Raw genomic sequence first — 72089 nt, forward strand, 5'->3', positions numbered from 1 at the left:
GATCATGGTGTTAAATGCTGAACTGTAGTCGAAAGGTCTCCTTTCGTTTCAAGCTAAATAAATATGATGTCATTTCCTTTTCAGAATGTTACCAACTCATTTATGCCAGGGGAAAGTATCAACATCTTCTATCATGTCTTAAAATTAACTGATACATGGTCCTGTTATCTGCTACCTTCTGATCCCATTTTAACTGATTAATTCTTTTATACATCACATGAGATTGTCAAATGTTTCTTCTACTCTCCTTACGGAAAGACCTTGCGATTTCTCTTGATCTCTTGTACTGCCTTCCCTTGCACTCATGAAATTAAAACCAGAATTCTACTTTCCACTCTGCACATGGCTAAGGTCTTCCGAGCTACACGAACTGTTTAATAACTCCTCTTTTAACATTAAAAAACAGTACATTTGGTAGTGCAACAAGAATTTGTTCTACATTAATCCAGGAAATGTTAGGGAAATGATTAGAATCTCTGTCATGCACTTGAAGCAAAAATGAATAAAAGTTTTAATGAGAAATATTAGCAGCAAATGAAATCTCCAGGGGAGTCAGCTGTTAAGGGGTTAATGGTCTGGAACTAAACCGCACACAGTAATCAGAAGCATACGGACCCTGCTGTGCTAGTTTTCCAAACTCCTTCCATTATCAGGGAATTCATCAAATGGGAACTTTTTTTTTTACTTTCCCTCTGCTGACAGGCTGCCCTCGGAGTGATTAAGGTGATTGATGAATCCTACTGACATAGGTAAGGAATGACCAAAAAAGCCACAGCATCTGCTGATTCCACATGGTCCCATAATACTGAACACCAGCGTAGACAGGAAAGGTCACATTGCCATTGTCTGTCCTGGAGCACATTTGCAAAGTGATGGGGATAAAATCATACACACAAGCACCTTCACTACACATTCATAATACACACGCGCGCGCACACACACACACACACACACACACACACACACACACACACACACACACACACACACACACACACACACACACACACACACACACACACATTGGAAACATGGTGACCTGACATTTGTTCTGACTCAGTTATTAGGGTTAACTTTGAAAGAAAGAATACTTATTGGAGTAAATAAATCAGCGCTGCTGTAATAATGCTGCTGTGACACATTGAAAGCGCTCTGGTCTCCGAATCTGGATATCCTTCATTTTTAATTCCTATCCAAAGAAACAGCACAAAAGTGTTGATACATTTGCAATACTAATGGAATACTGTATTGTCAGAGAACCAGCTTTCCAATGAGGCATTCAACCCAGATCAGATCTACTAATTCAGGTGCACATAAACAAAACCTGCCTTGAAATTTGATTATGTTTCATGCACTAAAAATCAAATGTAACAAACAGTCAAGAGCTCCTTGCAGATTGTTCAAAGTTCACCATTTACCTTCTGGGTGATGTGTAGCACATGGCCAAGTTGGGGATGCACAATGGAACTCTGTGGCATCCCTAACATGACTGAAAATCCTCTCTGGGTTTCTTTCAGGGAGAATTAGCTGGGCTGATCCCAGAGCAATTCTGGGAGTCTACCTCAAGCCGCTCCCTTTAGATTAATCACCACACCTTGGGACCATCACTTTTCAGCCCTGTTATAACCCATCTGATCTGATCTCAGGCTCAACTTGCCAATTTGCTGGTTCACTCCACTCACAGATTTACCAAAGGTAACTCACGCCCTTCCTTTCCCTGGTCACTGCTCCCTTTGAGCACTGACTCACAAACTCCTAACCACCACTCATCTAACTATGGGCTTGACATTTCAATGACCATTACCTACCCAATGACCATGTCTTTATTCACCCTACTGATTCCCCAATTCCCCTTACCCTCCCCATTAGGAAAACCTTTCTCAACTACCAAACCTCACTCTCAACAATCTCCGGCAGCTATTCAACCTGTTCTTGCTTCTGCCAATCCTGACACTGTGATAACTTTCGATTGTAACCCTTTTATCAATCCTGGTCACAACTCTTAACATACTGATCCCTTGGCCAATTTATCAACTCTAACACCCCCCCCCACCCCACCACCCCATTCCCATCTCTGACCAATCCCACAATTCAGGATCTCTTTTCCCCACATCACCTGAATTCCTTTGTGCTCCACAGTGTCTGAAATCAAAGGAAAGCTCATTGAATGTTCTTGGCCTGTTAATCAAAGCCATGGTTTCTCAGAGGCAAACTCCTAGAGCAAAACATTCGATCACCCACCAGAAACTGACTGCTGATTGCACCTAGACATGTTGCCTTTTATTCTCTAAGCATTTGTGGAGAACAGCCTGGAGAGTTCCTCTTGTTTTTTGACCAATATTTATTCCTTATCTGATTTAAAATTAAATCAGGTTATCTTCTTAAGTTTAAGATTGCTATTTTTTGGTGACGTGCTCTGTACCTGTTGGTTGCAGTTTCTCCAATGTAACAACAGTGACTACACTTCAAAATGTTTCATTGGGAATATCTTGAGATGCCACATAAATGTTCTTTCCTTTTAAAACGCAGTACAGGATAATGAAAATGATATAAACATATGTAATGACTTTTGTAAAAATCATCTATCACGGCATCCTGTGACAAGATCAAAGTGAGACAAAACTCAGAATCCATGACAGAGAATGCTGCAGAACATGTTTCATTTCCTAATGATGTGTTTACATTTCTACGGAGCAAGCAGAAAAAATACTGAAAAAAAGAAACTGGACGTATTTTATTCCCGAATAAGTAAAGGAACTGTGAACTCTGTCTCAACTGCCCTCATATGATTGGCAACCATTCTTAACCCTTGCACTTAGCGCCTTTTGCTATATTAAAATTGAATATGTCACAAGATCATTGAGCAAAACAAGACAAGTTATTTAAAAGAAAGGGAATGAATATTATGGAGCTTTGGCCCATATAATGCAGTTGGACACACCATCCTTGGCAAAGGTTTAATGTGACACGTGATCTAAGATATCACATCCAGGTGCATCCTTACTTATTGCAATATGGCCAATAACAAAGTAATTAGACTGGTCAAGGCCATTCGCAGATTGTGGTATGTGACTTAACCTTGCACTCGTGCACAGGTTCACAGTCTTGGCTAATGATTTTCCCTGATGTCAGGCTCAATGTGAATCCATTCCTAATCATCTGGAGAAAATTATCCTTCAAAATCCAGTGAGCCTCCGAGGACAGCTCACGCACATCAGGGTCAGTCTCCTGCCTTTGAGATCATTTCTGGACTGCAAAGAAAAATCTTCCCTTCCTCCAGCAAAACATTGCTGAGGCTCCGCGAATGAAATTAGTCTGGGATGTCAAATAATTTATCATTAGAAAGCCAGCAACAAAGCCAATGCTTTTAATTTCAACAAGAAATTAATCTATTCAGCAACTTCAAGAAGTTACTATTTCAAGCAGCTCTTGTTCCAAGTCAGTGAACAAGATCTATTCATATGTGGAGAAATAGCATTACTGCTGGTTATTGAAAAAGAAAAGCAAGGAATGAAAGAGCAGAAAAGGTTAGGACAGGTGACGGTATACTTTAATTCTATTATAGATTTTACTGCACCAGTGTCATCCCACTGGAGATGTGTTACCATAGTGACAGCATCTGACATGATGTCATCACAGTTATCAATCCCGGATATTTCTGTTAAATCATGGATGTTTGAAGCCATTAATACAGTTTTCATCCAAGAGAGGATGAAGCCCTGATTAATGCAACAAAGTTTGAAATGTCCCAGTCATGAATGCTCATTTGGGCATTTACAGTCATTCAATACATCACTGATGTACCCAGAAATATCAACAGCCACTAGCTGGGTTTCATACTAGATATACTGAATATAAAAGCAGGAGGTTTCAATAAGGATTTGTACAAGAAGTAATAGTAGGATAGGTGAACAGGGCAGATGATGTCACAACACAACCCAGTAACAATGAAGGCCCACCTGCATTTTACATATAGACCAAGACCAGGATCTGTCCAGGTTCAGTTAAAGGCTGCTGTCATTGCCTCCCTGACCGCCAACGACTTCAATAAGGTAGGAAGGGAAGCAGACATGAAGTGGGATGGCACGAGGAATCTCGGACAAGATGCCGCCATGCCACAGCCCCACCATTACTATTTGTAATGCAATGAGAAGAGGAGTGAAGAAGGGCAAAGGAAATCCAACAATGGGGCAATGAAGCAATTGTACAAAATAAGGCATAGAAGAGCACAGTAAAAAGGCCCTTCAGCCCACATGCCTGAGCTGAACATGCTGTCCAAATCAAACTAAAAAGTGTTGTTTGCACCTGATAGCTATCCCTCCATCTCCTTGATATTCATGTATTTGTAGAAGCCTCTTAAATGCTACTATTATATCCGCTTAATCTCTACTCCTGGCAGCGCATTCCAGGTACCCACCATTCTTTATGTAAAATATTTGCCCCACAAATCTCCCTTAAAATTCCTCTTCCTTATGAATGCCCTCTATTGTGTAATTTTTTTGCCCTGAGTTAGAGATTCTGACAGTCCACCCTGTCAATGCCTCTTAAGATATATTTATGTCTATCAGGGCACCTCTCAGCCTCTTACGCTCCAGAGAAAACAACCCAAGTTTGTTCATAACTCAAACCCTCTAAACCAGCCATCATTCGAGAAAACCTCTTCTACCCTTTCCAAAGCCTCCCCATCCTTCCTGTAATTGGATGACCAAAGTTGCACACAGAACTCTGAGTGTGGCTTGTTCAAACTTTTATATAACTACCACATGACTTCCTTACTTTTATACCCAATGAAGCTAACCATGCCAAAAAGTATCTTTACCATTCTATCTACTTGTCTGGTCTCTTTCAATGGATCTAGACTCCAGATCCCTCTGCACATCAATAATTTTAAGAGCTCTACCATGAATTGTATATTCCCATTAAATTTGACCTCCCAATGTGCAATATTTCACACTGGTCCAGATTAAACTCCATCTTTCATTTCTCTGCCCATATCTGTAACTGATCTATATCCTGTTGAATTCTTTGATAACATTCTGCACAGTTAACAACTCCACCAATCTTTGGATCATCTGCAAACATACTTTCTCATCCAATTCATTTCTATTTATCGCAAAAAGTTCCCAACACCAATCCCTGTGGACACCACTGGTCACAGACTTCCTGACAAATAACAGTCTTCCACCACTACACTTTTCTATGAGGCAGCCAATTTTGTATCCCTTGCATCTTACTAAGGTCCATGTATGCAACATCCACTACCCTCCCCTTATCAACTATCTTTGTCATCTCTTCAAATAACTCAAATTGGTAAAACTTGACCTGCCTCTTACAAAACCACGTGGATTGTTCCCTAATCTGACCATGATTTTCCAAATCTGCATAAATCCTATCCCTAAGTATTCTTTCCGATACTTTCCCTACCACAGATGAGAGGCATGAATATTGTAAGTATGGCTGTCAGTATTCTCTCTACTTTTCGATGTGATTTCTGGCAGTGTCATGAAAGAGATGTATTTTCTAAACCTGCATTTCCTGCAAAGCATTGATTCAGTCATACAGATATTTTGACTGGCACTCAAGTTTCAAGTAATACCTATCTTCTTTGGCTTGGCGGGCGAAGATTTATGGAGGGGTAATGACCACGTCAGCTGGAGGCTCGTTTGTGGCTGACAAGTCCAATGCGGGACAGGCAGACATAGTTGCAGTGGTTGCAGGGGAAAATTGTTTGGTTGGGGTTGGGTGTTGGGTTTTTCCTCCTTTGTCTTTTGTCAGTGAGGTGGGCTCTGCAGTGAGGAGGTTGCTGCCTGCCGAACTGTGAGGCGCCAAGATGCACGGTTTGAGGTGATATCAGCCCACTGGCGGTGGTCAATGTGGCAGGCACCAAGAGATTTCTTTAGGCAGTCCTTGTACCTCTTCTTTGGTGCACCTCTGTCACGGTGGCCAGTGGAGAGCTCACCATATAACACGATCTTGGGAAGGCGATGGTCCTCCATTCTGGAGACGTGACCTGCCCAGCGCAGTTGGATCTTCACCAGCATGGATTTGATGCTGTCGGCCTCTGCCATCTCGAGTACTTCGATGTTAGGGATGAAGTCGCTCCAATGAATGTTGAGGATAGAGCGGAGACAACGCTGGTGGAAGCGTTCTAGGAGCCGTAGGTGATGCCGGTAGAGGAACCATGATTCGGATCCGAACAGGAGTGTGGGTCTGACAACAGCTCTGTATACGCTAATCTTTGTGAGGTTTTTCAGTTGGTTGTTTTTCCAGACTCTTTTGTGTAGTCTTCCAAAGGCACTATTTGCCTTGGCGAGTCTGTTGTCTATCTCGTTGTCGATCCTTGCATCCGATGAAATGGTGCAGCCAAGATAGGTAAACTGGTTGACCGTTTTGAGTTTTGTGTGACCGATGGAGATGTGGGGGGGCTGGTAGTCATGGTGGGGAGCTGGCTGATGGAGGACCTCAGTTTTCTTCAGGCTGACATCCAGGCCAAACATTTTGGCAATTTCCACAAAATACCTATACAGAGGAGTGAAGGGTCTATAGGGAAAAGACACAGGTTTCCTGATATAAGAATAACTAGCTAGGCTTTGTGGTTCTCAACCTTTTCTTTCCACTCATATACCACTTCAAGTAATCCCTGTGATTACTCTTTGATTAGTAAGGGATTGCTTAAGGTGGTCTGTGAGTGGGAAGGGAGAATCACTGCTCTAGACCCAATTGTTACTGAAATATTTTGCTTAAGAAAAACTGTTATTGGCCCATTTCCTTTGGATTTATGAAACCATGCACATAACAAGTCAATTTCCACCCACATACCACCTTAAGCAATCCCTTACTAATCACAAAGCACCAATGGCGTAGGAAATACTTAAAGTGGTATGTGAGTGGAAATAAAAAGGTTGAGAACCACTGGTGTAGGCAAAGAAGTCAGCTGAAGTCAGTATTTACTATGGCCAGGTTTATTCCAAAATAAATAGGATAAGTAGTCAATGCTGTAATTTTCAGAAACAATGATTTGACATCCTTCATTCTTGCTTAAAGTAAAACTTCCATTTTTTTCCTTCCTGTCAGTGGATCTGTGATGCTGGCAAAGTATAAGGATTAGGGAGGTTGTGACAAAAGAGAGAAGAGAGGGAAAGAAAGAGGAAATCTCAAAGCACTTTACAGCCAATGGTTCTGGTGTCCAGTCACTGTTGCAGGATATGCAACAACCTGTTACTGTTGATTTCTAGTGGTGTGACGTTCATTCAGCTAACCAAAATAATTGTGCTGACGTCTCTGGCATGAGATATGAAAAGGATGATGGGACCAACTGGATAACTTTCAAATAAATAGCATCTCTTTCTCTGCTGTATCACTTCATCTGGTGATTTTTTTAAATATTTCTTGTTGAAAATAAGCTCTCAGCCTGTCTGTATGAGAAAGACTTTGAAATAAGAAAGGAAATGACAGGTGTCTTTAAGCATTTAAGACTCAAAGTGCATAATTTATTCATTGTGCAATCTTAAAGTTTTTGAAAGTTCTTCTCTTTATTTAAGTTGGAAGAAAAGGGTGAAAGAAGAGAGAAGAGGTGGGAGTAGACCCCCTACGAGCAGTGGATGGATTTTCAAACACTCTGATAACTGCTTCATTGGCAAAGCAAATCCAAAAATTTGAATATGTGTTATTTTTATTCAGATTCTTAAAGACAGCAATCCCAATTCCTTTCCTCTTTCTCTCAAAGCTCGGATCCCAGTTTCTTCTCTTTATTCTCTCAAACACTACCCCGAGTTCCAACTTCTAATCCTCTCCAACAACATTTCCCTATTCCATCTCTTTCAGGATGTTTCAATGCTCATTCTCAGCCATATAAAAAGGGAAGTGGGTTGGGGTGGGGGGAAGACAGATGAATAAATCCCAGAGGCCACAGCAGCAGGAGTCAAATAAGCAAAACAAAATAAAAAGATCCAGGGTCACAGAACAAATATCAAAAATGGAAGCATTTAAGGATGAGTAATAACAGAATCTTGTGGTTAGGAGGGAACCTGTCATTCTTTGTAAAAGGTAAATTAAGTCAACACTAATGCTCTTAATCTATTTACCTGTTGTCTGAGAAGTTGATATGGGTTGATCATTTTTACCATTTCCCATGCAGTTGGTGGTCAGGGGACCTGCAGTTTTCCTCATGGAATAGCAGCTCTGTTCTCCACTCTAAAGCGGACTTACCTTGTGCCGTCATTTATCCTCAAAAGATTTATTGTGTTTATGTTTCCCCTTGGCATTCCCTATCACCTGCTATGGATTAGTAGAAGAATGATGTGGCTCAGACTTCCAAAAGCAGAGATACTCAGGTCCAGTACAGTACTGACAGTGTGGAAGATGAGGAAATCAACAGGAAAAGATGATCCACTTGACCACCTCCTCACGAATATGAATGTGATAGTCACATCTGGTCAGGATGCAAATGGCAGAAGATGACCTGTGACGCCCCACTTGATGTGCTGTTGCCCAACCATTTCTCATTGGTAGCCTTTGCACCTCTGGTTCAGAGGGTGGCAGATTCCAGTGCCACTCCAGAGACCTCATTGCAAGACTTTGTGCTGACATTACAAAGAGATCTTGAGGCCTATGCATGGAGTCTGTGGTGCAGCTTCTGAAGTTAGACGTGATACAAAGACTGCATCTGTCCTCTTACGTGGCACTATTTCAAGGGCAAAGCAAAGGTTGATCCAAGGAATCCTGTAACCAATGTCACCAGGATAGAACCAGGTGTGGGTGGGTGAAAAATCCAGTTAACATTGTGGGGGATAGGAGAGAGAACATGGGAAGACTGGTGAAAGTGGAAAAGGGACATGGGGGGGGTGTGGGTGTTCTTGACATTCTGCTACCCAAGCAGAATACAAGGCATTCTTCATAACACCAACTGGATTTGAAGAGTAGCTCATTGAATGTAAAGCAGCTTGCCGTAGCCCAAGGCAGCAGAGAGTGCTGTATAATGCAAGTCCTTCTCAGTTTCAAGGCAAATCTCTCAACCCAACACTGGCCATCCAAGAGTACATAGAACATTACAGCACAGTACAGGGCCTTCATCCCACAATTTTGTGCTGACCGAGATAAACCGACTCCACAATAACCTGTATTTCCCTGACCTCACACCCATAACCCTCTATTTTTCTTACATCCATGTGCCTGTCTTAGGGCCTTCAATAGCTGCATATAGGGTAGCTGTAAGCCATCAACTACAGCAGAAGACCACTGTACAGTGATTCCAGGCATACCATGTGAATGAGTGGCACCAACAAGGAAGTCTCAAGCAGGCCTGCATGCATGCAGCAGGCTGAAGGTTGAGCTAAGTAGGAATTGGCTCCTATGCCCATTGAGAGTGCTCCACTATTCAATATGACAATGCTGATGTGAGTTCCCCTTAACCTTTCCCTTAGAATACATGAACATGAAAAACAGGGAACAGCCCCTGCTGAAACATCTCATCAGTGCGACCCAGCCTTCATTCTAATGATCAGTGAAGCTTCCATCTGCTTAAGGCAGAGATGTTTGACCATTGAGGTCTGACCAACAATAAATATGTTCAGAGCTTACAACAAATTGAATGGGTTTACAACCTGCCAGATTTTCTGCTCAAGTTTATCCAATGACCAGGTTGGAGCTGATAAAAAAAAAATCCTGGCTCTCTCCTTGTATTTTTCATAGACTGAATAACATGTGTTCAGCAACTGCACGTGTTCTGCCACAGCTCATTCTGTTGTCCTGTTACAACATTGCCATCTCCTGACATTCTGTGGAATTGTTCAGCAACTCCAGCGATGGGCCATGAAATGCAATAGCTGGGAATTCAAACTTGCATGAAAACACTTGCTAAGTTACCCTGTTCAGGCAATCCTTCCAGGTTTCTTCTGCGGCAATGAGAGACCAATTGTCTAACAAATACGCCATCAAAGGAGTGATGTGCATTAGAAATGGAAATTCAATCTAGTTGGATTTTTCTTTCCAGTGATTTGCCACCATGTTGGGATTTCTTGAAAGAGCTGATCTTGAAAAGAATTTCTGCTTCTAGTGGGCAGCATGATTAGCATAGCAGGTAACACAATGCTATTAACGCACCAGAGACCTGGATTCAAGTCCAGCTCTGTATGGAGTTTGTACATTCTCCCTGTGACTGCATGGGTTTCCTCCTGGTATTCCAGTTTCCACCCAGTCTCCAAAAATATACGGGTTGTAGGTTAATTGGTGTATTTGGGGCAGCATTGGCTCATGGGCCAGAAGGGCCAGTTACCATGCTGTGCGTCTGAATTTAAATAAAGTGGCCTTCCTAAATTGATGGGAGTTTTCATGGTCATAGAGCAGACAGACACAGGCACCTTGAGTTTCTGAAAGACAATCAAAAAATGGTTATAGTGTTAAAATTAGATCATTAACAGAAGTAACAAAACAGGGTCCAAAGAAAGCAGGCCCATCTTGAAATGCACATACAATTGGTTCATTAGAGAAAATCCCATGGTTATGTTCTCCCCTCCCACATGTATGCACTTATTAGCTCTTTCTTGTTAGCCGGTGTTCCTCCCTCTTCCCCTTCCCCTAACTGCCCATCCATCTTTTTATTCAGGTGTCCACCTGATGTTCAGCACTCCTGAAGAAGGGCTCAGGCCCAAAATATCGACTGCCTTTTACTTTGCATGGACTTTGTCTGCGCAGTTGAGATTCTCCTCTATATCTATGTTCTTCATTGCTTCGTTTTTAAAATTTTTATTTTTATTTTTCACACTGTGAACCATATTGACCAAAATACACATAAACATTTGCCCCTTGAATATACACAGTGTCATTTTCTCCCCTTTTTTCCCCCCTCCCTTTCCTCCCTTCTTCCCACCCCCCCCCACCCACTAAACGTTCAACATATATGATACATTAAACCCATTAAACAGTGTCATCACACAAAGAAAATAAACAAGAAATTTGTGTCATCTACTTTTACACACTGGGTCAGTTCATTTCGTCTTCTTCTCATTCTGTCATTTTAGATGGTGGAGGTGCGCGGTAGGCCCTCTCTGTTGTGTTCCATGTACGGTTCCCAAATTTGTTCGAATACTGTGATGTTATTTCATAAATTATATGTTATTTTTTCCAATGGAATACATTTATTCATTTCTATGTACCATTGCTGTATTCTCAGGCTATCTTCTGATTTCCAGGTTGACATAATACATTTTTTTGCTACAGCTAAGGCTATCATAACAAATCTTTTTTGTGCTTCATCCAAATCGAGGCCTTTATTGACAACATTGTTGTATGACCTGTGGGCACAGTTCTAGAAATCTACTGGAACTAAGCATAAGAAGCAAAAGCAGCAGTAGGCCATTCATGCATTAATACCACAACCACTAATTCTCTTTATATCAAACTATTGATCAATCGCTACCTTGAATATATGGAGCAACTCAGCCCCCAAGACATCTTGGCAGGTGTCTTCCAGATCTCTGCCCTCAATAGCTGACAGCCCATCTTAAGATGTAACCTCTTTTTCTGGACAACCTTGCCAAGGAAGACATCATTCCCACGTCAACCTTGTCATGCCTTTGAGAATTGTGTACGTTTCACTGAGATTACATTTCATTTTTTTTTAAGATCAAAAGATTATGATTCGTCAGTAGAATCTATCCGAACGTGTCAAACTCGCCATTTCAGCACTGGTGAATTTTAGTTGAAATCCTTCTGTTGTGAGTATATACTTCATATTTAGGGGACCAGACTTAGGGTGGTCTTACTGGGGACATAAATAATTGGACCCACACATTGGTGCACAAATATTTTTGTAATGAAAGCCAATACCTTGCTATCTGCTTGCTCTACCTACTGATCGTGTATAGTTATGTAACAACTGTGAAAATCCTGCTCCAACTTTGCACAGTGGATTTACTGCAGAAAGCATGGGTGTCATCAAAGATTTTTTTTAAAAGGAGAGGAATATTCAAAGCACAAGGAATGTGTGAATAATGAGGAAGCAACACCTCAGATCGCATCCTTTTTTCCTACAAGAAAAGACACAGTGAACAATACTTCCAGCCGTCTATCAGATCCAGAAATACCAAGAAAAATGTTCTTGTACAAGCACAAAAACAATTAGCACTGCCGAAAATGTTGTGACATTCAAACTGCAAGAACATTCACTTGATGATCAAGAAATAGCAGGGAGTTTATTCAGGGTTTGATACCAATGATCGGAGAAATGGGGATTTTCTTCCTTGTAGCAGTTAATTATTTTTCCAAGGCAGAGGGAATTAAATAGAACTTTACAATGATAGCAACAAAGTACATAAGACAATTGTTGCAGACATTTCAAATATGGTATGAGTCGGCACAACATCATGGGTTGAAGGGTCTGTACTGTGCTGTAATGTTCAGTGTTCTATGTCATAGTATAAACTGCATGAGGTCTTGCAAAGCTGCTCATGTCTCTACTAATTTTGGGAAACCCAGAACCGTTTAGAAGTAAAAATAGATGAATGGAGAATGAATTCAGGTTGAAGACTACCTATGATAAAAATAGCATATTCTTTCTTTCTTCTTTGGCTTGGCTTCGCGGACGAAGATTTATGGAGGGGGTAAATGTCCACGTCAGCTGCAGGCTCGTTTGTGGCTGACAAGCCCGATGCGGGACAGGCAGACACGGTTGCAGCGGTTGCAGGGGAAAATTGGTGGGTTGGGGTTGGGCATAAAAGCAATGAAAAATCACATACTGTTAGTATGTAGTGAGAACAGGAGAATCTCTCTGTTCATTCCTCAAATCTATAGAAATTGTGTGAAAGGACCTCCTGCAGCTTGCAGCAGAGGTAGTTGACCCTCCTACCTGAGACAGAACAAGTCCTGTAATGCTGACTTGTATTAAAGGCATCTTTCATATCAAAGAAGGTCAAAGAATGTGAGATTATCTGGAAAACATTAAATGAGGAGGAACAGAAGATTTTTTTTATTGTAATGTTTACTTTCTGCACAACCTAATTGGAGTATTCTATTAAGCATTCAATAAAGCCAGCATGAAAAACCACCCAATAATATGCAGTCTTTGCATTAAATCAAAGAGAAGGGGAGAAGATCAGCTCTGAAAAAGATCAATTTGGGCTATTTTGTGCCATAAAACAGCACAGCGCAGGCCTTTCAGCCCATCTCCATAACAATCTATTTTTTCCTGACCTCACACCAATAACCCTCGATTTTTCTTACATCCATGTGCCTGTCTAAGTCTTTGATTGGCCCTATTGTCATGTCTCGAATGAACATACGGGAATTTAAGGAATAAGGCTTTATTAAAAATCATTGCATAATTTGAGAAGCAGTATGATTTTGAGATGTGTTTTCAAAAAATATTCAGACTCCTCAGCGGACAATGAAGTGATAGTATGATCTTGAGCAGTTCGGTGAAAAGCTCTGCATTCTGGTTCTGACATGCTGAATGATGATCGCAAGGTTTTATAGCAATCATTCCAAAAAAGAGAAAGATGGACTAAAGGTAAGTGGAAGTTTTCAAATAATTACCAGAAAGTGAAAACAGCCGAATACATCGTCTCGTGTCTTTCACACTTTTAATCCCAGTGTCAAATGCCAAATGTGAAAAGGGTTTCAGCTTTGAATGGGTCAACTTTGGAGCAAAGGAAGAAACAGATTGAGCAGACATGTTACAAAAGCAGAATTACACTTCCAAATTAACTATGTTATGTCATGAGTTAAGTTTTATAAAAGCATCAAAAAGTCTCTGGAGTTACTGAAAACAGCTAGAAGCCAACTGAAGTACAGATTTAAGATAAAATAAATTGTGTGCAAAGGCGCTGCACTGCAGGAGACTCATCCTCTATAAGGTGAGGCAATTTTAAATCTATTCAATGAGCTTTTGTTCTATGTGTCATTTTCTAATTTATTTCTGATGTTTTATATAAGAAAATTAACCATGGACATATGTGTGAATACACCCAAAAAAATCAACTTGCATTAAGAAGGAAAGTAACATTAACCCAATCTAATTTTGAAAACATTATTCATTGCATAATATGCTCTAATTATAAAATTATGATTCGTAGACCTCTGTCTCACTGAACAGCATTTTGGGCTAACGAGGAATCAATTTCAACATGCAGTACAGTCAAAGGATGAAATTTCCTAGAGTTGGCCACTGTAGAATAGAGATATCAGATGCACAGAAGCAACTGATGATTGGACATGCCTATAACATTTGGGATTGATTTTGCGTGTCCATCATGTAGTCTGTCCAAACACTCTCCAATGAGGTGACAATTGCATTAAGATTTCTTTTTGTTCATACAGGTACATATGTTAAAATACATTTTACTCTGTGAACAGCAAGTTATATTTAAACTTTGATGTCATCACCAGGTCATCTAATTACTGTTACAAAATTTGAACAAAAGGTCACATAAGCTCTCAACTACATTTTCCTGACTTCCTGTGTCTGCTCTCAGCCCTCTCTGCTGGGACAGAACAAGGAGAGAGTTCCCTTGATACTCACCATCCATCCCATCAACCTTTGTACTCAACACATTAGAGTTCCCAGATTCCTCCAGCTCCAATGGGATTCTCCTCCAGTCATATTTTCCTCCCGTCTCCACTTCCTGCATTTCTCAGAGACTGATTACTGCATGACTACCTGATCCACACTTTCATCCTCACCCACCACTCTCCGACCCATGAGTCCTTCCCATGTGGCCAGACCAGTGCAACACCTATCCATTCTTCCTTCCTTTGTCACCATCAAGGACCTGAAACAATTATCATGCTCAAGTTCAAGTTTATTGTCATCTGACTGTACATTTACAACTGGATGAAACCGTGAATCTTTGTACCATGGTGTCCTTACATACACATATTTGCACATGTGCATGCATACACGCAGACACACACACACACACACACACACACACACACACACACACACACACACACACACACACACACACACACACACACACACTCTCATACATACACACACAATCATAATAAAGATATAATTTAAAATAAGTCTGGTTAGTGCAATGCCTTTACAGTGCTAGCGATCAGGACCAGGGTTCGAATCCCATGCTGTCTGTAAGGACTTTTTATGTTCTCCTCGTGTCTGCATGGATTTTCTTTGGGGGTGCCGGTTTCCTCCCACCCTTCAAAAAGCACCGGGGATGCAGGTTAATTGGGTGTAAACTGGACACCAGGGACTCTTAGTCCAAAATGGCCTATTACTTTGCTGTATGTCTAAATATATATATATATATATAGATATCGATATATATATACTATATATATATTTTGGGATGATTTACTCAGTTACAGGTTCATCGATTTCCCAGCCTGATACATCTGTACCTCCTTCATGATGGGCCAAAGGTATTCAATGCTAGATGGAAACAGTCTTTAACAAATCTTTGAGCCTATTTAAGCAATGTCATCAATGAAAGAAAGGATGGCCCCAGTGATCTTCTCAGCTGTTTTGATGATCTTCTTTATTAACTTCCAGTCTGATGCTCTGCAGCTACCGTACCACACAATGATGCAGGCGGATATGACACTCTCAATTGTCCTCCTGTAAATATACTGTCAAGATGTGGGCCGATAGCCTTGTCCTCCTCAACCTCCTTAGGAAGTGTAGATGCTGTTGCACCTTCCTGACTAATGAGGAGGTGTTGTGAGTCCAGGATAGGTTGTCCTTTATCTGCACACCAAGGAACTTTGTGCTCTTAGCTCTCTCTGGGAAGGAGCCATTGATATTTAATGAAGACTGGTCGAACTTCATCCTCCTGAAGTCACAGTCATCTCCTTTGTTTTGTCCATGATGAACTCAGGTTGTTGTTCTCGCACCATTTTATGAGCTGCCCAACCTCCCTCTGCAGCTTGACTCATCATTGATCCATGTGAAGCAGCAATTCACTGGCACTTCGTCCAATCTAGTGGTCTGCATTAGGTGCTCACATCGCAATCTCCTCCGCATTGGAGAAACCAAAAGCTGATTGGGTCAAGGCTTTGCAGACCCCTGCACTGAGTCCACAGGAATAAACCTGAACCTGCAGAAGCAAGTCGCCATAATTGTCAATCCCATTCCCTCTCTGCCCTGCGATCAGTGGTTTCCTCCTCTGCCACAGTGAGGCCCAATGTAAACGAGAGGAGCAGCAACTTATCTATAGGTATTTTACAACCATTTGGAATTAATATTGATGCCTCAGCTGGTCTCTCATTGGTTCCCATTGTTTCCATGTCCCTTTCTCACCCTGTTTCTTAGGACACCTTGCTGATGCTTAGTTCTCATGCACCTATATCCACTTGATCTTTCATCTTACACTTCACTCCTTCTCTCAGCAATGTTTAGAAAACATTAGCCTCTGTGCTCAACACCTCGCCCACTCCTCCATTCTGAGAAAGGTCCTTGACCTGAAAATTGACTGCCATTTCTTTCCAAAGATGCTGCCTGATTGGCTGACTTCTTCCAACTTTCCCAGTTTTGTTTCAGATTCCAGCATCTGCATTTGTATTTCTTTTTCTCACAAGATGATTGGACAGGTGAGAAAAATCTTGTCAAAGAGTTTAAACATGGAAGAAGGAGACAGACAGGAGAGGGTGAGAAAAAGCACAGGGATTCATTTCCAGTATTGAGGAACTTGGCAGCTGTAGCCAAGAGCATCCGGGTGGAGTAATTAAATTCAGGGAAAAGTGGAGACACAAAGGAGGCCAGAATCAAAGATATTTTCAAGATTTGAAGGAGTTTTAAGAGGTAGGGAGGGGAGAAGACACGTATTTTTTGAAAGTTGAGAGCATTCTGGTGTACCAAGGAGAGCATACAGGTGTACTGTGGAGAACATTCTGGCTGGTCGCCTCACTGCCTGGTATGGAGGCACCAACTTTCAGGACAAGAATAAACTCCAGAGGGTTGTTAACTCGGCCTGTGTCATCACAGGCACCAGACTTCACTCCACCGAGGACGTGTACATGAGGCATTGTCTTTAAAAAGCAGTCACTATCCTCAAAGATCCCCCCCACCCCGCACCAACATGCAGGCCATGTCCTCTTCACTCTGCTGCTATCAGGGAAAAGGTACAGGAGCCTAAAAATGAGCACTCAACGGCAAAAGGACAGCTTCTTCCCCACTGCCATCAGATTTGTGAATAATCAACATAACTGCCTTACATTTCCTGCACTATATTTACTTATTTTTTTATAGTAATGTTGTAAGATGGTTATAATATGAATGTTTGCACCATGATGCTGTCACAAAGCACCATGACTTGTTCATGGCAATAAATTCTGATTCTGATTATGTGTTCTGAAATTGAGGAATTTTGTGGAAGCCAATGTAGATTAGCAACATAGGTTAGTTTTCTTTGTCTCTCTGAAAGTACCTAAGAGACCCAGGTTTCCCATATCCTTAGTAAGCTTTGCATTATGAATAATGCCATGTGTAAATATGCTAAACTATTTGAGTTCTGAACATGGACTGAGAATATCAGCTTGTCTCTGAATAATCAGTAGCTTGACCTTACAACAAAAATAAAGTGTTTCCTTGGTGTCAGTGAACTTGGATGAAACAAGGTCACATAACTATCTGGTGAGAAATTGGGCAAAGGTTACTGAGCAAAATGCAAAGATGTTCAAATGCTCATGGAATGTATTGATTCATCTCCTTTTCTGTGAAGTTGTTGCAAAATAATGCAGGTTGGAAACAGGTCTTTCAGCCGACTGAGTCCCTGATGAACACAAGCACCCATTTACACTTACCATGTGTGAACTCCATTCCATTCTGCCCATCTATCCCCAGATTCAACTACTTTCACCTGTATTCCATGGGCAATTTATAGTGGCCAATTAACCTCCATGTTGTTGGGATGAAAGGCAAATGGAACAACCAGGTAAATCCACAAGGAATTCATGAAAATACCACACACACACAGCAGTAGAGGTCAGGATTGAACCCAAGTCTCTGGCATTGTGGGATAGGGGGTGATACTAGCAGTGCAGAATAAAGGAGGCATGGAGAATAAATATTTGTTGCCCCTTTACCCTTTAATCTCTAAGTTCCATCTGAGGAGCTCTGGGAAATTAGGTAACAAGGATATTCAACATGCATCCCCAAAAGAAAACTGTGCTGACTTTAAAGGGAGACAGACTGAATATGATCATAGACGTGGGCAGATATGAAGGGGCAGGAGCAAGAGAACAGCATCATTAATGCATCATCAATCCAGGCTCTACTGATGACCAATATCCTAGATCGTTGACTACAACTTGCTGTTAATTAATGAGAGATGGGAATGTTCACACACTCAGGAAAGTATAGCAGGCCAACTTGTCAGCCCTAGTTTCTGGCTAATAATTCCTGCTGGAGGTTGGATTTGTCATTGTCAGAGGGAGGACAAGATTATCTCAATTACACATGAATAATCAGCTGACATTCACAACCTAAAACCCTTGAACCAGAGAATTGTTGCCTAGAAAATTGCAGCATTAGCTGTTGCCCTCTGGAGAAGTCTGCAGGGAGCAAAAGCATTGAGGGATGGGGAGCCTGATCCAATAATATGCAGTGAAAAGATACTATACCGATCAGAAAAATAACTATATGGGACTTGACTCGACTTCCTTCATTGAGATTCTAATATTGACGTTCATTGCAGTGGCTGAAGTACTGGGATCATGAGCCAGAATTTGCTGAGACAGGACATCTCATGGTGAATCTGGTTATTTAGACTCATTCCGTACCCTTCAGGTGACCCAATGAAAGTTCTTCAGTTCAGCTCGGTAAATCACTAACCGACAGGATCTTTTTGGTAAACAGTAGTTGATTTTAAAAAAATGTTAGTTCAGACACATAAGGGAAATTTGGAGGAAAATAATAATTGAATTATGCCAAGAAAAAGAGTCAAAATGAAAAAACAAAATTTAATTTAATATTTATATATTTTTTTAAATTCCAACAATCCACTAAAATTCCACACGTGAATATTCATTGATCCAGGGACACATTAACACACTTTAATAATTCTAATTTGTTAAAATGTACTAAGGATGTTATTGGACAACTTCCTGTGAAAATGTTGGTGGACAAGTAAAGCCCACTGTTTCAGGAACAGTTGTCTTGTGTTTCTGAAGTTGTTTTGATCAAACATATTGTATTTACAAAATGCTGATTTAGTTTCTACATCATAGTACAGGCCCTTCTGCCCACAGTGTTGTGCCTTGCTAATAACATAGTCTAACAACTGACTAGAATTTTCCTATTGCATAACCCTCCAGTTTTTTCAGATCCATGTACCTATCTAATAGACCCTTATACCTACCTCCACCACCATTGCCAGCATCACATTTCTTGCACCACCATTCTGTGTGAAAAAATGCCTCTTACTGTACTTACTCCAAAGTGCACCATGCCTCCTCATGTGAGCCATTTCAGCCCTGGGGAAAAAAGCATCTGGCCTTCCATACAATCAATGCCTCTTATCATCTTATACACCTCTATTAGTTCACCCTTCATCCTCTGTCGCTCCAAGGACAAATGGCCAAGTTCGCTCAAGCTATTCTCATGATGCATGCTGTCCAATCCAGGCAACATCCTTGTACATCTCCTCTGCACCCTCTCCATAACATCCATATCTTTCGTGTAGTGAGCTGAACACAATATTCCAAGTGGAATCTAACGAAGGTCTATATAGCTGTAACATTATGTCACGGCTCTTGAACTTGATCCCTGATTATATATTCAGATTTCAGATTTATTGTCCATGTTCCTGTGGGTGAGACAGAATTACCACTTACTGGTTATGCAAAAAAAACTGTACACAATGTGCACATGTAAACAAATAAAGAAATGTAAACAACTGACTGCATTACAGAGAGGAAAAAATGACGAACAATAAGTGCAAAAGTAAGAGTTTTTAAATGTCCCTGATTGAGTTTGTCATTGAGGAGTCTGATGGTGGAGGAGGAGCAACTGTTCCTGAACCTGGTGGTGCTAGTCTTGTAGCCCCGAGACCTCTTATATTGGTGGCTTTGATTGTGTTCACTTATACTGATTGTGTATTGGTATTGGTAGCACTAAATGTGTTAACTTGCATTGATTGTGTATTGGTGGCACTGAAGGTCTTCACTTATACTGATACCTGTGGACCTGGTTTAAATACACTCACCCTTACTCTACTGAAGCTACATCTTCCCTTGTGTTATGTCCTCAGTTGTACCATTGGAGGTCTTAATAAACACTCAGAGAAGCTTGTAAGTTTACAGCCCATCTTTTACTCACATCTCAGGCTGCCGGTCATGTATGAATACACTGTCAGACTGAGCATGCTCACCACTCAGTGTGATGTGGCTCTTACAGTCTTGCAGTGTTCATGCTCCAGCATAAAATAGTCCCAAGTTTCCACTGTATATAACACCTTGGTCTTCTGGTGGTCTCCTGTGGGACTCTCTCTCTCTCTCTCTCTCTCTCTCTCTCTCTCTCTCATACACACAAACACATGCACACACGTGCACTCTTTCTGCCTGTATCAAGACTCATGTTGACAGACCTTCTTTTCTTGATCTCAGTCACTATTATGTGTTGCCATTGGGGTCTGACTTCCATAGAGAATGAGCTGTTAGGTCTGATGCCTTTCTGGGCATAGCAGTGTTGATGGCTATATCATATTGGGAGATGTCTTCTTCGGAACAGCTCAAGTCCCATCGCACCTTTCTTTTTTTTTCTTTTTTTTAATTTTTCACACTATAAACCATACTCACCAAAATATACACAAACATTTCCCTCTTGAATATACACAGTCATTTTCTCCCTTTTTCCCCCTCCCTTCCCTCCCTCCTTCACCCCCTCTCCCCACCCACTCAACGTTCAACATTAAACCCATTAAACAATGTCATCACACAATGAAAATAAAGAAATTTGTGTCTTCTACTTTTACATATTGGGTCAGTTCTTTTCTTCTTCTTCTCCTTCTGTCATTTTAGGCGGTGGAGGTCCGCAGTAGGACTTCTCTGTTGTGTTCCATGTACGGTTCCCAAATTTGTTCGAATACTGTGATGTTATTTCTTAAATTATATGTTATTTCTAGACAGTTTCATGATGTAATGAAACTAAAGTTATGCACTAAAATTATACCAATTTTTAAAGAAATTAAAAGAAAAATCCAATTTCTTAGCAGATCTTTCTTTGGTTTATTTGCAAGGCAGCACTCTTAAACTTCTGAAGGGAGTTCTGTGGTATTCTCTCTCACTGCTCCCCATCTGTAACCCCTGCTGCTTTCAAGCAATACGACCATGTACTCATCCAGACTCGATTCCACAGCCACGTTGCAGTTCTCGCTACTTTCCTCCACTGCCACCTTGTGCCTCATGGTTTCCAGCTCCAATTCCAAGCCTCCCAGTTTGGTGCCTGCAAGGATCTCAGGTACTTACACAGCATTAACTGTGGCTCCCTCCATTTCTCCCAATGATCCCTGTACACCGCCCTCGCCTTTATGCGGAGATATCAGCAGCAACTCACCCTCACACTACCACAGCTCACAGCCCCAGTCCTCGCTGGCCATGGCCTGCAGCAAATTCCCTCCTGTTCTTCATCCGCCACCTGATCCACATGTTTAAACACCTGGCCCATTTTGACAGACATTTCTTTCTCGATCAAGGATCATAAGCTCAACTCCCTAGATTCTTTGCAACCCTCAACCCAGCCACCAGCTCGGCCCCAAGAGCTCCCTACACCTCCGCCATTGACTCCAGTTGGTGCCCCAGCCACATGCCCATTGGACCTCCCACAGCTTCGGTTGCCAACTCCAGCCTGGGCCCCAGCCACCCATTTACTGGAGCTCCCGACACCTCAGCCACTGACTCCAACCCTGACCACAGCCGCCTGCTTACTGGAACTCCCGACAACGTGGCTGTCCTCTTGAACCCAGGCCCCTGCCACCCCTGGGCCTGAGCTTCCTACACTGACTCTCACCACGTGGTTCCCAATGACGTAGATGCCTACCATGGTCCCAATCTCACTGCTGGATCCCACAGACTCCACTCCTTACTCTTCCCTATCCCAGTACACCTCTCTATTCTATCCCATCTTCCTTTTTCCCAATCCCCTAACCTTCTTGCCTTCTCATCTCCCTCTTCTCTCCAGTGCCCCCACACTCCACCTTCCCCTCTGATGACACCTACTCTCTGACCTCCCTCACCTCCATCCTCCCCAGACCTCCAACACCCCAAACAGCTCCTTCTGACCTCTCCCTCCAGCCACTTTCCCTCTCTGACATCCCCAACACTCCACCTCCCCCATTTAACCTCCCCTACCTTCCTTCACTACCCTTTGACCTCTCTAACCTTCCATCCCCTCCTAACACCCTCCACCACACTGATTCCCACTGACCACTGCTTGGTCTTTACCATCCCCTTTGACCTTTCCCTCTCTGAGATGGAGTGCTCAGTCCTCAGTAGAGGCCTCACCTTTGTCCCCTTCAGTCCATACCTTAATGACTTACGCGCATACTACAATACTGAACTCTTCTTCCGTCATCTCCATCCCCAGGCCTATTTCCATGATCATGACTCTCCACCATTCCCCATGCCCCCCCCCACCCAAGACCCCTTCTCCCACTTTAAGCCTTCTTCCTCCTCTTGGACACCCCGTCCTGGCCAGCTGTCTGTTCTGGACCTTTTTATTTCCAATTGCTGCCGAGACATCAACTGTCTCAACTTCACAACACCCCTCTCTTATTCTAATCTTACTTCCTCCAAACACTCTGCCTCCACTCTCTCCTCAACAATCCCAACCTCACCATCAAACCTGCAGACAAGGGTAGTCCTGCTGTGGACTGGCGCACTGACCTCCACATTGCTGAATCCAGGTGACAGCTCTGAGACACTTCCTTCTACTTAACCCTTCCACAGGACCCCACCACAACTCATCAAGCCTCTGTTTCCAATACCATTTCAGACCTCATCATCTCTGGTCACTTCCCTTCCATGGCCTCCAACCTGATTGTCTCCCATCCTTTTACCGAAGATGCATAAACCCAACCATTCCAGTAGACCCATTGTTTCAGCTTGCTCTTGCCCCGACAAACTAGTTTAATTTTACCTTGACTATCTTTTCTCCCTGGTCCAATCCCTCACCACTCACATCCGCAATACCTCACTTTAATACCTCACTGTCATCTCTTCAGATTCCCTGAATTGGACCACCTCATTTTTACTATGGATGTCCAATCCTTTTATATGTCCATACAGAAGCTCTCAAAGCACTTTGCTTCTTTCTAGACAAGAGACTCGACCAGTTATTCTCTACCACCATCCTCCTGTGCCTGGCAGAACTTGTCCTCACTCTAAGCAACTTTTCCTTTGACTCATCCCTCTTCCTTCAAATCAAAGGAGTACCCACATGGGTCCCAGCTATGCCTGCTGTTTGTGGGCTTTGTGAAGCAATTCATGCTGCAAGGCACCTCAGTTCTTCCTCCTCTATATTGATGACTATGAGCATGCATGATGAGCTCGTCAACTTTATTCACTTCGCTGCCAACTTCCACCCCAATCTCAAACTCACCTCATCTATCTCTGACAACATCTTCCCCTTCCTGGATCTTTCTGTCTCCATCTCAGAAGACAAGCTTTCCACCGACATATATTACAAACCCACCAGCTGCCTCAGCTACACTTCCTCACACCCTGTTCCCTTCAAGTATTCTATTCCCTTCTTGCAATTTCTTCATCTCTACTGTATTTGTTCCCAAGATGAGGTCTTCCAATCCAGATCTTCTGAAATGTCTGCCTTCTTCCACAAATGGGGCTTCCCCTCCACTGCCATCAATTCAGCCCTCATCCACATCTCCTCCATTTCCCGTTCATCTGCCTTAGCCCCCTCTGTCCCTAGATGCAAAAAAACACAGAATTCCCCTTGTCCTTATCTACCACATCCAAAACATTATCCTCTGGAATTTCTGGCATTTACAATGGGATCCTACTACTAGAGACATATTCCCCTCTCCTCCTTCTCTGCCTTCTGTAGGGACCACTCACTCCCCATGACTCCCTCCTGCACTCATCCCACCCTACCAATGGCACGTTCCCCGGTGGCCACAGAAGGTGCCACACTTGTGCCCATACCTCCTCCCTTACCACAGTCTGGGGCTCTAAACAGGCTTTTCAAGTGAAGCAATACTTCACTTGTGTTTGTGCAGTGCTCCCTTTGTGGCCTTCTCTACAACAGAGAGACTGGGCACAGAATGGGAGATCGCTTCACTGAGCACCTTAGCTCTGTCCACATCAGTGACAGGGACCTCCCTGTGATCAACCATTTAGTTCTGCATCCCACTCCCATACTCACATGTCTGTCCATGGCCTCATGTACTATCCCACCAAAACCACCTGTAAATTGAAGGGACAACATCTGATTTTTCATCTGGGCCCTCTCCAGCCAGATGGCATTAACATCAACTTCTCCAGTTTCTGCTAACTTGTTCTCCTTTTCCTGAGGATCTTCTTTCCCTCAGCTCTCTACCCCCTTCCCTCTCTATTGACTTCACCATCCCCCCTCCTCCTCCCACTTGCTGCTGTGTCTTCCCTCCCTTCTCTGCTTATTATCTTCTGCCTTTGGGACCATGCTCCTCCCCTCCCCCTTACCTTTTTGTTCAGACACCTGCCATCGTTGTTCCATACCTTGGTGAAGGGCTCAAGCCCTAAATGTCAGTTCTGTACTTTTATATTTGCTATATAAAGGACACTGTTTGCCCTGAGTTTCTCCAGCATGGTGTTTTGACTCAAACTATTTATACTGAGATTTTATGGTGAAAAATGAATGTTCCAGGCTCAATGACAAAATAGACTGATTATGGGACTCTCCTATTAGAATTTATATAAAAGGATTCAGAATTCAGTATAACTATGTGTAGGAACATAGTGCAAAGGCTGGCTATGCTTAAAGATATTCCACAATGTACCTTATGTCTTAATGCAGCAGTGAGATATGAGATATACCTTTTCATATACATAATATTGGCCACAGATGTTTGATTTTTCTCAAATCGCAGGTGTCCAGTACTAATCATCCTGGTCAAGTCCTTCTGAACCGAAGGAACATCCTGCCTCTCTTCATTCGTCCTTGAAGTAGCAGCACTAGCTAACAGCTGAGTGCTGCTTACATGGTGCATGCACCCCTCAACAGCTGACATCCCAGATCTCAGCTAACTGCCAGCATCCATGAGCTGCTGTAATACATTAATAGTTTGCACTGGAAGTAATGTGACATGGAAACCCAAAAAGGCTGCTTTGTAAACTTAGTGCTTGAAGTTCACGATCTTTAAGAATTTTGTAAAAGGTTGCTGGAGTGACACACAGTAAGAATTTTAATCCCTTTAAAAATAGGAAAGGAATTTCAAAAATGTTACATTTCTTTTGCACTGATTTGTCTTACAATCACAGATTGAATTTCCAGAACAAAGATTATTTTTCAACATGGATTATGGTTGTCTGGCACCAAATATGCAAGTTTGTAAATCAGAGATGGCCATTCAGCCCATCAAGACATCATGCATCTGGTAAGATTATGGTTGATTTGATTGCAGCCTTAACTCCACTTACCCACATTTTGCATATATGGTTATGATTTAGAAGGAAGCCATTCTGCCTATTGAGTCTTTGATGACTCTTAGAGAAACTCCATCACTTCTATATCTTGTAACCTATTCTCTCCTACAAGCCCATTAATTCCATCCTGAATTTTCTTACCATTCAATTGAAGTATCAGTCAATGCATCTTTGGGATGTAGGAGTACACCAGAGTCCTTGGGTGAAAACCATTCTATCATGGGGAGAAAATGCATGAAGATCCCTCTGCATTTCAAAGATCTGCAAATTATCAGAATTTAAAGAAAGTAATTATTTTTTTTCCCTGACAGCATGGATAATTTCACATTTCTCCAAATTATACTCTACATACCATATCTCTGTCCACCACGTAACCAATTTACATTCTCTTCCAGTCTAATTATGCCCTCTTCACAACTTACTTTCCTATCATCACTGTTTTAAAACTAGTTTCACAACCATGCCTTAGGTACCTTCTCCCAAGCATTTTATATAAATGGTAAAAGTTGCCACCTCAGCAATAATCCTTGTTACACATCATTTGATATACGGTGCCCTCTATAATGTTTGGGACAAAGACACTTTTTTTTTATTTATTTGCTCCAGTGCTCCACAATTTTAAATTTGCAGTCAAACAATTCACATGTGATTAAAGTGCACATTCCAGATTTTATTCAAGGTTTTTTTGTATACATTTTGGATTGACCATGGAGAAATTACAGCAATCTTTATACTTAGTCCCCACATTTCCAGGCACCTATAAGATACAACCACTGATTTAATTACAGTAAATGAAAAACTTTCTAGTAAAATGGATATCTTGAAGAATTTTAGCAGAAGAGATAATATTAAAATAGTAGGTCCATCAGAAGGGAAAGAAGACCCAGATGTGGCTCATTTTTTTCAAGATTGGATTCTTAAATTGAGCTGCTTTAAAATAATTCTTAAAATTTGGTAGTCTTAGTCCACCTTGATCAAATTTCTGGGGAACAGAATATATTTTTTACCAGTTTTGCTCAAGCAGAAGAATATGTTTGGAGTCTTCCTCAACCCTTAATTATTACAGACCTGATGCAATGAATTAGTTCTTTTTTTCTTTCTTTTATCTTGATTTCCTAAACTGGATGGAAGAATTTGGTGTTTTATTTCTTCCTTCATTATTCAATTAAATTAAGTGATTAAAGCTTATAATATTGAATATACCAATGTAGTTGGGAGGAGTGGGAGGTGTTGTTTTCTATGGGATTATGTGTGTATTTGTGACCTTGGTCAAAAGCCGTAAAATGGAGGAAATTAGTGTTGTTTTAGTCAACACTTATTGGGAGGGTTTTTCTTTGTATTGTTATAAAGTACAGTTGTGTGTGTGTGTGTGTGTGTGTGTGTGTGTGTGTGTGTGTGTGTGTGTGTGTGTGTGTGTGTGTGTGTGTGTGCACATATATATTATATATATATATATATATATATATATCTTTGTATTTTTGATTTTCTTTTTTGTCTTCTTTGGATTGCTGGAGGAGGTGCGTGCAGATGCATTGATTCCATTTATTGGATTGTGGGGTGGCCTGTGGGATGGAATGAGGGAGAGGGATTAATTAATATTTAGTTTGATGAGTAAAGTAATTAAATTTGTACATTTTAATGTTAATGGGTTAAACGGGTAAATAAAGAGAAAGAGAGTGTTAACATATATTTTAAAATGGGGAGTAGATATAGCTTTTTTTACAAGAAAGATATTTAACCAAAAATGAACATTGGAAATTAAACAGAGATTGTGTAGGATATGTGTTGCCTTCTTCATTTAATTCTAAAGCAAGAGGGATAGCAATTTTAATTTAAAAAAATCTTCCTATTAAGGTTCAAAATATTATTACAGACCCTGAAGATAGATATGTAATGATACATTATCAATATTTTTCAGAAATGTGGACACTTTTGAATTTGTATGATCCAAATATTGATGGTGAGATACTTTTAAAAATTTAGCAGAGGCACATGAAAATATTTTAATAGGAGGAGATTTTAATTTTTGTTTAGATCCTTTGTTAGATAGATCTACTCATCTAACAAGAAGAATGAAAGCTGCTAAAGCTACATTGGGTCTGATGAGAGATTTGAATTTGATTGATGTATGGAGAAAGATTATTCATTGTATTCTAATAGATTTGATTCTTATTCTAGAACTTATTTATTTTTGGTTTTCGCTCAAATACAAGGTAGAATTCTTGAAGCGGATTATAAGACAAGGATTTTATCTGATCATTCACCTTTGTTAATAACTTTGGAAATGCTTGACAAAGATAAATCGATATATAGATCGAGATTAAATTCTCTGACATTGAAAAGGAAAGATTTTTGTGACTTTGTTCAAAATCATATAACCATCTAACAATTACAGTACAGAAACAGGTCATATCGGCCCTTCTAGTACGCACCAATTTACGTGAAACTCCAACTAGTTCCACCTACCTATTCCCTGCCCATAACCCTCCAACCCTCTCACATCCATGTACTCATCTAACCTCTTCTTAAATGATAGAATTTACCCTGCCACAACTACCTGTTCCAGAAGGTCAATCCACTCAGCCACCACTCTTCAAGTGAAGAAGCATCCTCTTATATTACTTCTAAAATGTTGCTCCCTAACTCTTAACTTATGACCCCTTGTTCCAATCTCCCCTACCCTCAGGGTAAAGAGTCTATTCACATCTACTATATCTATTCCCTTCTTAATTTTAAATACCTTTATCAAATCCCCTCTTCAACCTTCTATGCTCCAGTGAATAAAATCCCAGTCTACTCAATCTTTCTCTGTATTCTAGATACTGCAATCCAGCCAGCATTTTAGTAATCCTTCTTTGCACCCTCTCTACCTCTTTTATATTCTTCCTATAATTTGGTGACTAGAACTGCACACAATATTCCAAACTTGGCCTCACCAATGCCTTAAACAGTTTCAACATCACCTTCCGGCTCCTATATTCAATGCTATGATTTATAAAGGCCAGCATACCAAAAGCCTTCTTCACCACCCTATCTACATGGGAATCTGCCTTCAAGGAATGATGAACCATTATTCCAATATCCTTCTGTTCCTCTGCATTCCTCAAAGCCCTCCCCTTCATTGCATACATCCTATTTTGGTTATTTTTCCCAAAATGAAGCACCTCACACTTATCTACATTAAACTCCATCTGCCACCTTTCAGCCCACTCTTCCAAGTAGTCCAAATCCTTCTGCAGTCCATGAAAACCCACCTCACTATCCACAACTCCCCCTATTTTTGTATCATATTAGAATATTTTGTGATACAAATTTGATTTTGATAAATGATAAATTTATTATACAGGATGCTTTAAAAGCATATTTCTGAGGGAAAATTATGATTTACATCTAAAATTAAAAAGGATTATATGAAAGAAGTATATCAATTAGAAAAAGAAATTACAGATTTAGAAAAAGATCCTCACAAGTCCGTTTCTGAAGACAAACGCAGATATTGATTAATAAAAAGCTTAATTATAATGCATTGTAAACTTATAGAACTGAGAAAGTTATTATTAGGATGAGGCAAAGATATTATAAATTGGGTGAAAGATCACATAAAGTTTTGACTTGGCAATTAACAGCGGAGCAAGCTTCAAGAATAATTAATGCAATAAAAAAGGATACTATGAAATTACATATAAATCTCAAGAAATAAATGAATCTTTTAGGAATTTTTATATGAAATTATATACTTCAGAATTTTTAGGATATGAAACTAAAATAAATGATCACAGATATTATTTCCTAGATTAAGTTTAGAAGAACAAGTTAAATTTGGTGCACAGTTTACAGAAGCAGAAGTAAGAGAAGAAATGAATTCTTTACATAGTAATAAAAGTCCAGGAGAATATGGTTTCCCATCTGATTTTTATAAAGAATTTAAGGATTTATTAATTCCTATATTTTTGCAAATATTGGATCAAGCTTCACAAACTTCTACTCTTCCAGAATCATTTTTGATGGCAATAATTACTGTGATTCCTAAAAAAGACAAAGATCCTTTGAAGCCTTCATCATATAGACCTATTTCATTATTAAATATAGATTATTAAATAGTAGCAAAAGTTTTGCAAATAGAATGAATAATTTTTTACCTAAATTCATTAATATGGATCAGACAGGGTTTGTTAAAAAAAGACAATCTTCAGAAAATGTAGTTAGATTGCTTAGCGAAATTCACTTATTGTAAAAAAGAGGTGATTTGAGTTTTGCAGGAATTCTAGATGCAAAAAAGGCATTTGATAGATTAGAATGGGATTTTTGTTTAAGGTATTAGAAAAGTTTGGGTTTGGATTTTTTTTTAAATTGGGTTAAAGCATTATATAATAGTCCTAAAGCTAAAGTAGTAACAAATGGACAGATATCTATGCCATTTAAATTAACAAGATCAAGTAAACAAGAATGTCCCTTGTCACCATCTTTATTTGCTTTAGCTATAGAACCGCTTGCCCAGATTATTTGCTCAGATTTACAAATTAAGGGCTTTACGGTAGGTCAAGAGGAACACAAAATCAGTTTATTTACAGATGATGTTTTAATATATTTGACAGAATCTGAGTCATCTTTACATAAGCCGCTTTCAGGTGGAACAGTTGGGAGAATGCAGCTCCAGAGCCAGCTGCGGGTGTGTGCGAAGCGACATTCAGGTGGCAGCACTGAAGGTGCTGTTCTGGTACCTGAAAGGTCCACAGCAGGGAGAGGCACCGCAGAGCAAATGCCAGCTCCTGTCGACCTTGGCTGTTGTCCCACCTGCTTTCAAGTGCCTAGGGGAGCGCTCAGAAGCGGAGAATACACCTACCCAAGGATGGTTGGGTAAGTACTCCTTGGGTCAGGGTTCTCTGCTTTCAGATGGCCTCCGAACAGCAGCATTTGGGTATTTTAGGTGGCTTTATGTTGAGGTATTCTGGCCACCTGAAAGTGGCTACTGATTATATGCCCAACTGGAAGATTATGGGAAAGTTTCAGGTTATTACATAAATTGGGCTAAAAGTCAAATTATGCCTTTGACAGTAGGCAACTACACCCAGTATCTGAGAGATATGCAGTTTAAATAGCCAAAGGAAGGTATTAAATATTTAGGAATACGTACAGATAAAAATTTATATAAATTTAATTAATTATCTTTACTTAAAAATATTGAATTTTAAAAATTGATAAATTTATCTATATCTTTAGTTGGAAAGGTGAATTATATAAAGATGAATGTATTCTCAAGGTTAACAATATCATTTTCAGTTTCCAATATTTATACTTCAAAAATTTTTTTCAATAAATTAATAAACAAATAAGGAAATTTCTTTGGAAAGGTAAAATGGCAAGAGTTTCTATAGAGAAGTTAACATGGGAATATGAATTAGGAGGACTACATCTCCCTAATATTAAGATTTTTTATTGAGTAGCACAGATGAGATTCCTTGCTTCTCTATTTGAAATGGGTTAGCATTGAACTGAATAAAATTAGAGAAATCAAATCCAAAGAATGTATATATCAAAATTGATGGTTGCTGATAATATAATGGATAAATATTGGGAGAATTTGGTAAGATTAGAGTGGGTTACTTACATACACGCATTTTAAAACAGGTCTTACTTGAAAGACAAAAGAATTCATATTCAGTGAACTTTATAGAAACAATGGAGAATGCTATGCACATTTCAGAGGTAGGTGCTAATTGAACCGACATCATGAAATGAATAGACCATTGACTTGGATTGGAGACAGGCTGGCTGGTTGATTAACTACAAGGCTTCTGACCTTTTTACAAAATGTTCACAGAAAGGTCACCCCTGGGTTTTGTTTATCTAAGACAACAGCTTGACCAAGAAGGAGAACTCCTGTGGTTTGCTGAAGAAGGTGGGGGTTTTTGCAAGTGAGAGAGTCACATGGGATTTCTAGCAATTGGGAGTTGGGGAGAGAGAGAGAGAGAGAGAGAGAGAGAGAGAGAGAGAGAGAGAGAGAGAGAGAGAGAGAGAGAGAGAGGGGGGGGGATGGGAGGAGATAAGCTCAACAACTTTTCTCAGCCAGTGTGTGTGGAACACTGAAAGCAGCTGAACAGTGAAAGCTGATTGGAAAAAGAAAGCTCCAGAGTGGTGGATGGCTGGGAGTGCTATCTGTCTGATGTTTCTCTTGGAATAAGTGGAACAGAACAGAACTCTGTGGTGTCCTAAAAGAAAGAGGTTACCACCTGGAGAACCCTGATGGGGCAAGTTTCATCAGTGAGACATTGAGGTACCTCAGTTGTGGAAATCCTGGAACAACAAATCTCTCTATGCAAACCCTACAAAAACCTTCCTGAGCAGTAAACAATTACCTTTCGATCACCAAAGCCTGGTGAACTTGATACATGTTAAATTCTGTGCACAGTATAAGAATTGCCTGCAACCAGAAAATTTGGAAGAAGGAGAAGTGAGATTGAACTGTGAACCAAAGAACTTTTCTTAAATTTACACACATATCATACACGTCGCTTAGAATGAGAAGGGGGTTAATTTAGGTTAGTTAAGTTAATAGAGATAAGTTAAAGTTTGATTCTATTTTCATGTTTAAAGTTAATTAAAAACAACTTTTGTTTAAATTACCATTTGTCTTGGTGAATATCTATTGTTGCTGGGTTTTGGGGTCCTTTGGGCTCATAACAATAAAGACACACTGCTATTGAAGCATTTACTCAACGTTTTGAATAAAATGAATCAAGATATTGGTGGAGGGTCTTTATCATCTAAAATGCCATTGATTAACCCTTTTTTGGTCTTTTCAAGATAATAATTTCTTAAATTTGTGGTATTGGTATTGTAAAGAAATTGTTAATGTGGAAGACTGCTATAAGAAAGGACAATTAATGTCATTTGAACAATTGAGGAACAAATATGATATACCACGTACTACTCTTTTTTGTTATTTTCAAGGAAGGGCATATTTGAGAGATAAATTAGGGTCAGCAATATTTTTGTCCAATTGTTCATATGTAGAACCTCTTATTAGAAGTGGGAATGTCAAAAAATGTATTTGTTTGATATATTCATTATTGCAATTAAAAACTCCTAAATTAGGATTTTATAGGTCTAGGCAGAGATGGGAAACAGATTTGAATATTATAATAGATCAAGAAAATTAAGAAAATTTATGTAGAGGTTCTATGACTAATAACTATTATTGTAAGGTAAAGATTAGTTCAATACAATTTTTTACATCAATTATATCTTACTCCACAGAAGTTGAATGGATTGAAATCAGATTTATGAGATCAATGTTTTAGATGTGGTGAGGATATAAGATAGTTCATACATTCAACATGGTCTTGTCCGAATGTGAGACCCTTTTGGATGTCTATAAGTAATTTATTGCAACAAGTTACAGGAACTGTTTTTCCATTAAATCCTGACCTATTTTTATTAGGAAATATTGAAGGCACAACTTCTAAATTGAAATTATCAATTTATAAATTGAAATTTGTTAAATTAGCATTAGCAGTTTTGAGAAAATGTATTGGAATTACTTGGAAATTGAATATATCTTTAACATTGCTAAGGTGGGATGATGAAATTTAAAGTTGTATCCCTTTGGGGAAAAAATCACTTATAATCTAAGAAATAAAATATTCTATGTTTTTACAAATTTGCCACCTATATAATCAGGTAATTGGATTAAATTCATAGTGATATTATTTTTACCCCTCTGGCCCTGCAGAATCTTCCTCTATTGCTTGTGTTAGAACTGATGAGTTGTGCTGCCTGACATCTCTCTCTCTGCAATCCAAGATTCTTCATGACTTTTCCTTTTTCTATCTTTTTATATATTATTTTTAGTTTTCAATTTGTATTTTTCTTCTTTTTTTGGGGTGGGAGGTTGGGTGGGAGGGAGGGGTTTTGGGGTGGGTTGAAAGCCATCATGTATGTAATCAATTTATTCTTTTTGGATATCTGTATATTATAATAATCATTGTTACTACATGTATGGAGAATTTTTAAAAAATATTAAAATAGGAGGCACATGTGGATATGTTAATGACTACTGTCCGCAGAAAACTTCGCAGATAGAAGTACAGAGGCTACATTGAAAGATGCAAACCATAGCAAAGGTGATAAGCTTTGGATCTTGGGCAGTTCCTTCACACCTCCACACTTTGCTCTTGCCATCATTCTGATACAGGTTAATCATGGTCTCATCTGTCCACAATACCTTTTTCCAGAATTCTGCAAGCTCTTTTAAATGCTTCTTGGCCTCTGTATTATAGTAAAAGCCTTACAAATGCAAAATTTAGAAGGTGAAGTAGATTTTTTTCTATCTATCTGTGTATTTATCATATTTATTTATACACTTGCCTTTCTATCACTCTGCTTAACCCTTCAATGAACTATTTTTCAGTCCATCTAATTATCTATGTCTACCTTTCTATCTCTCTACCTGTCAGTCTTACTAAATATCTATCTATCCATCTATCTATCCATCTTTTTGTCTATCTATCTTTCCTCTTTCCATCTGCCATATCTATAATCTCTAAATCCAAGTATATATTTGGACAACAATAAGGAATTTATATTATCCAGTAATTGTTGTTTAATTATTCCAAGTGCACAACAACCATATTATTGAAGACTGTAAGAATTTATTTACCACAGCAATAATTATCTACCAGAATGTTAGTGAATAGTCTCTGCAAGCTGTAGTTCAATTAGCAGCTGTGCTGTTCAGAGAAAGGAATGCAAGCATAAGCATGAGTAGAAGTCTGCTAAAACTAGGAGCTCTTGACAGTGCTAATACCCTTGTCATATGATAATCATTTGATCAGGCACAACATCAAGCAGTGGCGATAATTCACTTTGATTATCACTGTTCTATTTTTATTGGCATTTTAAGGCACAGATCAAAGCCCAAGGGCAAGAGGCATTTGATGGTGAATATCTTCTTGGTTATTAATCGAGATTAGGACAGCATCCGATTTCAGACTATTCAGGCTCATTACTGACAATACATTCCAAGCATTCAGATGGATACATTTGTCCCAGTTTTCTGTACATGCAAACTTATAGTTCTTTCTGCAGAGTAAATGTATCTCAGCTGTAGAATGGTTGGATGTTTCCTTCTGTAACTAAAATATCCTCTGATCTATCCTTCAAGCTCACATCTCCCCTTGCCAGTCATTTGATCCTACTTCACTTGATCTCTCTGTCGATGGAATTAAAAGCTGAATGTATCGCAGAAACACCATCCTTGGCAGTAATTATTTTCTTACACTAGCGGACTTATGTTTCAATAGAAGCCTAGGTGCCTTGTAAGCTTGTGAAGAAACTCCGTCAGTGCAGAAGCTCAATCTCTCCTCTGTGCATGCTTTGTTTCATAAAGATCTGAAATGACTAGCATCCTATCACTTTAAAGGGCTTTCAGGTTCTTTATGCTGAAAGGTTATTGGAGTCCAATTATGAACAATGAAAAATATTGGAAGAATTTTGTTTTCTCAACTATGTTGAGTATTAGCAGTGCGAATCTGTGAAGAGCAAAATACAATTTACTACAAGAACTCAGTGGTTGAGCAGTATCAGTGGGCAGCTACCAGTTTTCCAATATTACCAGCTATCTATCTATCCATCTATACCAAAAGTACTTTACTCACTCAAATGATGTCATTTTCAAGTTGGCTGTCGTTCGATCAATGCTGAGGTTAGAGATGTTTGCAAGCTACATCGATAATATGGATAAGGGGATTAAGCATAATATATCCAAAGCAAAAGAAAAATGCCTGTAGGACTTGGAAATCTAAAATAAAAACACAAATTCAGGAGATACTCTGCAATCATTTAGCATCTGTTTTGAGAACAACAATGTTATTATTACAGATTGATGACCTTTCATCAGAAATTTGCTGATCATTCAAAGCTGTGCAGGTGTATGGATGCAGAAGTAAATGAATGGGAAAGAACTATGTTGATGGGATATAATGTGGGAAAACATTGTCAAGTTTGGTTGAGAAAAATATAAAAGGCCAAGCATTTTTCAGATTGTGTGCATTTGATACTTGGTAATGTATATGAACCACTGAAGGTTAAAATGCAGATGTGGCAAGGAAACAATATAACCATATAACAATTACAGCATGGAAACAGGCCAATTTGGCCCTTCTAGTCCGCACTGATTCAAGTACCCTCACTTACCAGCACTCTGCCCATATCCCTCCATCCCCCTCCCATCCATATACTTATCCAACTCTTTCTTAAACAACAAAATTGACCCTGCCTTAACCACCTTTCCTGGAAGCCCATTCCACACAGTAATCACTCTCTGAGTAAAGAAGTTCCCCCTCATGTAACTCCTAAACCTTTGCCCATCAACTCTCAACCCATGACCTCTTGTATCCATCTCTCCTACTCTCAATGGGAAAAGCCTTTCCACATCAACTCTATCTATCCCTCTCATTATCTTAAACACCTCTATCAAATCCCCTCTCAGCTTTCTAATTTTCAAGGAATAAAGACCTAATTTGCTCAATCTTTTCTTGTATTCCAGATGCTGAAACCCAGGCAACATTTTTGTAAATCTTCTCTGCACTCTCTCTATCTTGTTAATATCCTTCCTTTAAATCGGTGACCAGAACTGCACACAGTACTCTAAATTTGACCTCACCAAATATGCTGGCATTTATCACAAGGAAATCTAGATACTGAAGACATATCACTAGAATTTACAATAAAATTGCATTTAGGTCTGAACCCCTTACCCAAAGAAGGCTAGAACAGTATTTGCAACAGATTCACCAGATTGATTAGTGGAGTGTGTTTTATCCTTTTACGATACCTAAACTCGCTAGAGTTTAGAAGAATATAAGGTTACCTCATTAAAATATATAAAATTATTTCAGGGCATGAGAGCATAAATGCAGGGATGATGTTTCCTTTAAGTGGAGTATCTAGAAACAAGGGGTCACGGTCTCAAAATTAGGGGTCAACCATTCAGAACTGAGGTGAGAAGAATTTTCTTCATCGCATCTTATTTCTTATGTTCTTGTGTTTTTTTTTAAAAGGAAACAATCCACTTCAGTTTTCAAAGTCGAATATTAAACTTTCAAATGTAATTTTTTAAAATATAGATCATTGCCCGGGAATTGTCAACAGGCTAATTAATTGCAAAGAAATTGATCTTGGTAACAGAGTATTGCAGAGAAAGATGAAGGGTAAACCCCTGTCTAGAATCAGTTAGTGCTATAATTCTGCGATGGTTGATTTTGAGTCTGTTGTAATTCACAGCATTTCAAATGACAAACTGGATGATAGCTGTTGATATACCATGTTGTCTGATGACCTCAAGCAACAAAGAAAGAACAAGCATGGGGAATATGGTGACAAATAAAGAGATCTGGATTAAGTGGACATGGACCTGAACATGGACAAAGATTTTAGTAGAGACAAATATGAGGTTCTACAGATTTCAACAGGATTGTGAAACCATATACAAAACAGAAAGGGCTACTTTGATTAGCTAGAGCCACTATCCAACGATAGAAACATCGACATGATAAAAAATCTGCTCCCTGATTTCATTGTTCTTATTCTTGGGTCATAAAGTCATATCTTGCTGATTTGACTTTGGCACTTGGAAATTTTGGACAATGATGGAATTAGACTAAAAGAGTGAAAATTGAATGAATCAAAGCAAATTACAATTTCCATGCAATCTCATACATAAGGAAACATGGGAGCAGAAAGAGGCCATTTAGGTCTGCTGTACCATACTGCCATTTAATGAGATCATGGCTAATATATGAGCTGACTTCATACTTGTCTTTGCCTTATTTCCCTTAATAACTTTTACTAATAGAAATCCATGAAACTGGGGGGGCGTGGCAAGATGGCGTAGGGAGCGGATGTGCATTCCCGATCTCCCCCAGGCAGTTATATAAATACCCGTTTTAAGAATATTTCTTTTCTGTTAAAAGTCTTTGTTTTGTTTATCAATTGTTTTTAGTTTAAAATGGCAACAAAGATTAAGGAAAATAGAGTTCAAATACAGAACAAAACTACACTCGCCGACTTTGGAAGAAACTCGGCCTACTTGCCCAGACAGAACCACGGAGTCAAGGCTGGAATTTTCTTAAGAACGGAGCTCATTAATTGGACTGTCGGATAAGCTGGTCTTGGACACCCCTCTGAAAGATGGTGATGAATATTGATTTGAAATGTTTTATGAGGATAAATTGCAGTAATTGGCATTGGTTGCCCGTGAGTTTTAAAAATCCAGATAACATTAAAGTTTATTAGTGACTTTTTTTGGATGGAATATCGAAAGGATGAATTTATTATCTATAAATACAGAACAAAATTACATTCTTTGACTTTGGAAGAAATTTGACCTATTTGCCCAGACAGAGCCGGAGTTGGTGCTGGAATTTTCTCAAGAACAGAACTTATTAAAGTTGATTTCGGACTCCTTTTTGAAAGATGGCGACGAATGTTGATTTGAAATATTTGAAATATTTTCTGAAGATAAACATATATATGGAACTCCTTGACCTGCAATAAGGTTTATCAGTGATTTTTTTTTGGATGGAATATTGGAAGAGTGAATTTATTATCTGTGAGTATGCATACATTGCAAACAGATTTTAATAGTTTTGAAAAGGTTTTTTTTAAACTAAACAACAAGATCAGTTTAATATTGAGAAAATTGGAAAAAACGGAAACTTTATTATTAAATTTGGAAATTCAGTAGAAAGAAACTATGAACAAGATTGATGATTTATAAAATTAAAGTCGAAGGAGCAATGTCCAAGAAGAGTTAAAAATTTTGAATAAGTTTTTCTTGAAAATAAACAATAATTTCAACTTAACATTGAGAAGATTGACAAAGTGGAAAATTTGGTATTAAATTGGGAAACACAAAAGAAAGAACTTATGAATAACATTGATGCTTTAGAAGATCAAGACCGAAGGAATTATGTTCAAGAAAATTTTAAAAGATTTGAAAAAAACTTTTTTTGAAAGTAAGCTACAAATTCAACTTGAGACTGAGAAGAATGGAAGATTCGGTGTTGAACTGGGATGTTCAGAGGTGTTTTAATTCAGTGGATGAAATTCAGGAAGACTTGAAAAAAAAATTTAAAAAAAACTTTTATTGATTGTAAACAATGTTTAACTCAGTGTTGGGAGGGTGGAAAGGGTGCAAAATTTAATATCAAGTTTGGATTTTCAAAAAAAAGAGTTTATGAATAAGATTGGTTAAATTGATGGACCGGGGTTTTATGGATATAAGAAATGATGATTTTTCGGTTTATACGTGTATTTTGTCTGCCTGGGGGGGGGAGCGGGTGGTATTTCTGCTCCCGAAAGTCATATGCTACTTGTGGTTTATACCACACCCATTTGGGTTTTTGGGAATTAACCACCACAAGGTGGTTTCCTAAGGGGTTAGGGGAGGTGGGGGGGGTGAAAATTTGAAAATTATTTAGTATCTATTATGTAATATTATACTAAGTCAATTTGAAATGAATGTATGGAGATACTATAAATAAATTTCAAAAAAAAAGAAATCCATGAAACTCAGATTTAAAATTTACAATTAACATTGGATCAATTTCCACTTTTGGTAGAAAGTTCTAAGTTCTGTCATTTTTGCATGTTAAAGTGTTTGCTGTCTTCCTTCCTTTTATATTTTATCTATTTCACCTTGTCTTAGATTCATCAGACGGCAAATAGAACTTTTTTCTATTTTTGTTATCAAAATCCCCTAAAACTCTTTAATTTTCCAAATTCTAAGAAGTTCATCTCTAGTTTGTACTAAATTTTTCCATAATTTAATCCTTGAACCCCAGTTATCATTCTGATAAAGCTCTGCTGAATTCCCTTAAAGGCCAATGTGATGCCTAGTGTGGTCTAACTTGGATTTACCCCATCATACATGGTATTTTATCTCTTCTATTTATGATCTCTAGATTTTTATTAGCCTTTTTTTGCACCTGTCCATTATATTATAAAAATAACACAGAAATGCTGGAGGAACTCAGTAGGTCTTACAGCGTTCATTGGACGTAAAGATATATAACCAACATTTTGGGCATGAGCCCTTCTTCAAGATATATTGTAATGACTTTTTAATGGTTTTCCATAGATGTAGACTAGTTCCCTATATGTAGAATCAGCAAAATAAATTGCTCCAGGCATCCCATAAATGTGTGACAAGTCCCTGTGAAAACAATATTATTTCTTTTGCTATCTTTATTCTTTCAAAGGACTGCTCGACACTGGGGTGAGAAGGCCAGGGCTATTAATGGACAAAGTTTATCTCTTTTTCTTTAGGTATTTAATTGAGTATTCAATTAAGTATTTAAAAGCTTCCTCTGAACTTGCAAATGGTCCTAGTACAAAATGCACTGGTGCCACTGATTATCGTTCTGTGCAGGTTAATTTGAAGTTTGTGGATCAAACATGAACATCTCAGTGTGTGAAGAATGGTGCTTAATCCTCCAGCCCCTGGGTAAATAGTATAGAAGCGAGGGTTTTATAACAAAAAAAGATAAAAGATCAACCAAAAGTATCCAATCACCAGCAACTTTAAAGAAACTGTTGTTTATCCACAAAGAGCGAATTGTAACCAGGCCACAATGAACTATGCACCCAACATTCTTTTCCACTTATATGAGTTTTGTCCTATTGCTCAAGGTATTTTAAATAAAGTGGGTAATATAAGATGGCAGTTGCACTGCAAAAAAATGAAGTTGTAAAATGTATTAACAGACCAATAAAAGTGCTTTGTGGCATTCTGGCTAGGGTTTCAGGAAAATTACAGATAAGTTTTGAGATACAATAATGGGAGGTTGTCAGATGATACACTGCAGGATTTCTTTAAAAGAAGGGGTCAAGATTATATCCTACAGGCCATAAATGTGATACTTTATCTCTAAAGACTTGGCTGTGAGTACAGTAAAGATTCCATTGTTTTTGTTAACCTGTTAACCTGTTGAATATCTGGATTAAATGCCAAGATATAATTTTTCATGCAAAGTGCCATGTGCTGTATAATACTAGTTACAGAAGCAAAATAATGCCAGAAATCTGAAATTAAAGTGAATATGCTGGAAACATTCTGCAGTTCATATTTTATGGAGAAAAAGGCAGAGTTAATGTTTTATGTCAATGCCTTGAGTTTTTTTGTGTTATTTTATTTTCTATTCCAGTTCAAAAATTGTTATTGTTTTAATATTTAAAGGTCTTTCATCAGAATGAGGACAAGTTACAGTTTTAAGAATTCAAGACATGGAGAAGATTTATAAAAGGGGGGGGGGGGGTCGAAGAACAAAAATGAGAAGTTGGGAGGCAGAAGAAATTAATTGACAGAAGAGTTGATAGCATAGAGAGAAGGAATATACCGACTGTACAAATAAAGAAACAAAAAGTGAGCCTGGAGAAAGTGGGAATAGTAATATTATTATTGAAAATTGTCGATTCTGTCTTTTCACAGCAATTCCACGTAGACATGGCACTAAATCGAGGATTTTCCTTGCCTCTGTTACTCATTGTTTCTCAATGGCCACTTTTACAAAATCTATTAGTATCCTTCCAAATGTTTGCATTCAGCTGACTTTGAAACCATTCAGACCACAGGATAAAAGCCTCTGCCAAGAGCATGCACAGTTGTAGCAACTGCCGGGAAAATGTTCAAGTTCCCCAGATGTATACACAGCTGCCGAAAGACAAATTTCTTCCTGATGTAAGCGTCCCACCACCACATGTCCTATACCCATACTGGTCATCGAGTTATGCATGTTCACCTCACTATTACAGCCATTAACACTGAAAGCTTGCTGGTCTGTCAATCCACATCAAAAGCAGATGCTTGTGTCATTTTAAGGACTCAGTAATATGCATGATGGAATTGTTTTTTCCTGCTTCTACCATTGTAGCGTGACTGATACACTCAGAGACAGGTGAAGTGTACAAACATGCTTTTAATAGCTTACAATCAATGGCCAGTAGACACAATAATCCTCAGGTGAATCTGAGGGTAAGGCGGGAAAGCCAGTGTTTATATTGGGGTAGGTGAGGGTGGAGCCAGGGGAGGGGCCAGACATCTAAACAATACACAGACAGTGAATTGAGCCTGTGGGGAGAAAAACAGACTATTCATTCAAAAAAAACTTAGTACTTTACAAATATTTACAAGTCTGTCAGGGGTTCTGGTAATTCTGGTCATGTGCTGCAGTACTGGAGGACTTTGGGCTTCCTGAACCTTCTGGATCCCCTGTGGAGTACATGGTCATTGGGTCTTGCGGGCTCCAGCTCAGGTCGTGGGGTGGATTTGTCCACTTCCAGAGCAGTGTTCTCCGGGACTCTGAGTGGGGTACTTGGTAGTTCCTGGCTCACTTGAGACAATGGATCCTCAGTTCTGGCAGGTGCCCTCTCTGCCATCAGGGTTTGCTACATAGGCATACATTGGGTTGGTGTGCAGCTGATGGACCCTCTCGATTAGGGGGTCTGTCTTGCTCCTCCTCACATGTTTTCTCAGCAGGACTGGCCCTGGCGCCATCAGCCAAGCTGGGAGAATAGTCCCAGATATGAATTTCCTCTGGAACATAAACATAAGCTCATAAGGAGTTGCGCTGGTCGCTGTGGAGAGGAACAACCTTATGGAGTGGAGTACGATGAGTAGGACTTCTTGCCAGTGCAAGTCTGGAAGGACTTTGGATCGGAGACCCAATTTCATGGCCTTCCATACAGTCACATTCTCTTTTTCAACTTATCGGTTCCCCTGGGGATTGAAGCGAGTCGTCCTGCTTGAGGAATGCCCCTTGTGAGCAGGTACTGGCATAGCTCTTCGCTCATAAATGATGAGCCCCGGTCACTGTGGATATAGCTGGGATACCTGAACAGGGTGAAAATAGAGTGGAAGGCCTTGATGACTGGTGGTGGTCATGTCTGGGCAGAAGGTGGCGAACAGAAAAAGTGAATACTCGTCGATAACATTGAGAAGTACACGTTTCCGTTGGTGGAAGGCAGGGGACCCTTGAAATCGACACTGAGTCATTCGAAGGGGCGGGATGCCTTTATCAGGTGCGCTTTGTCAGGGCGGTAGAAATACAGCTTGCACTCCACGCAGACCTGGGAGGACCTGATCACCTCCCTGATGATCTCCCTGATGTCCTAAATGGAGTAGGGCAGGTTGCGTGACTTGACAAAATGAGCCATGTGAGTGATGCCTGGACGGCAAAGCTCATCGTGCAGTGACCGCAACTGTGCAGAGGCACAGCTTCCTCTTCACAGGGCATCTGGAGGTTCATTGAGAGTACCTGGCCAGTATACTATATCGTAACTATAAATGGAGAGCTCAATCCTCCACCTAGCGATCTTATCATTCTTTATTTTGCCCCCTTTTGCATTATTAAACATAAATGCCACCGATCGCTGGTCAGTGAGCAGTGTAAATTTTCTGCCAGCCAGGTAGTGCCTTCAGTGCCTAATAGCTTTTACAATGTCTTGAGCCTCTTTCTCCACAGATGGGTTCTGAAGCTCATGGCCTTGTAGGGTGTGGGAGAAAAAGGCAACCAGCCTCCCCACCTGGTTAAGGGTAGAGGCCAGAGTTACATCAGAGGCATCGCTTTCCACCTGGAAGGGTGCTTTCTCATCCACCACGTGCATGGTTACCTTTGCAATGTAGCTCTGAATAGAGTTGAAAGCTGCATGGGCTTCAGCCAACAATGGGAGAGAGGTGGACTTTAAAAGGGGGTGGACTTTATCTGCCTAGTGAGGGACCCATTGGGTGTGGTAGGAAAAGAAGCCCAGGCACCTCCTTAAAACTTTCATGGTTCTCGGGATCGGGAGGTCTAACAGGGAGTGCATTCAATCGGGGTCAGTGCCAATGAAACCATTCTCCACCACATAGCCCAGGATCGCCAGACATTTTGTCTGGAACACACACTTACTGGAGTTGAACGTGAGGTTTAAGGCCTTGGCCATGTGGAGAAACCTCTGGAGGTTGGCATCATGGTCTTCCAGACAGTGTCCACAAATGGTGACATTGTCAAAATAAGGGAAGGTGGCCTTCAACCCGTACTCATCGACCATTTTGTCCATCTGTCTCTGGAAGACTGAGACCCATTGGTGATACCAAAAGGGAACCTCCGTGACTGATAGAGCCGTCCATCTGCCTCAAATACTGTCCTCAGAATGGATCGGTAACTGATAGAATGCAGCTTTCAGGTCGATGGTCAAATAGACCCAATACTGCACAATTTTGTTTACCATGTCTGAAATTCGAGGGAGGGAGTACACGTCCAGGAGTGTGAAACGATTAATTGTTTGGCTATAGTCAATCAATAGCCTGGACTTTTCTTCCCCTTTCACGACTACCACCTGGGCTCTCCATGGAATGTTGCTAGGTTCAATGATGTTTTCTTTGTGCAGCTGCTGTGTCTCAGCTCTGATAAATTCCTGGGACCCCCCCTGGGACCCCCCCCCCACCCCCCACACACACTGTAATGCCTACTCTTTGTAGCTATTGACTTGCAATCAGGAGTCAGGTTCAGAAACAGTGAGGGAAGAATCAATATTTATGGTGGAGAGACCACATGTGGTGCCCGGCTTTTGGGACCTTCCGTTCCGCACTGTGATTGGAGGAAGAGGGCCAGAGTGAGTGGTCACACTTTTAAGGTGACACAGAAAGTCCAGGACCAGCCACACAGGAGCACACAAATTCTTCAGTACATATAATCGGAAATTACAAAATCCCCCCCCCCTCCCCCATTACAGTTAGAGGCACTATACAATACCCCATGGATCATTGCAGAGTGCGAGTGTGAAGCTAAAAAAAATGATAGTCCATCGGGTACACTTTTAAGTTGTACCACAGAGCAGTTGCAGAGTTTCTAAATCTCTCGGTGGGGCGAGTGTCTACCAAGCAATCAGTCAAATTTCTGTTTACCCTCTCCTCCATCAGTGAGTTATTCAATTGGTGAGGTATTTCCTGATCCAGGATGACCAATGCCAGTGCTCCGGAAACCCCATCGCTCCCGAAGCTGATGTCAACTCTCTCCTCTTGGCCCCCAAGCAGACAAGGTGGTGTCGACCACGAGGTGCTGCAAGATAGCTGCCCTCCATCTTGATCTGACGATGAACTAGGTGGCGCCGACCTTGAGGCATGGCAAGATGGTCACCGCAATGCTTCACTTCCAGTGCGGGTCCCGCCACGAGGCATGGCAAGAAGACACTGGCAGCGAACAGCATGGAGAGGCAGGGGCCGGTCCTTCGGGATTCGGCCACACGTCGAGTGATGATTCGGGGGTTGCACACAAGGTCACCCTCTTTGGGTTCCCTTTAGTCTGCCAGACCTTCACCCAGTGCCCTCGCTTCCCGCATCCAGTACACACAGAGTCCTTTGCAGGGCTTCAGGAGCAGGGGTGCTCTGCCTGTCCACAGAAGTAGCATCCTCAATCGCGTGTGGTCTCAGTGCTCAGCTCTGGGGTTGCAGGAGTCACAGGCACCCCAATGACTTGGTCCTTTGATAAGACACCTCTTTTGCCCGTGAGGTCACCAGCTCCCAGTTGGACCTGCTCAAGCACTTTCACCAGCTCCAGGGTGCTGGCCAAGTCTTTCTTCCCCAACTCCAGCAGTCACTGCCTCACGTACCTTGACCTCACTCCTGCCACGAGGGTGTCCCGGATTTGTTCCTCCTCTCTCACCCCAGCCATGGCCACATCATAGTGGCATTTTCTGGTCAGGGCCCACAGTTCAAGAACATAGCCATTCAGCAACTCCCCCAGATGCTGCCAACATTGAGTCAGTGCCTCGCCAGCACATCATTCTGGTGCCTCATGTAGAGGGCGTTCAAGCCTTCTATGGCCGACTCTTAGGTAGCACAGTCTGATGATAGCAGACCCTTTGGGGCTGAGTCAAGAAAGAAGTGCAGATCTCTGGAGCCCATCCAAGTTGAAGATGTCATATGTCGCTATCAGGTAGGACTCAAAGCACTCCAGCCAGTAGGTGAATTCCTCTGGGGTCTCAGGGGACTGAGGGTCAATCTGGAGCATGCCTGGCTTCAGCAGGGCTTCCAACCTGCTTCAAAGTAAGCTAGTAAAATTCTAGCACAACTGAATGCACTCAGCTACAAGTGAGGAGTACAAACACGCTTTTAATAGCTTACAACCAATGGCCTGTAGACAATAGTCCTCAGGTGAATCTGAGGTAAGGCGGGGAAACCAGGGTTTATACTGGGGTAGGTGAGGGAGGAGCCAGCCATCTGAACTACACACAGACAATGAATTCCAGTTCACTGCAACCATAATATACACCAGTAACTTCACAAACAGCAGAACCTTCTACAGTGACTGGCATTCCATCCAAATTTGTGAAGACGTGGTAACTTTTGGCACTCCAACCAATCTGAGGAGTTCCCAGAAATGTATATTGGCACCTTCAGGAACAACATTTTACCACCAGGCATCTCTCATTGTGAAAACCATGCTAGTCTTCATTATTGTAAGTGTCAAACAACTAACAGTACAAGAGAAATTGATTTTGAAGATAAAAAATATATTTTTTTAAATTCAATTAATTGCTGCTTATATTTGGCCACATGTCTCTAAATGTCAGTGCTGGCTTGAACTTTAAATAACAAGCAGATGGAGGATTATGAAAGAGAAAAGTCACATCCCCTTCGAAAAGTAACTTCAACACATCTCAGAATGAGTATGAATGTGAATTTTAATGGAAGTTGATGTTATTGATGGTGCATGAGAGATGAAAATCAGGTGACTTTCAGCTTAGCAAGTAAGGTAACAATGGGTAAGATTGCATAAGGGAAGGCTTTAAGTCTTGAAAAAATAGAATTGACAAAGCTCTCTAAAATAAAGCACATTAGATTACTTACTCTCACTGATTAGTTGTCTATTTTAAAGGCTAACATTGTGTATTAAACTGTTGTATTAAAATTTGGTTGATAAATGCAAACATCATTTTAATGAATCAAAATATTTCTTGATCTTCAAAATCATTTTCACTGTTAAAGTGTTTGACACTTGCAACAGTAATGACCCCCAACAGAGATACCAGAGAATCGTGTTTTCGGATACTGCCTGATGAATTCCACAGGGATTCTTGGTCATGGTCTCAGAGGCCAAAAAAATAACACAAATATCACAAAATGAAGGGATGAAAATTGTCACTCATTGTAAAAGAGACATCTGGCTAGTTGACTAGGAAGTTTAAATTAGATCTTGCCATTGACCTTGGCAGTGTCCTGGTTTCTCAGATCCACCCTATCTCCCAACTCCTGCTCCCTTTCTGTTAACCTATTTTTAACTGGAGCCATATCAAGAAAATAGTAAGGCCTTCAACTCTATTCGGAGGCCTTCAACTCTATTCGGAGCTACATTGCAACCTCCACAACATTGACTTGCTGTAGTTGTCCACAGTTCACTTCATCCTCGGCCAAATACTTTTTCTTCCTCTGCAAGCATAGCACTTTGCCTTTTCCATCCTAGTACATTCCTTTTAAACCCATTGCACCTATGTACTTGGAGTCAAGTAAAAATTACAGTTGAAATTTGATTTTGTTTAGATTATAAACAAATATTCTATGAGCAAACAATGAGGAGCTGAGGGACTCAGCAGGCCAGGCAGCATCCATGGAGAGAAATAGTCCATTAATGTTTCAGTTCAGATCGTTTATTAAAATCCTGGGCTGGGACCTGAAGCATTGTCTGATCATTTCTCTCCATGGAAGCTACCTGACCCACTAAGTCCTGCTTAATTTTCATTGTTAGCTCAGAGATTCCAGATGTTTTTCTCAGATTTCTCTGGCTTCCATTAAACCTCCCCACCCCCCTCCACTTCTTCTCACATTGCCTTCCTCTAGCTCTGTCTCTCTCCCTTTTCCTTGCCTCCTTTTGCACAAACATGATAAATTCATACCTTTTCCCTTATCATACCCAATTCAGCATTGTCTGATTCTGAGATTTCCTACTTGTGGCTCGTTCTTCTTATTCCCCGAAGAAGGACTCAGGCCCAAAATGGCAGCAATATATCTGCTTTTTTTTTGGATGCGGGAAAGACCGGCTGAAATCCTCCAGAAATTCTGTGTTTTTTTTAACTACAATCGCAGCATCTGCAGACATTTGTATAGTTGATGCACTGCAAAATCTCTTCAAGGGATCCCTACACTGAAGAAGTTCTCCACCTCTCTTCGAAGTGAGTTCTATGAGTGTCTCTCTCTCTGCTCCCATCTGCACTCCCTGCTGCTCTCAAGTCAAGTCACCTTTATTTATTGTTCATACCATGCTCACACAGTAAATATGAGATAGCTTATCTCCAGGACCACAGAGCACATTTACATAAATCTAAGTTAGAATAGAAGTTAAACACATTCAAAATATTAAAATATTAAGATATATATGGCACAATCCATGTACACTATCCAAAGATATTCTGGGAATTCGGGAGTATGATGGCTTGGGGGATAAAGCTGTTGCCCAATATGGACATAAGAGCCCAAGTGATGCACTACCTCCTACCAGATGGTAGAAGGGAGAACAGTTAACATGAAGAATATGTGGAGTCCTTCACAATGTTTATTGCTTTTCACCTACATTAACAAATGCTACAGATGTCCTTCATGATAGGATGAGACGCCCCCCAATGATCTTTTCCGCTGACTTCACTATCCTCTTCAGGGTCTTGAGGTCCAAATAGGTACAGCTTCCAAACCAGGTGGTGATGCAGTTGTGCAGGATGTTCTCGATACATCCTTTGTAGAATGTAGTGAGGATGGAGGGTGGGAGATGAACTTTCCTCAGCCTTCACAGGAAGTAGAGCCGCTGCCGGTCTTTCTTGGCTATGGAGCTGGTGTTAAGGGACCAGGTGAGATTCTCTACCTGGAAAGACATTAAGATCTTTGTGAACACATCAGACAATAAAACATGCATAATATCATTTTTTAAATTGCCATAACCTAAGAAATATATAAGTTGCTGAAAGATAGGTCACATTTAATTTTCACTGAGCTGCAACAAAATAGTAAAGAGCAGTCAAGGCTAAGTGAATGGGCCATTGCTGAACTTATAGATGGCTTTTGAAGAGCATCTTGTGAGTGCCTTATTTCAAGGGTCAGGGCGTGTAGTCAAGAATCAAACAACCTGTGACGCATTATGTTATATTTTATATTGTATATAGATATGTTTTAAAGGAGATAAATTGTGAGTTTTTTTTTAGTGTAGGTCACAAATAATTCACAATACAGATCTCATTTAAAATGCCAGAGCTCTGCTCAAGTCAGACAGTCCAGGATCCCAGTGCCTTTGTAAAGACAATGGAAATTGCTTTGCTGAAGGACTTCACAAGTAGGTGTTAATTAGACATGGAGTAGTAGATTATTGTTTTGAAAAGCAACAGATGAATGGACTCAGAAGATTGGGTCTGGTGCCATAATCTGTCTGAATGCAGTTTGCTGTTCTAAGAAACTCAGGTGGTTTTGCAAGCAGAGAGAGAAAGAGAAAGGAGACCAAACAGGCTTTCTCTAAGAGTGAGAGAGAGAGAGAGAGAGAGAGAGAGAGAGAGAGAGAGAGAGAGAGAGAGAGAGAGAGACTGCTGGTTTTCTGCAGTGGCTTTTGGAAACCCATTTTGAAGATAGGTTGTGAGTTCTGAGTTCAGCCTGTTCAAAGCCCTTGTGGTCCATACAAGAGGAGATGGCTCGCTGCATAATATTTCACCTGAGATAAGGGAAACAGAAAAGGAACTCTGTGGTGACCTGAAAGAAAGAAGTTATTGTCTGGAAAACCTTGATTGGGCAAGTTTCTTCATCAAGACACTGAAGTGGCTGATTAGAAGGAATCAGTTTGTGTGTGTCCAATGAGCAACAAATCTCTCTCTGAAAATTAACAAGAACCTTCCTGAGCAGTAACCATTTACCTTTAAAGCACCAAAGCCTGGTAAAGATTCATAAATGTTAAATTCTGTGCACAGTATAAGAATTGCCTGATTCTGGTGAACTTGGGGGAGTGAGATTGGACTGTGAATCAAAGAACTTTTCTTAACTTATACACTCATTACATACACGTATGCTTAGAATTAGAAGAGAGTTAAGTTAGGTTAGTAGTAATAAGTTAAAGTTTGATCTCCTGATTTTATGTTTAAAGAAAATTAAAATCTACTTTTGTTTAAGTAACCATTTGCCTTGGTGTGTTTCTATGGCTGCTGGATTTTGGGGTCCTCTGGGCCTGTCACAAACCAAATACACTGAAAGATGACTACAAAACAAAAATAAAACAGAAACATTGCAAGATCTTAACAGCAAGTCAGAGAATACACTTCAAGGTTATTCACAGAGAGAAAAATGTAACATCCTCAATGACTCATGGAATTCCCTGGCCCATAATCACTTATAATGGACAAGAAGCATCTATGCAGATACTGAACACTTCCAGTACTGTAACAGGAGAGTTTGAAGGTCAAGCACAAGAATGGAAACAAATCACAGCGTCCCAAACATTCACCTTACTGGCCATTAAATACTACCTAACACAACTCTGGGTGTGGTCTGTGAATGAGTTACCTCAGAACCCAAAGGAAGGAAATCATCTTTGACCTCCAGGTGCTGACTAAAAAAAGGATGAAAAATTAACAAATCCAACTTCAACTCAGATTTGAGGACTCCCTGGATTACACAGTATTGATTCCTGATTCTCATTGTGATGTAACAAGTCCAATTCTTACCACCTCCAATTTCAACAGTTCTTCATCTGCAGGAAATGGACAAGTAGGGATGGATAATCTTGAGTTTATGGCCCTAATTTATTCAGTGATTTCACTAATGTTCACTAATTGCTGAAAGTTGCTGAACAAACTGAGTTTACCCCTATATAAATAGGATTGCAATTAATTCTATGTTCAACCTGAATTAACAAAACTAGTTTTTGTTCATGTAAATATGTTTTGATATGTGTCTTGTTATGGTTCAGGTTTTACATTGTGAGACATTTGTAAAGTAAATCTCATCCTAATTACAACAGTTAACTTCTACAGACCACAGGAAAGTGAAGGCATAACTCCAAAAGAAGGATCTGGTGGATATACAGTGGTTCTGTAATCTGGAGGATTGGACAAAGGATCTGTTGACCTGAGTTCAAATCCTGACATGCCAATGCAATAATTTAAATTTAATTAATCAAGTAAAATTTTATATTAATGAGACTGAGTGACTTACAGATTTCTGTTAAATCCCAATTTGCTCATTGATGCCCTTCTAAGCTAGAAACCCTGATCAGCTAATTGACATGCGACCCACAATAAAGTGGGTGACACAAAAATGGCCATTGTGAACACATTTGATCTGGGGTAAAAAATATCCTAACATGGCCCTCATTCTGAAAATTTCTTTCAGTTTGACTGAATCAAATTGTGTATTGACCCTGTCAGTAAATGCAGATATTCTATATGCTCTCGGTGTTGCAAAGGGTGGGTCACCCACATTGCCTCACACTTCCTTTTGGGTGATCCATCTCAAAATACCTGTCACAAATAAAAAACTTCATCCAGAAGAACATTTTTGATCACTAATCGATGAGGCCGCAATCTGCAAAATGTTATCAGAACGCCGCATGAAAAGAAGAGTGTTGTTCCCCAAACAGACCCTCAAAAGGCATTTGATAGAAGAAGTGTATTTTCATTCATTTCATTAATATACTTGTCCCTGGCATGGTCAGCATTTATTATCTATACCTATTTGCCCTTGTTGTGGTGAGCCACATTTATCATCCATTGTAGTTCTTTGTTACAGACACTCCCAGAACAATGCTGGTTAAACTCAGGACTTCAACACAGCAACAATGACAGAAGATCAGAGATTCTTTTCCCAATCAGGATAGTATGTGATTTACAGAGGGATTCAAGAAAACATTCTGGCCAATGGGTAAGGATTTTAATCCACAGATAAAAGTGCTAGAGTGGGAAAGAGTAATTATTTCATACAGTGTTAATAAAATCTTAAATGCATCACCATAGCCAGGTCCAGTCAAATGGCATGCATTTTAATTCCTACTGTTGTTTCTTTTGCTTTTTATCTTCCTAGCCAAGAGGCATTGATCTACGCTTGTCACAAGAACATGTCTAGGCCAATTCTTCAAGTGGCTTTAAACATTACATATGAGATTGCTTAGCCCCTTGTTTGAAGTATGATAATTATAGTACAAGACTGAGTCTGCTGCTACTCTGTTGGTTGCATCCCCGTAGGCAAGAAGCTCCATGCTTAATTTAAACCTAACTACAACTTAGCCAGTTTAACTCAAAGCATTCATTGTTACACATTAGAAAACAACAAATATATGGATTTCTTTTGCTCCTTTGGTGTAGTATCCCAACCTGTTTACAAGAGAGTTATTGAACAAAATTTAACACCAAATCTTGCCAAGATACTTTTTAAGACATATAGCCAAAAGCTCAGTCTGAGAATAAGTCTCAAAGGAGGAGAATGATATGGAGAAGAAGTTTCGGAACCCAAGGCTGTAACAGCTTAAGATAAAGTCATCAAATGAGGAAAGTATAAAATTAGAACTGCATAAGATACCAGGTGGGGGAGGGAATGGGTGATGCTCGCAAGAAATGTTAAAGAAAAATAAAATGAACATTACTTTACACGATACAGTAAAATCCCTGCCATCTGAAATTCAAGCAACCGGCAAAAAATATTGTGAAAAATAAATGGGTAAAAAATACAGGTTTAAAATTGGCATGCCTCACTGTTAGTTCTTCCTTCATACAACACACAATTTCAAGCAAATGGAATATTCACTTATCCGACCTCGACCAATCCCTGTAGTTGCCGGATACCATAGATTTTATTGTATTAGCCATAAACACAGAAAGGATGGAAAAGCAATGATATGATAGGTTGTGGCGGCACACTCTCTCATAGTGAAACGGCCCCGCGTGTAACGCCACGTGGCGGGGCAACCATGGGAAGATGGCGCGGTCAGGGTTTCTCCCTGCCTCAAGTCTCCTGCCCAGCGCGCACCTGGGGCAGCGATTATGACGTCACAATGCACGAGGTGACTGTGTTCATGCTGCCCTTAAAAGGGCGTGTGCTGAATTTGAATAAAAACAGTCATTAACGACTTTCATTGTGGTGGCTGAGTCTTTCTTGGCTCAATCCAGCACTACATTGGTGACCCCGTTGAGCCCAGACGCCTCTCTGGTCTCAAGAACATGGATCCGGCAGAGATCAATGCCGTTGCCATCAAACCGCCCCCCTTCTGGACCCACTGCCCGCATACGTGGTTCAGGCAGGCGGAGGCGCAGTTTCAACTGAGGAACATTTCAGCAGATGACACAATGTTCTACCACGTCGTGAGGGTGCTGCACAAAGAAACGACAGCCAGGGTGGATGATCTAATACACAACCCACTGGCCAAGGGTAAATATCCTGCCCTCAAGAAACTGCTCCTTGGCACTTTCGGGCTCTCTCCTCAGCAGTGTGCCTCCAGGCTCGACGGGCTTGGGGACCACACACCATCGGCCCTAATGGACAAAATGCTGCCGCTGGTGGAGGGTCACAAACCTTGTTTCCTATTCCATCAGATCTTCCTCGAGCAGATGCCCGGGGACATCCAACTACTCCTAGTGGATGAGGGCTTCATGGAACCACACCGAGTCGCAGCTCGAGCAGATACCCTCTGGCACACCAAGAGGGAGAATGAAGCAACCCTCAGTCAGGATGCGCGACCAAGAGCCAGCCGGCCGCAATACTCCCCCAAGCACAAGCCGGAGACGCACCATTCCACCTGGTGCTTTTACCATCAGCACTGGGCAGCGCAAGCTGACAACCGTGTGACTACTAGAGGAAATGACCCGGCCAGCCACTGATGATGGCTGTGAGGGCTGGCCACTTGGACAGCCTCCTTCACGTTACCGACAAGTCCACCAGCCGATGTTTCCTGGTGGACACAGAAGCAGAGCAGAGCATCCTGCCCCCCACCACCCTCGAGGCACACACCCGATCTCATGGTGCCACCCTGCGGGCACCTGCGTCGGCAAGCAGACGCTGCAGTTCCTGGGCACACCATCTCGGCAGCAGGTGCAGCCCCGGCACCAGAGAAGATTGTGGCCATCCAGCAGTTCCCCAAGCCAACCACCCTCAAGGACCTGCAGGAGTTCGTGGGGATGGTGAATTTTTATGATCGGTTCATCTCCGGCGACGCCCGCACCATGTGACCGCTGTTCACGTTAATCGCCACTAAGGAGAAAGTCCTGACCTGGTCGGAGAAGTCAGAGACCACTTTTGCCGCAACAAAAGAGGTCCTCACCAACACAACACTATTGGTGCCCCCATGCCTGGACAGTGGCGCCCGCTGGCCTTCTTTAACAAACAGCTGCGCCCACTGGAGCTGAAGTACAGCGTTTTCAACTGGGAGCTCCTGACGCTGTACTTGGCCAACCGGCATTTTCGATACTTTCTAGAGGGCAAGCCCTTCACAGTGTTCACGGACCACAACCCCCTCACACAGGCACTCGCGATGGCCAAAGATCTGTGGTCGGCTCACCAGAATGCCACCACTTCTATGTGTCGGAGTTCACCACTGACATCCGGCACAGGGCAGGCAAAGACAACGTCATGGCAGATGCACTCTCTCAACCGATGATCAATGCTCTCTCCCCCAGCCTTGACTAGACACAGTTGGCACAGGCCCAGAAGTTGGACAAAGAGATGCAGGCTCTCCAGACCGCCATCTCTGGCCTCGAACTCCAGGACATTCAGTTGCCCAACAGCCCAGACAGGCTGCTCTGCAATGACTCCACTGGCTCACCACGCCCAGTAGTCCCACCAAAGTGGAGGTCAAAGGTTTTCAGCTCAATCCATGACCTAGCCCACCCCTCGGTGAAGACTTCAGTGCGAATGGTGGCAGAGCGGTTTGTGTGGCACGGACTCAAAAAGGAGGTGGGCGAGATGGTGAGGAACTGCACCAGGTGTCAGGCCTCCAAGGTCCACCGGAATTCGCAGGCCCCAATCCAGCAATTCGACTCGGCGGTGCAGAGATTTCAGCACATCCACGTTGACGTCATTGGCCCCCTGCCGGTGTCCAGAGAAGCACGCTATCTTCTCACAATAGTCTATCGGACAACGAGTTGGCCAGAGGCTGTTCCCATCAAAGAGGCTTCCGCAGAGACATTCACCAGGAACTTAGTCAGTCATTGGATCGCTAGGTTCAGAGTCCCAGCACACATCACCAGTGACAGGGGCACCCAGTTCACCTCCACACTCTGAGCTCAGCTGGTGAACCTTCTGGGGGTTAAACTCCACCACACAACAGCCTACCACCCACAAGCAAATGGTTTGGTGGAGAGGTTTCTTCGTCATATGAAATCCACCCTCAGGGCTCACCTCACCAGACGAACTGCCTTGGGTCCTCCTCAGCATCAGAACAGCACCCATGGAGGACCTACAGGGGTCTTCTGCGGAACTGGTTTATGGCACGCCGCTCTTACTGCCCGGTGAGTTCTTTGGCCCGAAGCCCAACGTCACACTTGAGCACGCGAACCTTTTGGCAGATCTCCGTAAGAAACTATCCTCGCTAGCCCCCACCTCCCTCACATCACAGCATCCGTCCGACACATCGTCCCAAAGAGCTGGACTCCGTGGAATTCGTATTTGTTTGGCACCTATACAACGCCCGTAGAAAGGCCCATACAAGGTCCTCCTGCGGTCTGGCAGGACTTTCACTTTGGACATAGGGGGTAAAGATTAACTTTTCACCATGGACCGTTTGAAGGCAACGCACTTAGTCCTATCATGGCCAGTGCAGGCAGCCATGCCTAAACGCCGAGGGCACCTGCGCAATCCACGGGATGTGTAGCTGGTTCTGGGGGGTTGTGTGGCGGCGCACTCTCTCATGGGGAAACGGCCCCGCGTGTAATGCCACATGGCGGGGCAGCCATGGGAGGATGGCGCAGTCAGGGTTTCTCCCTCAAGCCTCCTGCCCAGTCCGTGCCTGCAGCAGCGATTATGATGTCACAATGCACGAGGTGACTGAGCTCATGCTGCCCTTAAAAGGGCGTGCACTGAATTTGAATAAAGACAGTCATTAACAACTTTCAGTGGGGTGGCTGAGTCTTTCTTGGCTGTGTCCAGCCCTACAAGGTCACATATGAGTGAGATAGAATTGTTGTGTTCTGAATAGGTTTGATGGGTTCAGAGAGAATCAAGTCTGGACGTGTTATGAACAAACAGTGGTCTTTATTTACATACAGGGGAATTCAAAAAAATGGCACATACTGACAGACTAATGTATACAGCACGCATGTACGGTATATTGAGAAACAAGGGTTTAATTTCTTCAGCACCCACCACCTACTGGAACAGTATTCCGAGAAGCGAGGGTTTAACTTCTTCAGAATCTATCACCCACAGGCACAGTACACCGCATAACTAAATGAGTACATGAACAAGATCGTGTTATATGGCGAGCTCTCCACTGGCCACCGAGACAGAGGTACACCAAAGAAGAGGTACAAGGACTGCCTAAAGAAATCTCTTGGTGCCTGCCACATTGACCACCGCCAGTGGGCTGATATCGCCTCAAATCATGCATCTTGGTGCCTCACAGTTCGGCGGGCAGCAACCTCCTTTGAAGAAGACTGCAAAGTCCACCTCACTGACAAAAGACAAAGGAGAAAAAACCCAACACCCAACCCCAACCAACCAATTTTCCCTTGCAACCGCTGCAACCGTGTCTGCCTGTCCCGCATCGGACTTGTCAGCCACAAACGAGCCTGCAGCTGACGTGGACATTACCCCTCCATAAATCTTCGTCCACGAAGCCAAGCCAAAGGAACATGAATCTGATCTCAAGTGTTGCTGCTTTTTGGGATCCGGGGACAGGCCCATTGCTGTCGTCCCTCTGGAAATCCCCATGGCTTGTAGTCTGGAGTTATCAGTGGTCACAACTAGCAAACACATACACACCATAATACACAAATAACTACACATTGGGAGTGAATAAATCACTGCTAAATTTCTTAACTCCTGATTGGAAACCCAAAGGTTAAACACACAGTACCCACCAACGTTCTTTATCCCAAGCAGGCACAACACACTAACAAACAGTAAATGAATTACAACTAACAAATATATCAAATTACCCTATTCTCCAGCATTGCCCACAGCTCAGGATCCAGGACAGATTCAGAGATAGACTCCATGCAGCATCAAGAACAAAGAAAAAGAGAGATACTGCACGTGCTCAGATTTTTCAATGCAAGACCCGTCCACATGACCTGAGAGGACTAATTGTGTGTCAGCCTCACCTGTGGGCAGATATAACCATTGATTGGCACCTAGAGGATCAATCACTCATCATCTACCAGGGCTACTCACACCTCAGGCTCATGGGTGGGTAAATCCAACCCTTGATTGGCAGGTGAGGTGACTTCTGACTCGGTGGTGTGGAGATTTCAGCACATCCACGTTGACGTCATTGGCCCCCTGCCGGTGTCCAGAGAAGCACGCTATCTTCTCACAATAGTCTATCAGACCACAAGATGGCCGGAGGCTGTTCCCACAATCCACATTCCCACCAGAGATGGCACATGACCCTCCACAATCCAAACTATAGGAATACAAAAGGATAGATCTTTGTCAGGCATGGAACTGTCACAAGTGTATAAATAAGCTCAAGGCTCAGTGGGACACCATTATGAAACATTTAATTGTTTCTCTGAAGTGCTGAGAAATACAACTGAATGTCATTGCCCTAAAAGAGCTGTGAGATGTAAATTAGAGCATATTGGAAAAATGAAAACATACCAATGAGGTACAAGAGATCACTGAGGAAATGGCTGACAAATATGGTTTTTAAACTGCAGGCATGTAACAGCACAATCAAGGAATTTTGCTGCTAAACGGGCAGTCTAAAAAGGAATGTGCAGGAATTTTGAGTTTTTTTTTAAAGACTTTATTTAAAATTTTTATAACATGAATACAATAAAGAATTACATTTAAAGAAAAATATAAAAAAAAATTTAATAAGGTATGATTACAATATTACATCAGAAAACGACACAAAATAACCCCCCCCCGTTAATTGTAACACAATATTAATAGTCTAACTTAAAATTAGTCCAACCCTCCCCCCCAAAATAAAGAGTGAAGAGTTAATAAAATTGACAATATTATAAATGAAAAAAAATACCCACTTACAAAAAAAAGAGATAAAACTTAACCTAAAAAAATTCTAACAACAACAAAAAAAATTGTCAATACTAAAATATCACACTTAAACATATATTTAACTCAAACTTAAATGCTTATAATTAGCAAACGGAGTCCACTTTAACTTATAAAAAGACATCTTATCCTGAATTGAAAAAGATATCCTTTCCATAGTCAAACAAAATTTCATTTCCAAATACCACTTATCTAAAGTTAGTATATTTCTATCTTTCAAAGTAAGTGCTATACATTTCTTAGCCACAACTAAAGCTAAATAAATAAATGAAATCTGATAATCCTCTAAACCTAAATCAATTAATGATTGCATGTTCCCTAATAAAAATATATCGGGATCTAATACAAGATGGATATTATATAAACTTTTAAAAACAGATTGAATACCTTTCCAAAACTGTTGCAATCGATCACAAAGCCAAACAGTATGCAAAAAAGTATTGGCCATCTGATCACATCGAAAACAAGAATCCAACTTACTAAAACCAAATTTTTTTAATTTCTCCAGCGTTAAATATAGCTGATGAATAAAATTATAATTAATCATCGCTAGTCTAGCATTAATTAATTTCCGAATACTATTCTGACAAATTTCCATCCAAGCTTCTTCAGCTATTTTATGTCCTAAATCTTTTTCCCATTTCAACTTATCTTTATCCCAGTCTTTTTTACTATCAATTTCTTGTAAAATACAATACAAATCAGATATATATCCCTTTTTTGGTATTGAAAGTACATATTCTTCAAAACTAGATTCAGGCAATAAAATCATATGTCGACCACATAACTGTTTTACAAAAGATCTTAATTGATAATATACAAATATAGAATTTCCACTAATACCATATTTCCTTTGTAATTCGTCAAAGGAACAAAAACAACCCTCAGAAAAACAATCAGATAAATTTTTTATTCCCTTCTTTTCCCATTGTTTCAAAGTGGCATTGGAGACCGTAAAAGGAACAAGTTGATTATTATATAATGGCAATCTTCCAGAATATATATTTTTAAGTCCCAATTTTTTAAGTTTACTTGTCCATAAATTCAATAAATGTTTCAATATTGGCACATCATAAGTTCGTAATAAATTTTTATTCCGTCGAAACAAAAACTCATGAGGAAATTTTTCTAAAATAACTGCCATTTTTATCTTTACCCAACTAGGTGGGTCGTCCATATTCATTAATGCACTAAGAAATTTGAATTGAGCTGCTTCATAATAATGCTGAAAATTCGGATATCTTAAACCTCCAAATTGAAAATCCCACATCAATTTTCTCATTGCTAATACCTGATTTCTTTCTAATCGCTGGTATAATCCTAGATAATTGTTCCTTTTTTAATTGCCATGACAAAACTTTATGAGCTTTCTCACCCCATTCATAAAACTTATGCTTAGTTCGATTCATTAAACATTCAAACCGATATGTTTGTAATTCATTATATTTAAATTTTAAATTAGTTAACTGATTTTTTTGCGTTTCAGTAGCATGTTTTTGAAATTCTTTTTCAGTAGCAGTTATCTTTTCCTCCAAGTCTTCAATCTCTTTAATTCTCTCCTTCTTTACTTTAGAGGCATAACTGATCATTTGGCCTCGCAAAAAAGCTTTCATTGCATCCCATAAAACAAAATGACTAGAAACAGAATTATAGTTAATACCAATAAAAATTTCAATTTGCTGTTTTAAAAAACTAATAAATTCTGGTTTTTGCAATAGCATAGTATTAAATCTCCATCTTGAAGCTTTCTGAACATCTTGTGAACTCAAATATTCTAATAATAATAATGAATGATCCGAAACCAATCTAGCCTTATACTCCACAGATGTAACCCTATCCTGCAAATGTGCTGATATTAAAAAATAATCAATTCTAGAAAAAGAATTATGTCGCGAGGAATAAAAAGAAAAATCTTTCTCTGTAGGATTAACTCTTCGCCAAATATCAATTAAATTCAAATCTGCCATCATATTAATCACTTGGATTGCCATCTTAGACTTCTTAATTACTCTTGGGTACTTATCCAATAAAGGCACCAACACCACATTCAAATCTCCCCCAATCATCACATTAGAGTTCAATTGTCCAAGCAATAAAGACATATCCACAACAAAAGCTGTATCCTCAACATTAGGAGCATAAACATCAAGCAAAGTCCATGCCTCATTAAAGATTGTACAATTTAATTTTAATAATCTTCCACCATTTTTCTCTTCATTCTGTAACTGAAATGGTAGATTCTTATGTACCAAAATTGCCACACCTTTTGCCTTAGAATTAAACGAAGAATAAAAAACTTGCCCAACCCATTCACATTTGAGTTTCAAATGTTCCTTATCTGTTAAATGAGTTTCCTGTAAAAAAGCAACATCAACTTTTAATTTTTTAAAATAAGCAAGTACTTTCTTACACTTAATAGGATTATTTAAACCCTGAACATTAAAAGAAGCAAACTTAAATTTAGACATTTCTTACACTCAATAAAACACAACAAGAAAGAAACAAAAGGAAAAAAAGAGAGAAAAAAAGAAACCCCCCCAAAAAGAAAAAAAGAAAAAAAAAACCCTTAATTCCCCTTTGAAATTACAACCAAAACCTAAAAAAAATAAAAAAAGTTATATATAAAAAAATTTTTTATTATTTAAAAAAGATTTTAAAAAAAGCTTCACTCCCTAACCCAAAAATTAAAAAGAAAAAAAAACAGGTCGGAAGTCACAATTACCTCTTCCTGTTTAAACCGCCTAATGCAGTAACTCCCCCAAAATATTGGGTGTGATATAACTCACATGCAGCTGATGACTTCTGGAAATTGGTGCCCACCCAGTTCCCTCTCCCAACTCCCATCACTATTTAAAATCTTCTCAACAAAAATAATAATTTTTTTTAAAGGACGAATTCTTCGCTTCTTTTCCTGGATCCATTTCACGCTGAGTCGTGGCTTTTTGTAAACAAGCAGGCTCAGATAATTATGGAAAATATAATTTTTTAACAATCTATTGATGTTTCCTTTTACTTTTTTTTAAACAAATGTACCATTAGGTATTAATTCAACACCTCATACTATTTATAAACTTTTCTAAAAAGTTTTAACGGGCACTTAAAGACAAAACAATAAATTAGAGTCAGGAGAGGACTGGAAGGCACGTCTGTTCCTTACGCCATCTTGCCACGCCCCCCAGGAATTTTGAGTTGATTCCTGCTCCAAGATTTATCCTACAGGACCCCTACAACTTTATAGAGGAAGCCTGTAGTGTAAGTTGTACCAGAAAAATTCGTTGGGACTACTACTGGGACTGTTGCACTGAGGTACTTGCAGTCTAAAAAGGGGCCCAGTGTGAACGACCACATAGGCAGTAATTATGTTAATTTTCTATGCAATTTTTCCTGACATTGCAATGTAAAAACCATAAAAGATGAAAAAAGGCATTTCTGTGGCTTTTTTTCCTCTAGAAATGAGAGGCAATGACAATGCTGACTCATTCAACAACCATGTCTTTATTGAAACTTTTTCTTGCAGTTCAGGAACTACCCTTGAGAAGGTGATAGTGAGATATTGTTCAGTAGAAGTGTCTTTGGCAGACTCCGTAATTCATTTTAGTGAGCAATTAAATATCTACCACATTACTTGGGGATGAAGTTTTTTCATCTCTGAAGGGCATCCATGAGATAGATGTTTAATTGCACAATTTAATACTTTCATGGTAACCAGTGCTAATCATTGCTCTTTAATTCCATATTTATGCAATGAAAACAAAAGCACCCAAATTCTTGTGTTGATAGTTGAGGAGGCCGTTAAATATGTCCACTATAACACACAAACAATATGTAACCACGTATTCTGATTTTTTGAACAATATGGGACATGAGCTCATGACCATGTTAGCTCATTGAAAGGATAAATATCCAGCTGATGCTAATAGTCATGTACCCAATTTAATGATTTGCATTAAATTACTAATTGGTATTAGCACAATTGCAAGATGTCAAATCATAGAACATAAAATAATTCAAAAATACAATTCCAAAGTTGCATTTGTCACAAGTGTAACAGAATCACCTGAGGAAATCATTCCAATTTCCAACTGCTGTCATTCTTGTGATGTTTCTTTCATTACAATAAAGGTTTTTTTAACAACTTGATTTTTTAACGAAGCAAACAGTGCTAAAATAGAACACACACATGCAGACATCATGGGAAGGCATCCATCTTGAATCTACTATAGATGCAACCACATTCACAAGATGCAAACATTCCCCAGATGCTACACACTCCATCCCTGACTCCTCTTTGTGGTAGCGCTCTATCACTACATCCCCTTTCCTTGAGATTTTTAATCTAAAATGACTCATAAATATGGTATATCTTCAATTTAAAGTTCAACATAAATGTAACATGAACATCAGCAGCACCAACTTTTAAGTATGCAGTTCTTTTTATTTTATAGATTCAGTCTGTCAGGTGCTTTGACAACTCGTGGATCTTCTTAACACAGGTGTTTGTGTCTGCTCTGCAGGTGCTTGTGTTGGCTCTGTTGGTCCACTACTGCCTAGCACAGGTGGTGTTTCCTCTGTTTCTGTACAGGCTGAAACTTCAGTATTTATTTCTCCTGCAGTAACTTTGGCATTTTCAGCAGGTTCCTTCAATTCCTCCTCAGTATTTGACCCTCCTCTGTTCTGACAGGATAGGATCTTGGATTTATTTCTCCCATAACAGTAGCCTTTTTGTCCCAAGTGTTGGAATCTCTGACTCTCACTGTGTCATGTTGTGCCAGTGGCCCTAAGCTTCTCGCTGACTTGTCATAGTTTGCTTTATGTCTCCATTTCAGATGTTTTTGTTTCAGTTCAACATCTCATTTCTTGTTTGGATCTGCAGAGACTACGTCCTATCAGAATCTCAGCAGGTGACATCCCATCTTCAAGTGATGAAGCTCTGTAACTCAATAGAGCTAGATACTGAACTGAGCCCCTGTCTAGTGCTTTATTGAGCAAATGTTTAACTATGTGAACTCCTTTCTCTTCTTTGCCTTTTGACTCTGGATGCAGGGGACTTGAAGTCACATGTCAGAACTCACAATCTTCTGCAAAGTTCTGGAATTCTTTACAACTGTAGCATGGTCCATTGTCGCTGTAGACAATATGAGGAATTCCTTGTCTCGCAAAGATCAATTTTATATATTGGATCACACAAGCAGCAGACATGCAGCGCAACCTCTGGATAGTTCAATAGATATTCAATAACCAGCAAGTAATCCTTTCTATCCATGTAGAACATATCTGTCCCAACTTTGTGCCATGGTTTTGCTGGTAGGTCAGTTATTATCATGGGTTCCTTTGACTGCTTTGCGTAATATTTCAAACAGGTCTCTCAGCTTGAAACAATCCTGTCAATGTCAACATTTATCCCTGGCCACTAAATAGCGTTCTGGTTTTCTTGTCAGTGGGTCTGGGCATCTCTAGAATTGCTTTCACCTTGCCCTTATCTGGCTCTACACCTGCCTCTGACAGTTTATCTCCCAGAAAGGTGATTTCCTTCACAGCAAACTGACATTTTTCTTTGTTTAACTTTAATTCATACTTCTGGATGCATTGTAGCACTTTGATGAGACTTTCATGGTGTTGTTTTTGTGTGGATCCCCACAGGATTGTCATTCATGTACAAGTGTACTCCATTAATGCCTTCTATGATGCGCTCCACTGTCTTGTGGAACACTTCCAGAGCTGAGGAATTTCCAAAAGGCTCCTCAGACAGGAGTATTGGCCAAATGGTGTATTAAATGTACAATATTTTGTGCTGTCATTGTACAGTTTTATTTGCCAGAAGCCCTGGGTTTCATCCAGTTTAGTGAAAAACTTTGCACTGGTGCTGGAACTCACTTTGGGGCATGCATTACTGGCTGTGTATCCTCTTTTAACTATATCTTATAGGTGAATGGTAGAACTCCAAACCCCTTGAAGATGTTGGGAAATTGATCTAGTATTTCCTCTATGCTGCTCTGTGTATGGTCACTGTTAATGTTGTACACCCTCTAGACTAGGTTTAAGTTTTTACCTGCTTTGTCACCAAGCAGTGAATAATGTCCATCTGTGACTACTGTGAACCTGAGGTGCTGCTCTTTATCTTTAACTTTCACTTTGAGTTTACATGTACCTTTCATATGGATGCTCTGTCCATTGTAGGCTTTGAGCAGTGCAGGATTTGCCTGGATGTATTGCTTTGTCTTCATTGCCTTGATGCTGCGCTCACAGATCAAATTGACCTTTGCCCCTGTGTCCAGCTTGAAAGGACTATTTATTCCATTTGTATGTAATGATGCAATCCATTTATCCTACTTGACACTGTTCATTTCCTGCACCACCATACCCACAAAAAATGCATCACTGAGAGCTGTGTCTTCCATTGTGTCTTCGATAGTGTGTACACTTTAACTTAAATTTAGTTTCTCTTCAGAAAAACATATTGCTTTGTATAATGATTCTGCCATTTGCACTTGTTACAGACTTTTCCAAAAGCTGGGCATTGTTTTGGTGCATGTTTAGTGCCACATCGTTTACAATTGAATGTCTCTTCATCTTTTTGTTGGTTCCAGTATCGCAATTTTGTTTGTATATATGTGAGTCCAGACACTGTGACTATGACTATGCCTTCATTTTCACTGGCTTTGACACTATCAACAAACCTTTTCATGTGCTGAAGAGATCATTCACTGGCATGGCACATCTTCACAGTTCCCACCAAGGTAAGCTCTGTCTCTCGCAGCAACCTCTCGCTCATTCTCTTATCAGTAATCCCAAACACAATATGATCACGGATCATTGAATCTTGCTGTGATTCAAATTTGTATGTTCTTGATTGTCTGCTAACAAAGTATCAAAGCTCTCTCCCTGCAGCTGTGCGCATGAGCAAAACACACACCTCTCGAAGGTTTCTTTTTTTTTTGGTGAACACTGTTCATCAAACATCTTGAAAACCTTGTCGAATTTGCTCTGGTCTTCTGACTCGGCAAAAAATACATGTGTTGAAAACCTCCCGCCACGGTAAGTAGCAGTGCAATCTTCCGCATATCCGGTTGGCTATAGATTCCAAACTCTTGCAGGTAAAGCATAAATCTTTGCTTAAGCAGTCTCCACTTGTGGTCAATATTTCCAGTTCAATTTACAGCGTTAGGAGCTTTTAAACCCTTCATATTTTCTCTGCTGATATCAACTATTACTCCCTATGCACCCTGTGGATTTTTTCTTTCACTTCTGTGCACAGCAGAACTTGGCTGTTTCTTCCACTCCTGGTTCCATGTGATGTTTCTTTTATTACAATAAAGAAACTTGGGTTCTTTTTAAAACAACTAGATTTATTAACTAAGCAAACAGCACTAAAAACAGTACACACACATGCAGACCTCATGGGAAGGCATCCATCTCGAACCTACTAAAGATGCAACAACATCGCAAGATGCATCATTCCCCAGATACTAAACACTCCATCTCTGACTCCTCTTGGTGGTAGTGCTTTATCACTACAAATCTTAGCAGAAATGATGATGAGCCATTAAGGCCACTGTATAATAAAACAAAGGAAGAATCATCTCCTTTCTCTTCTTCCTCCCTCCAACCTGTATATATATCCTTCCCTTCCCCTACCTTATTATTTGGATGTCTGCTTGATTATTGAGCTCAGGCCCAAAACATCAACTGCTTATTGATTTCCATGGTTGCAGCGTGACCTGCTGAGTTCCTCCGCCACTTTTGTGTACTGCAACAGAAGAATGGATCATGTAGATATTGTTCATGATGGACCTACTTTGCTCGTGTAACATAAGCCAGCATATTTTATACACAACCATTAAGGCCATCTCAGCCTGAAGATGCAGCTGTTGATTCCTTGAGAGTGTCACATGACACTCATGATGTACGAGAGTGAGCTACATGACTGAAATATGAAGCAGCATTAAAAAGGTTTGGCCATTTGGAGTTTTAGCATTTTGTTGAAGTCCTCAATGTTGCATGTTCAAAATACCTAAAAATTCAACCTCTTCTCTCTGTTTGCCTGGACCCGAACCCCCTTTCTTGGGTCATATATGCTACAGCCCCTTCTCTCACTCTATGTTCCCTTTAACTCCCCCCCCCCACAGATAAAATTTATTGCTTGCATCCCTTCTAAAATCAAATACTCCTTTAACTCTCTCTCTTATGGGCCATGCAAACCATTAAAATCCCCCCCCCTTCTTTTCCGATTACTTTCACCATCAATTCCCTCTCTCAGACAGTATAGACTGTTAAACATTTTTTCTCACTCTTTACACAAAATTAACCTACTTAGTGAGATACTGTGTCCCATTAACTCACATTTTCATCTGTATATAGCAATAATCTCCTCTTTCCGACAACATTCAAAATTAATCATTTATTCTCATCTGCATGCTCAATTAACTCCCTTCTCAGACTGTATACAAAGTTAAGTCCCTCTTTTGGAGTGCAGTCACCATTAATTCCCACTATATACCATTAACTTCTTTCCTCATCCCAGATACATCATTAACCCACTCTATCAGATTGGACATAAAACTAATGCACAGTGAGTCTTTGTACACTACTGATGCACAGAGACTCTGTTTTTCATTCTCACTGACTGTATAAAAAATTCCTCTTGGCTAGGAAGGTAAAAAGCAAAAGTGCAATCACCAATAATTCCATCTAGCTACTACTAACTTTCCCTTGTGGACTATTTGCACAATCCTACTATCTGAGGCTGTGTACAGGGTCCTTAAGGTTGCTTATTCCATCAGCCTTCTTCACCTGCCTATCATGCCCATTGGCTAGTCTAATCAATTCCCTTGTTAAAGAAAACACATATTTTGTGGCCATCCGCACCATCTCCTTTACATATCATACTTTGCCTAAAGCCAACAACCACGTCAGCAATCAAGACAGTAAGGATTACTCCCTGTCTGTGCTTTAATGCTCTAAAATGTGTCTGGCTCTGGTTGAGTTTGCTGTTTATTTTCAGTCAAATTTAGCTTGTTGAAGCAATACACCTGTCAAATTTGTCATTCCAAATCTGACAGCCTTTTACACAAACTACAAGATGCCGTGGTTCATTATTCCGGTCTCCGCGATATTGACAGTCTTTCACGCATTACTCCAGGACAAAAAGAAATCCCCTCTAAGCAATAACTAAAGAGAATTTACACATTTTCAGCCTAAATTAGCTGACTAGCTGCAGTATTGCCTGGTATTCAACTGATGTGATGTTGAAGATTGAATGTCCCTTGAATGGGAGTGACCTGGTAGCCTTCCCCTTCATTCCTCCACTTCTCATTCCTCATTATGGTGAGTTCCTGCCATTACTGGTGCTTAATCTTTTGAAGTCAGAACTTATTTAAAAAAGGGCAATAATCAAATACAACAGGTGGCCCAATACTTGACCTAGTGATGAAGTAGTTATGTTGTCGACCTCTGGCTTTTTTGTACCAGCGGAGGTCCCTGGAATTACCCCAGAGGGAGTGATGCTTTGGATTTTGTTTTCAGAGATAAAACAGCCATGTGCATTAAAACAAAAGCAGGAAATCCAACAGAATAAATAATATAGCAAGGAATCAATGCAATTCTACATTTTGTTTGTTTTGTTCCTTGAGAGATACTGAGTTGAACCTGATGAAAAATGCAACTACACTCAGTTCTTGGCCATCTCTCTCATTTGCAAAAAATCTGCGGATTATCCAAACATTGACAGATTACCTTCAAAGATTCACAAATCAAATGGCTGGTACAGACAGAGAAAAAAAGTTTTGAATGTTTTATGTATAAAAAAATGTGTTGAAACACCCAAATGCAGTCGGATTGACGAGACTGACAGTAAATAACTCGTTTCAAATACCATCAGAAATGTGATACAGCAGCAGCTGCTTTGGCTACATGTCATGGGATACACATTCTTTTTCACTGTCCAGCTACACCACATCTGTGAACACCAATGCACCCATGATGAAGCTGTTAATAAAAAGCTGACACAGTGTAACCACACTGTTCATATCACTGAATTTAAAGCAATGCAGAGGAGCTTAATGTTGAAATTCCTGAGCAGGATGATTCAGAAAATTCTTAGTAGATAAAAGAAGAGGAAATTCTTCTTTTATATAAATAAATTTTTCATTTACAAAATAAAAATGCTGTTAGCTTTGTCGGAGAGATTGAGAATAGATCTGAACTGTGCTAAACCTTGACCTTCAGGGTGAGTATGCTAATTAAACCAAACACCAAGCTGTGGTTGAAGCTCGCAGATGAGTTCAATCAGTGGTTTTATACCATCAACAAGAATGATTCGTTACCATATTATTATTATTACCATCATCGTTACTTGTTCTCTAGTCTCCCCATCCCAAAGGATATCTCTCCTTTCATTTCAAGACCTAATAAAGTATTTCCTTGACTTGACTACAGTCAAATCTTGATATGAGCAACTGGAACGTGCCAGAAAAATAAAATCACGATAATTTGAAGTTGCTCCAGTCAGTAAAGTAGGCTTTTTATTACATAGATCTTCTAAAAGAGATTTATTAAGTGCTGCTAAGATAAGACTTAGTAATGCAGTATCATTTGAACAGCAATTTCAGACTAAGGAAATAAAATATAACTGACTTTGAGATGTCCTTGAAATTGCATCTCACTGGTAAAATGGGTACTGCAGTATTGGCCTCCACAACTTTCATTTGGGCCCACAGGGAATGAATTGTTCATGTGCATAGCATTATCCTTAGTACAAGTGTCATTTTGGAAGTCACATGCAAAGCACAAACTTAATTGTGCAAGCTTACCTCCTCCCTCCTCCCATGCCACCCCCCCTCCCCGCCCCACACCCCCCTCCCTGGAGCTTTTACTACACTGGTTCTGAAGTAGAATAACAGCTGGAAATTATGGGGTATGTGCAGGTTAAATGTGAAGAGTACCAGGAAAGACAAAGGAGTTGACATCCTGTCCTTCTGGCTCTCAGCTGGACAATGCCATGGCAGAAGTAGATACCAGCAGGGAGATTGAGGAGACTGACGGGCTTGCCTTAAAAAAGTTAAAGGATGTCAAACAAGAAAGTCTGCAGATACTGGAATTGAGTGCAATACACAAATATGCTGGAGAAACTCATGCAACATCCATTGACATAGAAATAGACAAGTATCTCATTAGTGAAGGCATCAAGGGATATGGGGAAAAGGCCATAAATTGGAACTAGTGTTGAGTAGCTTAGTGATGGTTTACGCAACAGACACGATGGGCCTAGTGGGCTGCTTCTGTTCCTTTGTCTTGTGATCTTTTTGGACACTGCTGACGACAGACTCAGGCCTGAAATGTTGGTTATCTTTTATTTCCTATGGATGCTGCGTGATCTGCTGAGTTTCTCCAGCACATTTGTGCATTGCAGAGAATTTTTTTAAAAGCCTTGCTTAGAACCTGCTTAGGAACTTAAATTGAATTGAATTTCCTGTCTGCCAAAACCTCTGTTGTCACAGGCTTGGAAGCTGGCAGTTCAAGGCTCCTTTATGTACAGTGAAGTATCAGTCATCCTCTCCAATAAACTGTACATTCCATTCGAGAAGCATGTAGGTAAAATTTTTGCCCATCATAAAAATTGGGGCAATAATATGTAAGAAAATAATTAGTTTGCCAAGTATCCATATAGCTTACATGCAATTTATTGGTATACCTCCAAGATTGGGAACATAGCGGTTAACTCAAAATAAATTGAAACAGCAAGCCCAAAGACTATAGGTAAGATGAAGTTGACAGGTTTTAGCATAAACAAAAGTTTTTACTCCATGGAAAATTATCTAATTGGGGAAGGAGAGCAGAAGGGTCAAGGGATGCACAAATCACTAAAAAAATGATGGAAGCTGGTGGCAAATTAAAGACCAAGACAGTACAGCTCTTTTTTCTTGAATGACTGAGCTGAAAAGTTTTGATAAATGTGTACAACATCTTGCTTCAGCTACAGATTGGCTACTTTGAACAGAATCTAGAGGTATTGGAAAAGTCCCATAAAAGATTTACTAATAGGAAGCCAGAATAGAGAAGGTATACTTACCATGAAAGATTAAACAAGCTGAGCTCTTTTCACCTGAATGGAGAACACTCAGCATGACCTGACATAGATCTTTAAGATTACTGAAGTATTTGACAGAGCAGATGAACAGAAGGTGCCCCAAGGCAAGAGCAAGACATGGCATCATAAATATAAAATATTCATTCACGTTTAATAAGGAGTTCAGGAGAAACTTCCTTAGCTAGAGGGTGGCTGAAATGTGGACCTCCCCACTGTTTCGAGCCATTGAGATGAAAAGCATTGATTCACTTAAGTGTGACCTAAATAAATACACCAGATTGAAGGATATAGAAGAAAACAAATAAAGTGAAGATTGTGGAAATATGAAATAAAAACAGAAAATGCTAGAACTGCTCAGTAAAGGATGCGTTGATGGCTTAGATTAAGTTGGACGCAAGGGATTCACTGATATGGGCACTTATTGTACTTTGTATGAGAGCTCTACAACAAACTTCAGCCATGAGTCAAGGTGATATTTCACAAATGTTCTCCCTTTGATGTAGGGAAACATTGATTGGTCATCTATAGAAAGCCAATGAATGTCAATTATCCAGTTTCTCTCAGATTTCTGTGGATTTCCGCTAAAGTTATAAAAATTAAGAAACTGTAATGCTGTCAATATAATGAAGAGTTTGGAACCGAAAGCATTAACTGTTTCCCTTCCTGTTGCTGCTGGAACTAATGAGTGTCTCTAGAGAAGCTTGAGTAAAAGTAGCTAATTGGAAGAACCAGTAGCACCAGCCATTGGTAAGTGGATAACAATGAGTCTGAATATTCTCAGAATAGCCCAGGCTGAACACTCTAACACAGCAATAAAGGCGTGTCATGCTATTAAAGGGATTGTCTTTCAGATGGGATTTTAAAATGAAACATTGCCTTCTTTCTGGATGGGGAGAATAGAAACAATAACACTAGTTTTTTTTAAAGCAGAGTGTTTTTCTAGTGTCCTGGCCAATATTTACCCCTCAGACAATATTCAAAATCACAATGCCCTGCTTGTGGGAGATAGCTATTTGCGTTAAAGGCTGCATTTCCTGCATTACATCAAAGACTACCAGAATTATTGGCTGTAAAGTGTGTTGGGAAGATTTGAAAGGAATGTAAAAAGCACTGGAGAAATGAAAGTAATTGGTCTGGAAATGATCATAGAAATGGGGATGTGTGGGGCAATGAATCTTTGGAAACAAGGAGAATTATTTTTAAGTTTCAAAGGAGAGGGAAAGATCAATTGCTACATTATCTACCAGCCTCTTCCCTCTGTCAAAACAGAAATGGAATCATATGATTGCTTAATTACATTTTGAAAAGCAACATTTGGCAAAGGTGGAACAAAAATCCACACATTTATGTAGAATTTATCCATCATTAGGATTTTTAAACGGACAGGGTAAGAATTTTATCGCTGCCTCTGCAGAAACCAGACAGATAGACAATTAAGGACAAAGTAAAGATGATTTCTGGTGAGATTCTCTCATAAGATTGCTATTGTTAGTGTTTCTTTGCTACTTGAAATTTTAAATATTACTACATTTTAAACATTGATTGAATGAGGTAGCTAAAGATAGTGACAGCAAAAAATAAATATTTTTGTGGGGGAGAAAAGGCATTCCTCTTCTTTCAGTAATTCATAAATTGCCCAGGGCAGTGCCTATGGTCAGTTGATTAATGCAATTTTAATTTAATCCACAAGACATCCATAGGATTGGGAGAGAATGTTCAAAAACTAGCTTCATGCACTCCCCACAGCCTGTGGCTGAAATGTAATAATTGACAAAGCAATATTAAATGGGAAATATTGACAGGAATATCTGACCATAAAATGGTGGCAAGTGGTAGTAAGGTTTGGAGACAGGAAGTGTGTGCCCCAGGCAGAATTTTTTATAATTTATATGGCAATAAACCAAGTCAGTTTTGGCAGAGGAATTCAAATTAAAGTATGTTTCCATCTGAGAATCCATGTGCTACAGGGAAAACTGCTCAAATGCCAGAAAGAAAAACATTCAGTTAATCTTGTATTGTTATAAAAAAAAACTACTACTCCATTTCAGGGGTCCTGACTACACATTTAGACAATTACCCATACAGAATGCCAACAGAAAGTCAGATTTGAAGAGACAAACATTGACTAGATGATTGTATAAAGTACTGTTACCAGCATTAATACTGCTCTTTATTTAATTA

The 72089-nt window shown here is 40.2% G+C and overlaps 2 long non-coding RNA genes across 3 annotated transcripts; one reads left to right on the top strand and one right to left on the bottom strand.

Annotated features, from left to right (window-relative positions):
- Positions 1-3853: 3853 nt before the first annotated feature.
- Positions 3854-25538, top strand: LOC138760741 (uncharacterized). Its single transcript, XR_011355847.1, has 4 exons — positions 3854-4052; positions 11623-11714; positions 13367-13504; positions 25429-25538. It is a non-coding gene; the product is annotated as an uncharacterized lncRNA (long non-coding RNA).
- LOC138760740 (uncharacterized) lies at positions 9623-55600 on the bottom strand. 2 transcript variants are annotated; one of them, XR_011355845.1, is made up of 4 exons: positions 55380-55600; positions 48201-48485; positions 25735-25854; positions 9623-10367 (listed from the first exon to the last, which is right to left on the bottom strand). It is a non-coding gene; the product is annotated as an uncharacterized lncRNA (long non-coding RNA). The 2 variants fall into 2 exon arrangements; XR_011355846.1 differs by having other exon boundaries at positions 54983-55600.
- Positions 55601-72089: the final 16489 nt, after the last annotated feature.

This window comes from Narcine bancroftii, chromosome 4 (assembly GCF_036971445.1).
Source record: "Narcine bancroftii isolate sNarBan1 chromosome 4, sNarBan1.hap1, whole genome shotgun sequence".
Taxonomy (NCBI): Eukaryota; Metazoa; Chordata; class Chondrichthyes; order Torpediniformes; family Narcinidae; genus Narcine; species Narcine bancroftii.